General features: G+C 43.5%; 1 protein-coding gene across 7 annotated transcripts; it reads right to left on the bottom strand.

Annotated features, from left to right (window-relative positions):
• Positions 1-17,826: 17,826 nt before the first annotated feature.
• LOC306920358 (transducin-like enhancer protein 3-B) lies at positions 17,827-65,701 on the bottom strand. Of its 7 annotated transcripts, none has more exons than XM_079497087.1 (21): positions 65,139-65,701; positions 64,347-64,590; positions 63,359-63,459; positions 62,948-63,011; positions 59,052-59,096; positions 46,148-46,210; positions 45,063-45,167; positions 36,140-36,347; positions 35,513-35,529; positions 29,952-30,074; positions 28,879-28,929; positions 28,301-28,456; positions 27,642-27,777; positions 26,329-26,504; positions 24,403-24,479; positions 23,376-23,625; positions 22,152-22,399; positions 21,471-21,618; positions 20,800-20,950; positions 20,310-20,386; positions 17,827-19,407 (listed from the first exon to the last, which is right to left on the bottom strand). In XM_079497087.1, the coding sequence occupies exons 2-21, from the start codon at positions 64,368-64,370 to the stop codon at positions 19,300-19,302; spliced, it is 2,328 nt and encodes a 775-aa protein (XP_079353213.1). In that variant the 5' UTR covers positions 64,371-64,590; positions 65,139-65,701; the 3' UTR covers positions 17,827-19,299. The 7 variants fall into 7 exon arrangements, with proteins under 7 accessions (XP_079353213.1, XP_079353215.1, XP_079353216.1 ...); XM_079497089.1 differs by having other exon boundaries at positions 36,140-36,341; XM_079497090.1 differs by having other exon boundaries at positions 45,093-45,167.
• Between the last annotated feature and the right edge of the window lie 6,388 nt (positions 65,702-72,089).

The raw sequence follows: 72,089 nt of genomic DNA, 5'->3' as shown, positions 1-72,089 counted from the left end.
ACGGTTAAGCGTTGGATTTGAAATTATGGATACAGTCAATGAGTAATATTATATTATATTATATTATATTATATTATATTATATTATATTATATTATATTATATTATATTATATTATATTATATTATATTATATTATATTATATTATATTATATTATATTATATTATATTATATTATATTATATTATATTATATTAGACAGCTTGTAGAGGAGCCTCACCTCAATCTCCTTATCCCTGGCCTGAGCTGGCCCTGACCCATGGCTAGTTCCTGGCTGTGAGTATACCTTTAATTTTATCCTCTCTGGCCCATGGCTATAGTTCCCATGGCTGTGACTGAGTGAGTATATCTTTATCCTCTCTGAAGGGAGTAATCTGCTTGTAAAGAGCTCACTACTTGTTTTTACATAAACAAAGACTTTGGGATAAGACAGAGAGAGACACACAGCCAAATCCTGCATGCTTGGACGGACTGCTGCATGCGTCATGCTGACTTCACCTCAGGCACCATCTGATGGGCCGGTGCTTCTCAAACCTTTTGCTCTCAGGTCACCCCTGCTTCAAAGTAAAATTTTCATCCACGCCACCACCTGAATTACATTGTTTTATAGAACCTTTTACTGTACATTCATGACATATTACGGTACGTAAATATGTAAATATTTTCCCCTACGAGGACAGTATGAGAGCATCAGTTTCGTATACGTATACGTATGTACGTGTGTACGTCTGTACGTCTGTAATCCACGTAACTCGAAAACCGCTCGCCCCACCGACTTCAAATTCGACACGCACGTTCCACTCCCCCCACAGGGTTTCGAGTTCGTCAGATAGCCGGTTGTCCAGAACCAGCACCAAAGCCGCTGCCCGGGCTCTGGACATGATCACCCCTATATATCCATATATGCAGCTGGCCTGTTCTGACATCTGCATAGACTCCATATGCTATTTGGAAATGATAAAGAACTCCATATGGGCATAAAAAGGACACAGATGGATCTGGCCTGTTCTGACATCACAATGATGTTCTGACATCACAATGATGTTCGACCTCGCCCTTTATTAGCCAATTGATCACACCTGATCAACGGGCACTGTTCTAGTGTATAACATAATTTCAAAATAGCAAATCTACAAACTCACAATGCGTTGCAACACAATGTATTGTGAGCTTGTAGATGCGCTATTTTCAAATGGCCAAAGGGTTGACGTTGGCGAGGTTACTGTACATTTTGTAATAATAATAAAAATCAAGAAAGTAACCAGTAACTAGAGTATTATAGGAATTGTACAAATATCTCAAAATTGCACTGACGTACTGTACATATAGTAACATCACTGGTCATCGACGACGCCTGCGCCGAGTTCTGACAGCCTCTTACTGGAGATACGTGAACTACAGAAGTCTGCTGTTTGGGATCAGAAACCGTATACTATTATTATTACTGTAGTGTATATTTGTATGTGTGCATGCTCATTATGTTAATCAGTGTCAGACTGTGTGAGCAGTTTGCCCTCTCTGCTGCACGTAACCGTCAACCCTATTATGTTTATCAAGTATTTATGTACCTGTCTCTCCTGCATGGGAGCCATCTGTCATCTAATCTGCTATCTATGCAAATCACGCCATCAATTTGCATTCAGAACTAAGTCCTGCATCTCAGAGGCACTTTTCACATCCCTATCAGTAGCGTATAACGACGTGCGGCCAGTAATGCCGGCTTTGCTTTTTTACTTAGAACTAGAAACAAACACAACGTGTGCTTTTAGACTGTATGCTGGCGTATCCCCAGCCCGGATAAAGGTCTGTCTGTGTGTCTGTCTGTCCGTCCGTCCGTCCGTCCGTCTGTCTGCATTTATCTAGGCCTACGGTGTGTGTGGGATGGAACTGTGGACGGATGAGAATGTTTACAAACCAAAAGTAAGGTGTGATTGTACCCTGTGTAACAATGTGTTCATCCAGGACCTGTTTGTTCAGGTGTCATCATAACAGATAGAATGGAGAAGGAGAAGTGGGATTGAATTTGAATAGAATGTTGTGTATTTGGGCTGCATGCGGCACAAAGCCACAAGTCTGACCTCGTTGTTTTCTGTCTGTCTGTCTTTTCTTCTCTCTCTTCTACGCTTTCCTTTATTTGCATCACTTTTTATGGTTTATTGTCAGTTGGAAGGTTTCACCACCTGTCTGTGGTGAACAGGTAGCATATATACCGGTAGCCACACCTATATAGTACACAACAACCATAACAACATTTTGCAGTTTATGCTTGTAAATCATATGCAGTGTTAATGTTGTCGACTAAAACTATGACCAAAAATGTTTGTTGACTACATTTCTTTCATTGACGAAAACTAAATAAAAACGAATTAAGCTATGATGACTAAAACTAAGACTAAATATTGACAATTTACAAATTAAAACTAGACAAAAATGTCAGGGAGGGACTAGTGGAGAAGAGATCCAGTAGAACTACAAGTTTGGTTGCACTCGGGTGAAAATAGCAGATCTACAAACCAAGTGTAAAATCAGCCATTACGACACCATCAAGAATACATTTTTGTATTGAATTACATTGTTACTTTATAGCACCTTTTGTCATATTAATTATTTTTGCGCCGGGTCCCCGCCGCTAGGGGATGCTAGCGGACCCTATCAGCCTGGTCCGTATATACGGACCCCAACATATACTCTGTGTATATAATTGTTGGGCCCCACGACAGCTTTTAACATTGGTCCGGTTGCTATGGCAATGCCCTGTCACCACCAACTATGGGACGTAAAATCTGTTTAAATCGGTTACAAGCAGAATTTTCAAACCCCCATAAGTCGGAATCCAGGAGAGCTGTCCTAGGTGGATCTTCTGCCATCCAAAATTCGGATGTAATTTGTGCCTTTGTACTGCGTCGCTCCCGACATGAAAACGCTTCTGGCAACAGGTAAACTGTGTGTGGTTGTACCAATGATACTAAAGTATGTGTACGGTCTGCTTGCGTATGTCCCATGGCAGCATATGACGTAATGATTAATTTGTGCTTGATATGGCAGTGGTGTCAGATTACATACATGTATACATAGGGGCATTAACTTTAATCCACCCGACACTGAAACATATCATCATTACGTCACCATCGAAAGCCAATTATACCCTGGCATTGGTACATATCTTCATCACGTCATATGCTCATATGCTGCTACGGGACATACGCATCGTAGCACCTGACGGAAAACATTACTTGCACGCTCTGCTTGCGCAAGTAATAACAATAACAACTGCGGACTATACCCAAATATAATAACTCTATGGACTAGACCGCGATGCAGACCGCGATGGAGGCCCGCACAACCTGTGTCACGGCACCCACTTTGAGAAACCCTGATCTACAGTCTCATTGTTGCCAGCAAAGATAACCGTGGATACATTCATCACAGCACAAGAAATTACGCTATATCCTATACGTCATCTTCCACAATGATGGACTGCCAAGGAGGTGTGCGTGCGTGCGAGAGAGAGAGAGAGAGAGAGAGAGAGAGAGAGAGAGTGAGAGAGGCTGCATGTGTGAGATGCTATCACTCAAATGGAATGAAAATTGTGACGGGCTGAAATAACAAAAGCTGTGCCACATTATTTTCCAATGTGCATACGTATTCCATTCCACACGTCAAGCAAAAAGCAAGACGCTTTAGCTGGCACAAATCCCTAATCTGAGTCGAGAGTAAAATAATCTGTTTCAGGATGTAATAATTCACATGGTATGTCTTTTGATTTGGATTAGCAGCACAGCCCCAATCCTCTTAGTCCAATACCTCGCTGGTGACGAGGGTTCACAAGTCCACACGCTGCAGCTAGACCATAGAGTGTCTCTTGACCATTAACTCTTACAGTTTACACATAATCGTCTTATGTCTGGCCCTGACAGATTATCTTGCAGAGATAATATAAACGCTGTGTTCTTAACACACATGTCTTGTTTATGGTTATTTTTAGTAATACTTTACTTTGTATATGCTCATTGCTGTGAAATTGGGTACATATACGGTATTTCAAACACCTTTATTGTAGATTTATTTAATGGTGTAAAGTAACTAAGTACATTTACTCAAGTATTTACTTCAGTACTTTTACTTATACTCCATTACATGCCGAGGCAAATATTATACTTTTACTCCACTACAGTTATTTGAAAACTTTTATACAGTTACTTTGTAGATTTGTATTATTATTACAAAACACACCTCTGACTTCAACCCTACATTTCAGCCATTTAAAAATAGCAGATGCGACGCATTGTGAGCTTGTCTGCTACAGTATTTTCAAAAGATTTTTTTAATACATTTTATATATTTGAAAACTTGTAAAATGGGACATTCTGCATGAGTACTTTCTACTTTTGGCACTTTAATGACATTTTGATACGAATACTTTTGTGCTTTTACTCAAGTACATTTTTAATTCCGGACATGTACTCGTAACAGAGTTGCGGTATTGATACTTTTACTTAAGTAAGAAATGTTTGCCACCACTGTTTAAGACCATCACTATAGGATCAGTGACACTTCAGAGGGTGGGAAATACTTTTTGACTTTAATACCCAAGAATCACAATCCAGCAGAAGCGGTGGGGGGATTCTCTGCTTATAATGCAGGATTGTACTAGCAGGGTAGGGTGGGGGGGGGGGGTCCTTTGATTTGTAAAAAATAAATAAAAAAACAGTCTGTCACAGCCCTTGCTCGCTGCCATCTCTAAAACGTGATCCAGCGCTTTCAAATGACAGGGGAGAAGAGAAAGGAAAAATACCCTCCCCCCAATCATTTAAATCCTCCACTCAATATTCTTTATCCTTTAACCCATTAAGACCTGCAGGCCGATTCTACAAAATGTGTCTTCTAAATCCTAACAGAAAAACCTATGTTGCTATATCAGTGGTCAAGTAAGCCTTGCCGAGCCAAGAGTCCCATAGGGTCAGGAACCTATCTCCTGTTTCTGTAGCGTGAGGCAGCTTGATGTACAAGTACACCCCCTGGACATGATGGGTTGCGGGGTAAGGCGCGATTCATACTCCTATTTTAGAGCCGAATAAAAGTCGGTTCGGCTCTGTAGAGCCTACAATGTGACGTAATTTGAGGTTCGGGGGGGGCGGGTACCGTCCTAAAGTCGGTTCTTCGGTGCTACTGAAAATTTCTGACGAGCCGAAATCATTTCGGCACTACAACGGTAAAATATGAAGTATGAATCGGCCCTTAGTCCCTGCAACTATGTATGTTGCAGGGACTTACCCCAATCCAACCCTTGATGCTGAGTGCAGGGAGGCAATGCGGGTCCCAGTCTTTGGTATGACCGAGTCGGGGATTGAACCCCAGCCTCCCAGTCTCAGGGCGGACACTCAACCCACAATGCCACTGAGCTGGTATATCAGTGGTCAATGGACCCCCAAAAATGATATGTATTATTTGGCCATGGCAACCATTTCAAAATATTATGTTCCAGGGACCCCCAGAAGCATAATTTTAGTAAAAAATGTTTGCTTAAAAAAACATTGTCAATTTGTCATTTGTCAATGTATAAATGCTTTTTTGCCATAAAATCTAAAATGACACTGATGCTTTCCCGGTCTTAATGCGCTAAGGTTCTTTATAATTTAATAAACAGGATTAAAGTCGTCGGGTAGAACAGAGCGGAGCGAGAGACTGGCGTTCCACATTTTCTGTTTCAGCCTCAGCTCTCCACACACTACTGAGTCGTATTAAATAAAACCCCCTGGAAGATTACAGGGCCTTAATCTGCTGGGAACACATGTTGTGAAGAAGAAAATACATTTTATTTGGGGAAACCACCGGTGTCCGAGTTTAAGCAGGAAATGGGCTTTCTATACATAATCTCGTCTATTTTAGCTTTTTTTTGCCCTCCCCGGAGTAAATGAAAAGTCTCCTGTTACAAAATAGAGCAGTATACTCACTGTACATTTATGAGTGCATGCATGATGCATGTGTGAAGGAATTAACTGTACAGTACTCGATTCCGGTCTCGAGTCCGATGTACCAATAGTCTGTACTTGGCCGGTTAAGACTCACCCGTGGCTTCCACGTGCAGTTAGGGTTAAGGGTAGGGTTATAGTAATGTCGGATTATTGGGACGTCGGACTAATGCTACGCAGTTGACCAAGGGACTCGGGACTCTCCCCCCACCGAGTCCACTCAAGTCACTACAATACAATGAAATAATTGTATTATACCCATATTATGAGGAGCCCATTCACATTAACATTATAAGACAGCCGTCTGGCGCTTATATCTTGTTAAGTAACAGAGCGCAGCTGACGCACCTGCCTGCTCTCGCACTAGAAAAAAATATCTGTTCTCGGCCTCAACTCGGTCTCGCCTCCCATCGGTCTAGACTCGAACTCGACCTCCTCCTACACTCGGTATTGACTCGAACTCGACCCCCCTCCCACACTCGGTCTTGACTCAGACTCGGATCATATCTCCAAAACCTCAGGATCATCAGAATGGCGTTAATGTTGCTCTGGAGAGGGAATTCTGGAGCTCTCTCCTGGAACTGTTGCCCTTATTCCCCCGGCTACGGGGGAATAAGTCTTAGTTTTAGTCAGTGAAAAAGGTAATGGACGACTCATGACCCGTGTTCGCACCCCCAACCAGTATCTCTGATGCCCGTTATGTGTACTCAGGTGCACTGCACACCAACGCTTCACCGTAATTAACTCCTAGGTATAGGCTTTGCCACTTTGAATGCTCCTCTCTCTCACAAGGAGACAAAATGCCAAAACAAATCTTGTCATAATTAGGTGTAATACAGCTCATTAGCATCTGCTTAATTATCCTATTAATAACACCTCCTAGGAGAGCTCGTTTGAGGCAGCAACAGTGCGCTCAGGCAAATGTTTGTTCCTAAATGAGCAAACACAGAGTCGACAACAGCATTGTTCAAACACGGGAGGGAGGCTTTGACGATCTGAAAAACAAGGTCGGGATTAATAGCCAGATACACGGCTTATCTTCTCACCGAGGTTTGGCTTTGCCGCCACACAGGCTCTGGAATGTAGTTAATAATGTCTGGGGGAATATTTTTTAGCACTACTACTACTATACAAACATATCCCAATAACTTACTGTCGTAGGCTATGACACCAGTGTTCATTTTGTTGACTTAAACTATGACGCCGACTAACCTTTTTCACTGACAAAAACAAAATAAAAACTATGCTATGATGACTGAAACTAAGAAATGTATTGACAATTTCGTCAACAAAATAACAACTAGACTAAATTGTTAGGGAAGGACTAGTAGAGAAGTCGTCATTTTATGTGTTGTTTTATGTGTAACCCATCGAGGCCCACCAACATACACTTTTTATACCCACTATATACTCACTATGCTCACTATACTCACTTGGTGACGGACTAATGGATTGACGGGAAATGCAACTTTTCATATGAAGAGCGACCAGCGGTCGCAACTAAAAAATCAGACCTGTCTGAAGTGAGTGGTGTACCTTGCCCCTTGTTGGTATACCCTAAACAGACAGACATACATAGGGACAGACTTTGGCTGGGTTTCCCAAACGCATATGGTGTAAGACTTGTAGTGCTGCACATGCTCAGATGCTCCTCTAGGCCGCACACAGAAGCCTGTGAACATAGACATTTCGTGGTAGGCCTCAGGCCATCTATGCACGAAATGTCTATGTTCACAGGCTTCTGTGCGTTTGGGAAACCCAGCCATTGCTGATCCTTGAAGTGGTTGCACCACTTAAAAATCCGTATAGACTATAATATGACTTTAACTAAATTAAATTGTATTGAAAAGATGACTAAATCAAAACTTAATAACATATCCCGATAACTTCCCCAGGTATAGAACAGTTTTCTAGACAAAATAGAGTAAGCAAAATCATTCAAGCGAGTCCCACTGCGGAATAGACGGTGCTAATCCCATCCGTCCCAGATCAGCCCTCCCTCAGCACACTAATCCATGCACTATTGTCCTTGCCTATACCCTATTTTAACCTATTTACATACACGCACGCACGCACGCACGCACGCACGCACGCACGCACGCACGCACGCACGCACGCACACACACACACACACACACACACACACACACACACACACACACACACACACACACACACACACACACACACACACACAAAACACACACACACACACACAGAGAGCAGCTGCTCTTTGTGTATACTGTCAACAAGTCATTTCCTAGCATAGCTTCCAGTTCACACATAGGATATTAGCCTGTCATCTCAGTGTCTTGAATGGAAAGATGAAGCCATTTTGGGGGTCCTTCTCAAATTAATGGCCCAAGTCAGTCACTCATGGCCATGGCACTGACCACTTCTGGTGAAATGAAATCGCTAATAGAAGTCCTAATAGAAAAGGATCATGCAGATCCCGACCCTTTTAGTAAAATGGCCTATCTCAAGAGTGTGACTATAGGCCAAAATAGTTTTTTTTTCCCTTTTTTTTGTCTAAGTGGTTTTATGACAATTCAGGACTCAAGTCAGTAAATAAAGTCAGGTTTAATCCTATTTAATTTTATTTACCGTAATCATCTTGCATAACTGACAGACAGTGTTATCTTAAGTTAAATAGTCATAAGTTGTATTCAGTGAGATGGTTAAGAAATATCATATCAGAGTTTTGTTTTCGATCAGTTTAAAATTTTTCCTGAAAAACGTTTTAAAAAAATGACTTACGTAGGCCATTAGTTTAAGGTAACAGTATGTGTGATGACTGTGATCATGGCCATACTGTGGAAATAATTGACAGCAGACAGGATTTAAAATATCAATACTGCAACAAGTAAAAGTCTGGAATAGAAAAAAAAGTTATTTTTATCAAAATACTTACAGTAGCCTATACTACTCATTATGCAGTGTCCCGTTTCACAAGTTTGCAAATGTATAACACTAGAATTTCGCGGGCCTTCGGCCCGCTCATCCCAGAGTTGCGTTGCCCCGCGTTGCGATACAGAAGTCCACAGATACAGAAGTCCACAGTGACACGCGTTTTATGCAGCTGTTTTGTGTTGCAGCGCGTGCGCGCGCGCGCGTGTAGTGTTGTTGTTCTTATCCATATATGCGCCTCGGTTTGTCCCGTTTGTTCCACGCCAGGTGTCGACGCAGTCGTTCGTGCGATTTGCGTGTTTGCATTATTTTAACTGTGTAGGCATACCATATTCTGAATTAGCAAGAAGAGGACACATGCGCGCGTGCATGTGGATGTGCACATGCGCGTGCACGTCGTGCATGTGCCGTGCGTGGGCGGTTGTGTTAAATTGAGATGTCAAAAGAATCTAGAGCCTAACAATAAATGCATCAAATATGCTCTATATTAGTTATGTATTTATTTAAAGCAGTGGCTCTGAAAGGTGTGATCCAGGGACCCTCATGGTTCCTTGAGGGGGTTCCAAATGGACCCATTATAGGTCTGTAACTCTGAGAGTGTAACACATGGACCCAAATGGACCCTTACAGGTCTGTAACTCTGAGAGTGTACAAATGTAACCAAATGGAGTGTTTTATAACTGTTAACTCTGATACTGTGGAAATGGAATGAAATGGGACTCTTATGGGTCCATTTGGTTTGACTCTCAGAGTTATGGGGGTCCTTGAAATTAAAAAGTTTGAGAACCTGTATGCAATGGCTTATCTGTTGTAAAAAGAGAGACCAGCCTATTCTCCAAACCATCATATCTTATGCTTTGCTAGGTTGTACAAAATAATATTGGGTCATTATAATGTGCAGGACTCACCGCACGCACAGCTGCCTTGTCTGTGTTGACATGACATGGGCTTGCAGGACAGAACTTGTATTTGTGACAGACACATAGTTCCTTTGCAGACAATACAATGTGCTTCTCATTGGTCAGTCACAAAGGTGAGAAAACAGCAGGCTACTTTTTCTGCATGTCAATGATGAGATAGTTCTCCGCTGTCTGTCTATCTGCAGACAGCGGAGCAGCCAGCGAGCCTTTCTCTGATCTGCGGTCGGGACCAGTGGTAGTGGTGTGAGCGTGCAGCGCATGCAGAGTTATGAAGAATACACATTCCGGGGTTCGGGCTGAAAGTCCACCTCTCAGTGTTTTTCCACTACGAACCATTGAACGTGCATTGTAATACACATTGGTGTGAATGGTCTGTGAGCGTAGCGATACACTACAGGCGATACGTGTAAAACCCCGGACATTTGAAGGTATTTATAAAACCACCCGGACTGGCCGGACAGGCCCCCAAAAGAGGACGTATGGTAAACTGTGTATGTAATCGCGGCGCTGTCCGTCCAAGTTAGAATGAGTGTGTGTGTGTGTGTGTGTGTGTGGCTGGCTGCCCTGTGGTTGGCTGCGTGGGGATCGCCATGTGAGGGGGCTAGCCAATAAGGGCCCTGTGTTGCATGTGGAGAATTGTGTAGGTTAGTGTGTGTGGTGTTGGCGAACGGGGTGGTGAGAACATGAGGGGGATGTAGCACAGCAATCGGTGACCCCTACATTAAGCTGTGTTGCTCCCAAGATGCAGTGCAAATGCGTGTTGTAGCAACCGTAGCCAATGGGAAAACAGGATGCAGTGTTGCCAGGTCCGCGAATTGTAAGCGAGTTGTAAGTAGCGTGTTGAATGGCATTTTTTCTGGGCTTGTTTTCATAGACGTGGCAACAAATTAGGCGGGGGTGTCGGTGCTTGTGGCGTGTTTGTGTTTGTTATTGATATTGATATTGTTTGCGAGTGTGGACGGGAGCCGGCTTGAGTGGCAGTGCGATGACAATGTTTACGCGGCTGGTGTTGAGTGTGGCCGTGCAGCGCGACATGAGGAGATAGGGAACGAACGACGCGGAGGGTAAGTGTGTGACGTGTTAGTGTGTTTAGTGGGTTGTTGCAGTGTGTGTTGCAGTGTGTCAGTGACGTAGTAGCTGGTGCCTTTTGTTCCTGTCCTGGGGACACCTTTTGGGGACACCTTTTCAATTGTATATAAGATGTCTACATATCTTTTGAGAATATAGCCGATATAGTTATAAGTTCACAATGTGACGCATCGCGAGTCTCGGCTATTTTGAAATGGCTGAAATGTGCTGTAAAAAGAGGCTGAAGTGGCTAAGTGGCTAAGTGGCTTTGTAATAATGATCAAAATCAAAAGTAACTATAGTAACTAAAGTTTTCAAATAATTGTAGTGGAGTAAAAGTATAATATTTGCCTCTGAGATGTAGTGGAGTAGAAGAAGTACTGAAAGAAGAAGTACTGAAAAATGGAAATACTCTAGTAAAGTAACAATGCTTCAAAATTGTAGGCTATACTTAAAGGACCACTTCACCACTTTTCAACCTATCTTCATATAATAGGTCCTCACTAATAATCATGATACAATGGTACAATGTTTTTCTACTCAGTGTGTCTCATAGGAGGGCTGTGGGCAGTTCAGAAACCTGTCCACCAGTGACATCATCGATAGGGAATACAAGCTAATAGAAACTGCAGGCTTTCTGTCCTGAAAAGTTGCAATGCGAAAATGGAAGCCATCATTCTCCCGATAATAAAAATCTAAACATTTTTGTAAAGAAATCTTGTTTAAAAAGAAAATCTGCCTAATGATGATGTCACTGGTGGTGGACGGTTTTCTGAACTGCCCACAGGCCTCCTATGAGACACAGACTGAGTAGAAAAAAATTGTGCCATTTTATCGTGATTATTAGTGAGGACCTATTATATGAAGATAGGTTGAAAAGTGGTGAAGTGGTCCTTTAAGTAGGCTACACTACAGTATAAGTAAATGTACTTAGCAGTAGCTACTTTCCGTGGGGTTGCAGAGGGGGCAGAGGGTCGAGGACAGTGGCAGGCGGACAGTTGTCTTGTCACCATACACAGCTTCTTCAGGGCTGGACTCTTGACATGTTGTCTAGTGACTCCCCCCTCCCCCCCGTCCCTATGCTCCCCTCAGCTCTCCTTCCCCTGGCTAGAGTTGTCTTTTCCTCTCACATGGGTAATGGTGTGTGAGACAGGTGGTCGAGATCGAGAGAGAGAGAGAGAGAGAGAGAGAGAGAGAGAGAGAGAGAGAGAGAGAGAGAGAGAGACACGTGCGTGCGTGTGTGCGTGTGTGCGTGCGTGCGTGCGTGCGTGCGTGCGTGCGTGCGTGCGTGCGTGCGTGCGTTGCTTGGAGAATCCATTGCTTGTTCGTGCTACCTGGGTAGCCAGTCACCCAAACTCTGTTATTTTTGTTCAAAATAACAGGTTTTGGTTTGCAGAACACAAATCTGAAGATATTCTGATAAACCTAACCTACATCAATTTGCAGTTGATTATTGTACATTTTTTAATCATTTGTGATTTTCTTCTGGAAGTAAGAAATTACGTTGGGAGGCTTTTATAAAAATGTAACCTGCTCAAATAACAGATGTTTGTGTGTATAACACACAACTGAAGACATTTTTCAATTCTGATCAACCTAACTATACATCCATTTGCAAGGTCAACTGCAGCAATGGCAACTACAGCTCTGGTTGATGCAGGAATTATCACAGAAGACTCCCTGTGCAAAGTGATTGATAAGAACAAAGTCAAGAGAGCACAGGAGAAGTTGATGAGAGAGCTGGGGGAAGAATGTGAGGAGAAGTGCAGGGAGAAGGGGTGGTCACCCGCATCCTTTTTGATGGGCAGAGTGACCATTAATGATGGAAGCTGATCGAGGGCACATGCAGTGACCAATCCTCTCATGCAAGGATGAGGAATACTACAGGGTTGCCACTTGCCAGTGAGCCTGGCAGCAAATCTATTCCCCAGAAACAGCAACTAAAGAGTAGTCTGTATTTGTAGCTGTATAGCTTTATAGTAGTAGCTGTATAGTAGCTGTAGTACCGTATGTCATTTTTCATGGGTTTCTACAGAAAAACAATTATGAGAGAAATGATGAACACCACGAAAAACGAAATAGGAAAACCAGGAAAAACAACAACATACTTATGTGGTTTTCATCATTTCTCTCATAATTGTTTTAGTTGTCGAAAACCATGAGTCTTTAATGTTTTTTTTTTTGTTTTGTTTTATCGAAAAGCATGAAAAACAACATGGTATGTGCTTTTCAATCATGTCGTTTTTCTATACTAGTAGTATTTTATAGTACTAGGACTATGAAATGAACGCTGCTTCGTTGCTCAAAAGAAATGCTCTCAGTCAGTAGTCAGTGGCCCTTTAAGTCCACCATGGAGTTTCTTCCCAGCAACAGGTTACCCAGCAGTCCTAATTATCAATGAGGGCATTCTCATTACACTAGATGGAGGAGGTAGGAAATACGTTTATAATCATGTTCAATTACTGCTCCTTCACATTTGATCTCAGCCTTCCAATCCACACACAGTCTTAATGACAGATTTGTATCAATTATTTGCTTTGCTGAGCTCGTTAGCCTAGCTTGTTCACCGCAGTGGCAGTTAAAGTATCGCTGTGTGGGAGGAGGCTCTTCAGTGAGTGCCTGAAGCCTAATTCTTGCTTGGGAGAAAAAAGCACGACACATTTTCAACTAAGAAAAGTATCGCTGTGGAGGAGGAGGCTCTTCAGTGAGTGTTAAAGTATCGCTGTGTAGGAGGAGGCTCTTCAGTGAGTGCCTGAAGCCTAACTCTTGCTTGGGAGAAAAAAGCACGACACATTTTCAACTAGGAAGGGTGTCACTGCAACTCGCATTGACCCTTTTTTCAACATTTCAAACGACATGAAAGTGACATAAATGTAGGCTACACTTGGTTGCATGCTGAAAATTGTCACTATTTCCAGAGCGCAACCAAATATAATTGTCTTTCTTTACCAGCTGCTTGCAAAGCAGGCTGGTCAAAGAATAGCCTGGAAATGTACACGACAAGTTCGCTACCTAGTTTGTCGTAACAATGACAACTCATGGGGCCAGTCTGACAATTCATGGGGGCCAGTCCAATGGCGGCTCAACATGCTTAACATAGATCTTGTCCCAGCGCTCGAGCTTGCACTTTTCTGCCCCCTCAATGTAGTAAGCCAGCATCAGAGCCTTAGATATAGACAGTTACGCAAACTCCGTTCACTTCATGGGGCCAGTCTCCTACATAGACTTCTATTGAGAATGGGGACAACCAACTGGGACAAGTCCTGGACCGGAAGTAGGCAGAAATGCATTGGACCCAGGCAACAGCCCAGCTTTAATGATCTTAAATCCCTTTATTTTAGATTGTTTTGTAGTAATAGTACAACATAAACATTACAGAGACTTTAGTTGTTACTGTACAATACTTTAAAACAGTAATAGCTCTTATTTGCACCGCCCTCGTTGAAAACAATGTATTTCCAACTCCAGCTTGTCTCAGTTCAGGCTGCATGAACAGCGCTCGAGCACTTGGTTTCTGCCCCCTCAATATCGTAACTCTTCTATTAGATGGCTCTGGCCAGCATCAGAGTGGAGTTGCTTCTCCCAAGCAAGAGTGGAATGGAGTTCCTTTAAAATGTTCATCTTACGGTGGACATGTTTGCCTGAAAATGAATCTTTGAAATGTTTCATAGTTTTAGAAATATAGTACTTTCAAGTTTAGAATCGGGGTCAATGGCAGATTTTGGCACATCAAATAATCACACTACTAATGCTCACACATCGATGGTTTATTTACAAACGCAACACGTTGTTTGAACCGTCAAGGTATCCTGTGGTGTCCCGTTTGACTAGCCCACTGCGCCATTAGTACCAGTAAATTCATGCTGCTTTTTTATTTTGAAGTTGTTCTTCTTGAAAGTAAAGACTTGAGTGGGGTTTGAACGCACAACCTCCAGATCACTGAGCTACGTTCTACCTGCAACAGCACAGTCTTCCTTTGCCTTTGAGTAACAACATTGGTACAAAAATGTGTCTATCGTTTGTTGTGCTGTTGTTTGATTGTTTATGAATCACAATGGAAACAAGCCTAGGCCTCTGGCTTTTCTGTCATTATCGATTTGGCATTTTGTACACAGCCAGCACATTGCCTCACTGGGTAAAGAGCCTGCCTGGGAATCTGGAGGCCACAGGTTCAAGTCTCATCTTTGATGCTGGAACTTTTTACTTTGACATGTTTTGTAGTTTCTGAGTTATTTAACTTAAACGCCCAATGCATTCTCAATGGCAATAGCACAAACTTTGGCATGCTACTATAGTCCTACATACTTAGACCTCATAACCCCATTCAAACCTATTTAGGTTAATCTTACGGTGGTCATGTTTGCCCGAAAAGGAATCTTTGAAATGTTTCAGTTTTAGAAATATAGTGCTTTTAAATTTGAAAAATTCAAAATGGGGTTCAATGTCGGTTTTGGCACGTCAAAAAATCACTTTCACCTAGAAACCCCATTCCCACTTTTTACAATTCAGCTTGCTGTGGGCACACATGCTGGAACTTCTTACTTTGATTCTGAGTTATTTAACTTAAACGCCCAATGCATTCTCAATGGCAATAGCTCCTCTCTGTAGCGAAAATATTAAGGATGTTTTACCTACTCACCAATACAAAGGCGGCTTGTGTAATTAGAAAGCCTACTTTCTGCAGTGGACGCACTTTGAGCGTATAAAATGTACTTTTTGACCAGAAGGAAAAATCTTGTCTATGAGAGACAATATCGGTAGAGTGGAGTAACTAAAAGGTTTTTTTTTTCAGTGGAAAAAAAGTCCCTTTCTGGCCCAAAAGAAAACTTCATTTTATACGTGTGTCCACCAGGGAAAGTAGGCTTTCTAGTTACACAAGCCGCCTTTATATTGGTGAGTAGGTAAAACGTTCTTAATATTTTCGCTACAGAGGCTGGTCTGAATTTCATGCGAGGGCAGGAAGAGAACGGCCCCCATAGCCTAAATACAACGGCAGCAAGTGCATTTAATAGGCTATGGACCAGAGCTATGAATTGAACACATTGATAACGTTCCTTGCTGCGTTTCCAATTGCTGTGGATGACAGCACAGTGTGAAGGCAAACGCAGCAAATGAAATATGCAAGAATGATGCAACTTCTCCGCCCATTGGCATCGAGTCTACCGAAGTAGAGGTGAGAATGAAAAGTGATAGTTCACCCCCAAATACATGGAGAATTGATTGGTGACCAGCAGTGCTTCCCTACGGAACCACTGCAGGTCATCAAATTATTGGTTTAGGAATGCAACAAAAACATCCATGAATTCAGGTCTCCATGGGGTGAGTAATGGGAAAGTATTTTTCTTGGGTGAACTATCCCTTTAAACCAGAGTGAGAGACAGCAAGATCATATTGCGACTTGCAATGTCCTGAGTCAACCATCTCTCTAAATTCATAAATTCGAATTCACTCTGTAACTTTAAACATAGATTGAGGGCCAGTCTCTCGAAGCAACTTTCTCCACTTGATTCTAACATAATGTAGCTTTATTGTGCATACTCAGACAGACTGACATGCATGTTCACTTAGGCACACTCAGGCTTGCACGTGCGTGCAAGCGTGCACGTGCACACACGCACTCACACATCACACACACTTCACAAGTGTAAATAATGTATTTTGTTTTTGTTGTTTTTCATACCTATGTTTGATTACTTTGTCTATTTACTATTTGTATATTATCTTTGGTGAGAACCACATATAAGCCCTCCATGGGTTTCTTTTCTCACCTGCACATATTTCTCTTTTATTGATGTTACCCTTGTTTTTATCGTGCGAATAAACTAAACAAAAAAAAAACTAAACTAAACAAAATTATTCTGAGGTACCCACAGATTTGTGTCACGGCACCCACTTTGAGAACCACTTATCTAATACAATAAATTAAACAGGGACCAAAATCACCTGTCCGTTTGTGCTGGCAAGTCAATCATAAGGAAATAGGCGGCCATTCTACAAAAAACAAGAAACGTTTTATTGATTTATTAACAACTGTACATTTCTATTCAGTGCTGACAGTATTTGCTACATACATGAGACTAGCGAGTTTCACCCACATATTCTGACTGTGGGAAAACACTGAATAGCACAGTGGAGAATGCAACCATTCACTGTAGCCTTGTACTCAACATACAGTAGGTAGAACTGTTCCACCGTGTGCTTATTTTTGATACGTACCACTCCTTCTAGCCCCGTTTGGAACCTCTCCCTCCGCTGTATAGCTCCGAGATGAGGTCCCATTGCGTAGTGTGCCGAAAGACGAAAATTGGCCAATTTTCATTCTTGGCTTTTTCGTATTCAAAAAGTTAGTCACCTCCCCCTGCTCTCAGATGTTTTATATTTTAGCAGCCAAGAAAATTGTTACAGGTTTAAATCATTTAAATATTTTTTGTCAGCCTGTGGCATGTCTTACGTGGACAGTGTTAATGTTTTCACAATATTTTGATTTAGTCTTAGTCTTATGAATAACACACCATTTAGTCTTAGTCCTATTTAGTCTTCTGAAAAACCTTAGTCAAATTAGTCTTTAGTCTTAATGCAATGTTAATTTTGCCAGAAAAGATTGTCTTAGTCTTTTGAATAACACACCATTTAGTCTTAGTCCCATTTAGTCTTCTAAAAAACCTTAGTCGACTTAGTCTTTAGTCAATAGTCAACTGCATGCGGAGAGAGATTGACTGGCCACAGGCTGACTAAAACAGCTGTAGAGCGGAGGGGGAGGCCCCCCCCCCCACACCCCAGCATCAATTACAGGCACTGAATGACAAACTGTGGAACCAGCATTCATTTGTAGTCCAATTGGTAGCCTTCGTTCTGCCAGTGCTTTTTTTCTTTTACGGGTAAGAAACAGAAGGCAGTAGCAGGTTGATGGTGCCAGTCCCAGGCTTGCCTCGGTACCCAGGCTTGCCTCGGTACCCAGGCTTTTATTTTCATTCGGCTCAAAAAGAAAAGCCTGGGGAAACCCATTGGAAAATCTGGCTTAGGAAGTGGGAGTCAAACTGTATTTAGCTAACCATTAACAGTGCAGAGGGGCATCGCTCCAAATGTGGTGATGTCAGTGTTCTCCACTGTTTTCTACCGGGAAGGGGGCGAGAGGTGGGACGAGAGGTGTGTGTGTGTGTGTTGGGGGGTTCAGATCGGTGAACCAATAGGATCTGCCGGCACCCAGAAATCACACTGGCTGGGACAGGCTAGTCCCAGATGGGCCTTAAATTCAAGTCTCTAACCATGATTCAATGGCACAGCGCAACACAATACAATTATGTCAGGGTTTAACAAGAGCACTTTTTTTATCAGTTTCTGCCTGCTTGCTGCTGCAATGCTACCAGCTGAGGTCCATTGGGTTCAGGTAAACAGCAAATTATACCCCCCATCCATCTCCCAAAAATCTAGAAATGGTCCAAGAAACGGGGGAGAATGAGAGCACAGACAAAGTACACTTTAGTACACATAAAACGACTTTAAATATTAATTTAATTTACATCCATTTCATTCCCCCAGAACAAGTCCCCACTGTGGTGTTCGTTGCGCTGCTGACCCATATCCATCCTTGGGCTGGACCCGAGACAGAGCGGATCGGACCACATTTTGGATAGCTCCACTTAGGCATTGTCCCAAAAGGCAATAAAAATAAAAAGTAAATCCACAAAGTGTTCGAACTGGAAATGTTTTGTGCTCCTCTTGTCATTTTAGATTTTTGAAAAGGTCAAAGGTCAGCCCAGAGAATGTGCTTTGATAAAAAATAAAAATAAAAATCAAGAAGAAATTAAATTGTTTTAAAAGAAGTTCACATCTGCTTTCTCTACATTATCTCCCATGAAGGACAGCGCGGCAAAAGTAAACCATCACAAGTACACCCAGGACATGAAAATATATATATTTATAATATATATAGAGATGTATATAAAATGTCTTATTTACTCCAATATGTACACTTTACAACACGTCGTCTAGGCAGAGAGGTTCTCTGGAATGAAGCGCTGCTTCATTGGTTAAAACATTTTCTCATGTAAAAAAAAGAAAAAAAATCTAAACCAACAGACATTTTTTTATCCAAAAATAGACCTCCAAAAGGAGGACACAAAAAAAAGACATCAGCGTCTCCAATCCATGGTCCAAGAAGTAGGAGGAGCCAAGTCAGGCCCACCCACCACTAATACCCAATGGGCAGGCAGTCTGTCTGTCTCGGGATCCCACTGTGCAGTAGTCCAGTCCGTAGCAGGTCTGAGGGAGTGGTCGGCAGGATGATTGGGGAGGGGTCATCACTGATTGGACCAGTGGAAGGGGAGTAGTCATCACTGATTGGACCAGTGGAAGGGGAGGAGTCATCACTGATAGGACCAGTGGAAGTGCTGAAGCTCTGGGCGGGCTAACCAAGGCAGGCTCCTCCTTCCTCTAGTAGATGACCTCGTAGACAGTGGCTTTCTTGTCGCCGGAGCCTGTCACGATGTACTTGTCGTCTGCCGAAATGTCACAGCTCAGAACCGACGACGACTCCTTGGACTGAAAAAAACGGAAAAGAAACAGCCATTAGGTTAGGCAGGTTTTATTAGAGTTGCTTTATTTACAGTCACTCACTCCCAACATATTTAGATCCTAAAATTGATGGGTGATTATTGTTGAAACCTTGGATTTGGTTCAATCAAGAATTACACTTTGACAGTATGGTATTATTTTACCTGGAATATGCTAGCACCATAGAGCCGTGGTTCCCAAAATGTGGTGCGTGCACCCCTTGTGGTGCGCAAGCGCCTTCTAGGGGGTGCGCGACATGAAAAGGCTAATGGTGGTGCTATAGTTTTATTTTAAATATATTAACATATAATGCCCATATAGGGCAAGTATATACAGAATATGGCCTATGCTGCAAATATATGCCATATTCAGGTTCATATTATGTGCATATATGTGGATAGATAGGAAATATACCTCGATGCCAATATGTCTCTTTATAGCTTATTCAATTTATATTTCCATGTGGGGGGGTGCGTCAGCTAGGTCGGGCACTAACAGGGGGTGCATGGCCAAAAGGTTTTGGAACCGCTGCCATAGAGTATTATTTTACCTGGAATATGCTAGCACCATAGGGTATTTTTTACCTGGAATATGCTAGCACCATAGGGTATTTTTTACCTGGAATATGCTAGCACCATAGGGTATTTTTTACCTGGAATATACTAGCACCATAGGGTATTTTTTACCTGGAATATGCTAGCACCATAGGGTATTTTTTACCTGGAATATGCTAGCACCATAGGGTATTTTTTACCTGGAATATGCTAGCACCATAGGGTATTTATTACCTGGAATATGCTAGCACCATAGGGTATTTTTTACCTGGAATATGCTAGCGCCATAGGGTATATTTTACCTGGAATATACTAGCACCATAGGGTATTTTTTACCTGGAATATGCTAGCACCATAGGGCGTCCTCCAGGCGTTGAGCAGATTGTCCTTCCCTGTGCTCACAAACCATTTACCTAGAAAGAAACACGGGAACAAAGGTCATGAGTTGTGTCCTCATTCTAGGTCAGGCCTTTGCTCTAATAAGGATTCATTCTTGCAGCCAAAGCAAGCCCATATATATATATATAACATTATCCACCAATGGCCTCGAAGAACCCGAGGACGACGAATGCCATTACATGTAACAGCTATTCAATTATTAAAAAGTACATTTTGATGCCAATACCTTTGTACTTTTACAAAGTACAAGTACATTTTGAATTCCACACTTTATTAGTAGTACTAATTAGCATTTATATATAGTATTTCTATATTACAGTATTGATACGTTTACTTAAGTAAAGCATGTGAGTAGTACTTCCACCACTGTGCCTATCTTTAAGTAGGCGAACTTGAGCGAGAGCACACAGCTCTCGTGCTATCTTACCACAGTAGGCGAACTTGAGCGAGAGCACACAGCTCTCGTGCAGGTGCAGCTGGTATTTGTCAGGCTTGGTGTGGTGGAGAACCTCCACGTTGCTGCTCTCCATGCCCACCGCCAACCACTCTCCTGTGGGACAGTAGCCCAGGGAGAAGATCTGCAGCAGGGGGAGACAGACAGGAGGGACCATATGAACAGGACATGTCACCATTATTGTGCCAAAATAATAATTGTGATTAACGATATTATCGCGACAATCAAAAATAAAATGGCAAATGGCGCATCTACAGTATATAGGGCCTTTACCCCAAAGCTCTTTACATTTACCCATACACCCATTCATACACCGATGGCAGAGGAAACGATGCAAGGCAAGCAATTAAGGGTTCAGAGTCTTGCTTAAGGACACTTCGACACTAACTCTGGGGGAGCCTGGGATGGAACCTCCCGGTTACCAAGTGTCCACTCTACCCCTGACCCACTGCCAAAATATGCTTAAAACTTGTCTTTTTTTTAATGCCGTATCATTAAAATTATGTTTATCTAATTAAAAAAAAACAAAAAATAAAATAATAATAATAATATAATAATAGTTATTATTATAAAATCTCTTCTCCAAGGGGCACCTAGGCCCAAAATGTTTGAGAACCCATGGTATACAATGTATGTGTGTGTACCTGAGAGGTGAAGTCATGTTGCTGCAGCTGCCGTCCCTCCCTCAGGTCCCAGGAGCGCACAGTGTTGTCCAGCCCCCCCGTCCACAGTTTGGTCCCGTCGTGGGAGATGTCGATGCAGCTGGCTCCGTCTGTGTGACCCTGGAACTGCCTGAAACATGCCACAACCACCACACAACTCACTGCCTGAAACATATAACAACCACCAGACAACTCACTGTAGAGCTGGGATCGGGCCGACTTTATACAGCCCGACCCGGGCCCGACAGCTTTGTGTCCGACCCAAAACGAGCCAGACCTTAATTATTAATATATGCGTCTGACCTGGGCCCGACACCGACCCTCCCCCCCCCCCCCCCTTCATTTTTCTTTGAGGAAGGCACTGACGGCAAGCATGTTATAATGTACAGCTTGCCTTGCCTGACTGTTACATTTAGACATCATACCACACTGTCTTGTAAATTATCATGAAATGGGACCATTTTATATCTATAGCCTACTACTATGCTGATAGTATAACACGTCTCACCGCACACACACACACACACACACACACACACACACACACACACACACACACACACACACACACACACACACACACACACACACACACACACACACACACACACACACACACACACACACACACACACACACAAAAATAGAGTATGTGGTTCTGACCTGACAAGGGTCTGGTTGTGGAGGTCCCACACGGCGATGTTCCCGTCGGAGCAGCAGGAGAAGCAGACCTTGGCGTCGGGGCTGATGGCCAGAGCGTAGCAGGCTGGGGCGGACGACGTGAGCTCCGCCTTGATGCGAGGCGTCTGAGACGCCAGGTCCCAGATGGTCAGCGTGCTGGCCTCACCGCCCACGATCAGCGTGCGACCGTCGGGAAGCAACTTACACGAACGGATGTAGTTGTCCCTGTTCTGGTGTGGGAGCAGAAAGATAATCTTTAAGTTGGTTGGTACGTATATAATGTAAACACATTAAGACCTGAGGCAGATTCTAAAAAATGTCTTCTAAAGCCAGTTTTCTGAAAAACCTATGTTTCTATATCAGTGGTGCTCAAACTTTTTCATGTCAAGGACCCCCAAAATGTTTATATATTTGACCGCCGACCCCCCCATCTCAAAATATTTTGTTCCAGGGACCCCGCACGCACGCACGCACGCACGCACGCACGCACGCACACACACGCACACACTTTAAGCATGCAGCAACCCCTCTCTCTCCTTGGTGTTAGATGTGGTTGTCAGCTCTAACAAGGGGGGGGGGGGGGGGAGTTGGCCAGGCTCCAGAAGAGCAGGATGAAGAGTGAAAGATCAATAGATCCACAGAGAGGCTCTCGGTTGAATTAAAAGAGGAAAAGAAAGAAAAAGAGTGAAAAAACTGCACCCTGACGTCTTTATAATAGACCACCGTCACTGGAGTCTTTATAAGTTTATAAGACCCCATCACTGGGATGGTCTTCACTAGACCCCCTCACTGGGATGGTCTTCATAAGACCCCATCACTGGGATGGTCTTCATAAGACGCCATCACTAGGAGACCAGATTCTCAAACAGTGGGTCAGACACATTTTTATGGGATCCTCTTTTTTGGTGTCCCATTCCCAAAAAAGCTAAACATTGTATTAAATTTCATGAAGAAATCGTCTTTCTTTGTTACATCGTCATAGAATAGGATTACCCACAGAATAGAACAAGATAATTATTCTGTGGGTATTGAAAAAAATAAAAATAAACTAACAAAAACAAAACAAAAAACGCTCAAAATCGCTGGCAGTGGCCGACGACTGTTCTAGAGAGCTGTCAGTAATTGAGTTAATTAAATACAAAACACTGGAGTATAGAGCCACTGTGTGTGCCCTATGACTCATAGATGACCAGTTAGTTAACTTACCAGGCAGTCGAGCTGGGACACGGGGCTCTTGCTGCCCGGCTGGCTGATGTCCCAGATCTTCACGCAGCCCTTGCCCCCGGTGTAGACGTGGCGCGTGGGGTTACTGATGGTGACGGCGCACACCACCTCGCCATGGCTCAGCGTGTTGATCTGGCGCGCATGCCGTGGGATGCCCGGGCCGATCAGCGCATCCGGAGGGAAGGGCACGGGCTGCATCTGCCCGTCAGCGCTCACGTGAAAAGAATACGCCCTGCGGAGAGGAAGAGAAGGTCAGTGAAGCCAACGTCAAGTGATGAGTAAACCGGCGTTTAGTTTTAGTCATAGTCTTTTGAATAAGATTCGGTTCAGATTTAGTCATATTTTAGTCATCTGAAATGTTTTAGTGTTAGTCTAGTTTTAGTTAACTAAATATTATATAATATATGATTTTAGTAGACTAAATCTACGGTTGATTCTGTCGACAAAATAAATATTTTGGCGGGCCTTGATGGCGTCGCAATGGCTGATTTTACACTTGGTTGAGCGCAACCCAAAATAAAATGACTTGTCTTTTAGTTCTACTGGATCTCTTCTCCACAAGTCCCTCCCTCACATTTTAGTTTTTATTTGTTCGCCAATATATTTTGTCTTAGTTTTAGTCATCATAGCTTAGTTTGTACTTTGTTTTGATTTAGTTTTTGACTGTGAAAAAGGGTAGTTGACAATCATTTTCCGTCATAGTTTTAGTTTTAGTCGTGAAATAAACACTGGAGTAAATCCAAAATGATAGCAATCTGCAAGGATGGCCAACTGTTTGGCCAAATAAGAACACCGCCTGCTACTGATACGTTTTCTATGCAAAAGAGAGTTCTTAGCTACGCATGTTTCATGATAACTACTTTTTATGTATGTGATTTATTGCCATGCTTTTTGTTTTTGATTATTGTAAATCGCTCTGGATTAAGAGCGTCTACCAAATGCCTAAATTGTAAAAGCACAATCAGGTAAGCCGTCACTTTTATCAATTATTGTTAAGACAGACACTCACGGTTTTCCACCAGAGATGGAGCTGAGGCTGGCTGGAAGACCAGGAGCTCTCATGTGAGGGTGTGGATCAAATCCTGCCTGTAGGAGCAAAGCAAACCACAAGCCGTTGGAAAAAGTACTCACGTTTTTTACTTAAAGGGAAACTTCACCATTTTTGCAAAAGAAAATATGTATTTAGAAGATTTAGAACACTTTCCTGGGGGTCTTTATGTGTGTAATATGTGGTTTTAGATATTTTAGATTTTAGCAGTGAGCCCAGTGTCTCTGATGTCATGGACACTGGGCGACGCCATGTTGCTCCATGGAAGGAAAGAAACATGTACAGTTGAGACCAAGGAAGCTGAACGCAAAAGTGTTGGCTGCATATAGCATATGTTTCTTTCCTTCCATGGAGCACCATGGTGTCGCCCGTACGGTCTACGGTGGCCTTCGCGTCTCGTCCTCTTTAGGAGCAGTGCACCAAAGCATTATGGGAATTGTAGTCCAGGAAGGAAGTGAGCCCAGTGTCGATGACATCAGATACACTGGGCTCACTGCTAAAATCTAAAATATCTAATACCACATATTACACACAAAGACCCCCAGGAAAGTGTTCTAAATCTTCTAAACATCATTAACATATATTTTTTTTGCAAAAAGGGTGAAGTGTCCCTTTAAGCAGAACTATCAGTAGCCACAATGTAGAAATACAAGTAAAAGTCTGGTATTCAGAATTTACTTGGGTGAAAGTACAACAGTATTGGCATCAAAATATACTTAAAAGTACCAAAGTAAAAGTAGTCATTATGCAGAATGTCAAGTTTGCAAAATGTATAACAATCTTTTGAAAATAGCAGATCTACAAGCTCACATGTCAAACTTTCTATTTTCAAATAGCCGGAAGCCGGAAGTAACTAAACTTTTCAAATCTTTGCATTGCATGATATTTTCAATTGGAAGTACTCTGCTCAGGTGTCCACAGAATGTTTTAACTGTTTTTATTCTTATTTTTCTTTTAAAATATTTCTGCTTGTAGCACTTTGAGATTTGCTTCAAATGTAAAGTGCGTTATAAATAAAATGTATTATCATAATTATTATTATTATTAAAGAATACCTCAAAATTGTATTTAAGTACAGTACTCAAGCAAATGTAATTAGTTACTTTTCACCACTGCTAAGTCATATAAGGCTAAGACAACATTTGAAATGCAGATGTATGTGCATTATGCCCTGAGGTAACCCTCATATGGTTGTTTGCAAGAAGATTACTTGAAAAGGCTCAGATTCCATGGCATTACATAGATGGAAGGTTTGCACAAGGCTAACATTCTACTTGCAAATGCTAATGAAAGCCTGGGAGTTCTACAAATAAGGATATAATTTTGGGAGTAGTGCCTTGTTCTCTAAGCCTTAAGCGTCTCGCTAACTAACATCAAAGTGAATAAGCCAATGTTGATTAGTACTTCTTTCATTATGTACATACAGTAAGCTGGAGCGTGGGAAGAAAAGACACTGAAACAAGCAATTGTTCACATTGGCAATAGATGTTAAATTGACTGAGTCATTTAGCAAAAAGGTCTTACATTAAAATTTAAAAAGACAAAATATATGATTGAGCTGGGGTTTGAATATGTAATGTGTTTATTAAAGATTATTCTGATGAGCTTTGTTAATCCAGCTAAGTAAAACCTTATTTGACTAAAATCAAGTTTTATTTTTAATTTTTTTGTAGTTTAAAATGCTATACTATAGCCTCTGTTATGTAGTTAATACTATAGCCTCTGTGATGGAAACTGACACTGCAATATCAAGAACCAGGAGGTCAAAATGTCAACTATGGACTGTAATCAATTAAATCAACTGTAGATTTAGTAGACTAAAAATCAAACAAAATCAAAATGTTGCCGTCAACACTGTGACCAAACACAGTTGAGGGGGAATCTCACCATGGGAGAGCGTCCATACGCGGCTGCTGCTGCGGCACTCATCTGAGGCGAGATGTGCAGGCCAGCGTAGACCCCGGGGCTGCTCAGTGAGCCGTTCATCTCATGGTGGCCCATCATAGCGAAGGGAGTGGCGTAGGAGCCCGCGATGGACAGCGGGGTGCGGAGGGCCGGGGCAGCTGATGAGGGAGGACAAAAGTCATTCAACAGCAGGAAAGTTATTCAACAAAAAAAAGACATACAGCATTGGTTCTCAACCTTTTCAGGACATGACCCCCCCCCCAAAATTATCATATTTGAACTGGGGAGTCGGGACCACCCAAAATAATCAAATTTGAACTGGGGACCACCCAATCCTGACAAACACTTGGAATTGTAGGAGTTGAAGGCATTACATTTCAGAAATATTGTGAAAATAGCAGATCTACAATATCAACGCATTGCGTTCTGAGGCTGTTGTTGCTGATGTTTGCCTCTTTCTTACTTATATACTTTGACAACATTGTTTCATCAGTTTTTATAATAGAGTTTGTTGATGACCTTTGATGCTAGCCTCGCATAGGGATAGTAATATCACTGCGTGGATATTAGTCTCGTCCTTCGCAGCATGAGATTTCTTTCTGCAATGTCCCGCCCCATATTTGCATACTGGGCCCTGGTTGGTTAGAGCCTGGTTCCAGACGAATCTGGTTGGCTCGTCACCACTTCGGCCGTGAAGTCCTCCCACAATTGAGAGGGGCTAGACTTAATCTGCCTGGGGCAGTATGCATTGCAAAGGCAGATGCTGGCTGGCTACGCAAGGCTATTTTGATGCAGTAATGGTCTTTTTTCTTCTCTTTCTTTATTCTTTATAAATGGTATTAAAAAGGTGTTAAAAGTCCTTAAAGTTTCACTTAACAGTCACCTGGGGACCCCCCAAAAATCATTGAGTCCCGACCCACAGGTTGAGAGTCGACGAAGTTAACACCGACATGAATATACACACATACATTTATTGATGTGTACGCCAGGGGGTTAAGGTTATATAGACGTACCAAGGGCCTCCATGCCAGAGGGTTAAGGTTATATAGACGTACCCAGGGCCTCCATAACAGAGGGTCTGGGTTAGGGTTATATAGACGTACCCAGGGCCTCCATACCAGAGGGTCTGCTTTAGGGTTATATAGACGTACCCAGGGCCTCCATACCAGAGGGTCTGGGTTAGGGTTGTATAGACGTACCCAGGGCCTCCATACCAGAGGGTCTGGGTTAGGGTTATATAGACGTACCCAGGGCCTCCATACCAGAGGGTCTGGGTTAGGGTTATATAGACGTACCCAGGGCCTCCATTCCAGGGGGTTTGCCCATGGCTAAGGGCCGTAGTCCTGGAGTGGTGCTGGTGCCTGGCGTTGGGGCTTCATTCCTCGGGGTTGGTGTGTTGGACTTTAGGCCAGGTGTGGACGACTTGTCGTTCTAAAAATAAACAAAAAGAGATACTCTTTCACTTTTGGTGTAACAATCAATAGTCGACAAAAAAGACAAAAAGTCCACAGTAAATAACAGTAAGCAAAATAAAATATCAGAGAGGAAATCTTTTGAAAATGCTTTTTTTCCCTTTTTTATATATTTTAACCACACAAATCTTGTATGGGGGTCCCTGGCATAAAATATTTTCAGATGGGGAACCGGTCCACAGCCAAATACATATGAACACATTGCCTGCCATGTATTAATTAATTATTTCACCCCTTGCTGATGTCTTTCCATTCGGAGCGTACTTGCTTGAGGTAAACATTACCTCTGTTCCAGAGAAAATGGCCAAAACATTGTGATCTCTGATTTTGGATGGAGTTTTGGCCATTGTCACCCATTTTTCTTTAACACATTTGATGCTTTAGATGGGTATACTCGGACCCAATATATTTTGGGCCTGGCCCGAAAACTTTGGGTCAGGTAGGGTCGAGTTCGGACAGAATTTGAGAACTCCAACACTCACGTGGGCGTGGTCCTTTGCTTTGGAGGAAGGCGTGCTGCCTGAGGACGCCACAGAGGCGGGACTGTTTGGAGCCGCATCTTTCTTCAGGAGCCGTGATTTGTCCAGGCCGTTCTCCGGAGGAGAGTGGGAGGGGCTTACCCGAGGAGTGGCCGGATCCTACAGAGAGAGAGAGAGAGAGAGAGAGAGAGAGAGAGAGAGAGAGAGAGAGAGAGAGAGAGAGAGAGAGAGAGAGAGAGAGAGGCACTGAGCAAACAGACTGGTGGAAAGCCACTGGCATGTACACGGAAAGGTCAAACAAACTGGGGACACGTGCAAACACTGGTAAATACACATACATGCAATGTAAAACAGAGTTAAATTAACACTCAGTATTTTACAGGGTACACAAAACACACGTTATGTGTGTGTGATCATTACACCCTTATCTGTTCAGCATCTTTGTGGGAGAAAAACTGTTGTGAAACGCGCTATTTTCTTTTTACCAGGGGCGTGTGAAAGATCCTAAGTATCCATAGACATTTGACAACAGAGCTTGTGTAAATGTTTCAGCAGCGGTCAGGCTGTGGAATGTGACTTACCTCGTTAGATACGTCCACTACCAGGTCATCGCTCTTGTCGCCATCGCTGTCCTGTAATTAAGACATAAGAGGTTTTCCGGCCGGCGCCAAATGTAAAGCATTTAGACCTGAGAGGCCGATTTTGAAAAGCTAACTCTAAAGCAGTTTTATGAAACTACAACCTGAGGTCTTTATGAGAAACCTCACAGAATTGAATCCAAAAATACGGAAAGGTACAGAAAAAAGACTACAAAACTACAAGGAGACGTGCACGCAGCCTAATTCTATACTACGTCTGTGTCTAGACTACTAGTACGCCCCTCCCTACTAGTAGTAAGAAGTATTAGGTGCCCGCGGGGCGGAGCATTCTTCTCACATTGTAATACAAGCTCGACACCAATTCGACAAGCCTACTTGCTAGCATAATGGACTAATCATTAGACTACGGATCCCGCTACCCGGGTTGGCATCTCTCTGCCGCAACTATTTTCCCAATAACCTACTACTTTTTTGCTGATGAAGTAGTTTTAGACAACGACAGAGGGGCGCCGTCTCCAGCGAACTTGAGCCACGAGACACCACCGAGCGCACTAAAGCGGGTGAGTTGCCATGTCGAACGTTGCCGTGTTGAACGGAGTAATCTCGTGTCAGTGTCACCAGACTATCCACCTCGGAGGAAAGTCTGGTAAGACAGGCAGTGTCGGTAGGCCAATCAGAAGCAGGTGGGCGTGTAGACACAGACATAGTATTAAATCACATGTGCACGCATTCCCTAAAAGACTACAAACTACAAGGAGATGTGCACACATTCCCTAAAAGACTACAAAACTACAGGAAGACATGCACACATTCCCAAAAAGACTACAAAACTACAAGGAGACGTGCACGCATTCCCGGCTTCAGAGATAAACATGGCCGCAGCAGCCGGTCAAAAATGGGTTTGGAACGGTGTTGCAAGATTAATCGTCACCACTTTGTCAAAATTATTCACACTCATTTTACAATGACGGTGACATTGTCACACAGTGTTTGTTTTAGTTTAGTGTTAGTGATTCTGAGGCATACCAAAGAAAGAAAGCAGCAAACACACTCACGTATCTGCTCATGCTGTCCTTGTCTTCCACTTTGCGTTTCTTGGAATCGAGGCCGTAATCAGAGGAGCCGCGGTGCTTCTCGCTAGCAGCCCGCAGGCTGTCAGATGGCGACACCGAGTTATTCTGTCAACAAAGAGGTGAAAACAGTTTTAGTTTGTCCACTATAACTTTGACGAAAGGTATTCGCCGACTACCGTTTTTCACTGACTAAAACTACATCAAAATGTAATTTATGATGTCTAAAAAAGACTAAATATATTGGGGGCTTGACCCAGGTAGGATGTGTACATTAAGTCAGACTTCGGTGCTCTATTGCCTAATTTACAGTAAGTGCCAATAAACAAGACACAAAATGTATTCCTCTTAAAGCTATTATTGGACACAATCCTCAGTATTGTTTCACTGTGATTAAATAATTTCAGGCAGCAAGCTCTCCATTTATTGTTATTAACAAAACTCCACCACAACTTAATGTTGGTTAACTATCTGCACGAGTTCTATACGGAAATAAACTCCACTGCTCTGTGGATTAGAGGAAGCACAAGAGTAAGCAATTCAGTGCAAATGCTCTTCAGTTTAGTGGACATAAAGCAGCTTTAACCCCCTACTAAATGACAGCCTGTCAGAAGAGCAGAGAAAAGCCGGAGAGAGAGCTAGTCTGTCAAATGGTGAGCTTTAAGTCATATTTGTTACTTAAGTAAAATTCCAAAATGTGGACATACTCTGTTACAAGTGAAAGTCTGGTGTTCAAAATATTACTTGAGTAAAAGTATAGTAAAAGTATTGGTATCAAAGTACACTCAAAAGTACCAAAAGTAGACAGTACAGAGCTTGTAGATCGTCTCTTTTAAAATGGCCTAAATGTACCGGTATATGCTGAAGTGATTAATGTACGTTTCGTAATAATAATCAAAATATACAAAGCAACTAATCTTTAGTTACTAGTTCAAATAATTGTAGTGGAGTAAAAAGTACAATATTTTCCTCTGAGATGTAGTGGAGTAGAAGTAAAAGTTAAACTGGAAATTGGAAATACTCTGGTAAAGTAAAAAATCACCTCAAAATTGTACTAACCCATTTTGGGCGGGAACCCCTTTTGGTGTTAGCATTATGTTATGCTTTAGCTATTGAAAAATAGCAGATCTACAAGCTCATAGCGCGCCACTCTGTGGCTATGCAAAACTAATGCTTGGAATGGATTCAGAACGACGAAAACCCCCTAGTTTGACACATCACATGCTGCTTAAAGCATAATGAAATTTAGAACATTTGCCTTATAATGGTTGTATGGTACCCCAACTTTCAGCAGCTGTCAAAAATTCCCTTAGGGTGGTTGAATATAATATTCATATATTCAATATGTTACTAGACACCTTTACAAACACGTTGGTGAAGATTCCCAGATTTTATTAATATCCCCTGACTACATGGAGTTTAAATCACCCAAACTGAATTGGACCCTCAGAATCAGCTTTATTGTCACATCAAAGTTTTACAGGTAAAAAAGTGGGTGAAATTGTTTTTTGTGCATAGTCCCATACAGAGAGGATTGTGATTGGACAGCTGAGCCCTCCTGTCACCGGGAGGAAACAGAAGGGCAGCTGAACAAACGCGCCCGATGTGGGAGAGATTCACAATTCCCTTGGATCTCGTCCCTGCGTGCTGCTGTGTAAACACACGTGCACACACACACAAGGCCATTAGAAGATCATAATATTAGCTCACCGAGCATTGGGGTGATGCACGGGGCAAGTGGGGTTTGGAATGTGTGTAGAAAAACATGCTGTACACAACATCATGTTATCTTGTCCCAGAGCCTTAAAGGAGAATTCCGTACAAGGCATTCTCTTACCTTAATCTGATGTTATATCCCAGATTGAAAGGTACATGTGCACATCTTTTATAACTCCATCCCGAGTCCACCACAGCTCAGAGCGTGAGCGGGCGGGTTTTGCGGTAAATGGCTTATTCTTATTGCTCAAATAAATATATTATTTATAGATATATGTCGTTAAAATCTTTCCAAAATCTCTCCCAACTACGGTGGCTAAAAGAGACTTTGGGCGAAATCATGGGTCAAATCTCGTTTTGCAAGACTTTAGGAAGTACAAACACTGTGCACAGTATCGTCATTATGAAAGATAAATATCAAAAAAGAAGAAAAAAAAGAAATCGAGCAAAAAGGCCTCTCCTTTTGCACCATACTCCTTGCCATTCGAACATGCGCGCTGCGGTTCACTCACTTCCCCGTTTACCGCTCAGAAAGAAAGGCTCGTATCTCCTAATCTAGGGAGCTCTCCGTGGTTTTCACCAGATGGATATACTAAGCTCTTCATTTCTGACTTCAACATGCCTCTCGTTTTAAAATATGAACGCGAGGGAACGGAAGGGGGGGGGGGATGCTTTCAGAGTATATAAGCTGCCATATATGCGCGGCACCCCGAGCTGCTATTTTGAAAGAAATACCGGCGCTGATTGTGTTAAAGAAGCAGCAGCAACAATCAAAAAATGCATGGGAGACAACCCAGCTTGTTTTCCTATATGCCTAGTCTCTCGTAGACATGCACTGCGCTGCGTCCCACGGTCCCACACACAACTAAACACAACCCAAGTCAGCAGCAGTCTCACTCATTATGCAACTGCCAGCGCTTAACCTACTGAACTATGACCACTCTGTGTACAGTAGAAAGGGAGTGAGAGAAGAGTCAATGGAAATCTAAGACAAGACACAGAGAAATGGGCAGAAATACAGGCACCATAGCGTCCCAAAAGTACCCAAAATAAGCCATAAAATAGTGCCAACACACAAGATGGATATAAGAAGTAGAGTAAAGATAAGAACGCAAACGGCTAAAGCAACAAACAAAAAAAAAGCTAAAATAAATAAATAAATCAAATAAAGAGGAAAGGGAGTTGGCACCCAGTGAGAGCCTAGCAGTGTGGCACTGGGTTTACCCTGACTAGCAGGCATGCCCGGACAGGCTGGCATCCTCTCAGAGGCTGCAAAGAAGGTTTTTATAGTCTGGGCATTGGTAGGGAGGCATTGCCAAGTGTGCATGCAGGCGGGGGAGGGGGGGGGAAGAGAGAGAGAGAGAGAGAGAGAGAGAACGCTCTGGAGAGCAGTGAGCCAAGCTGTCAGCCATGCCTAACAAATCTCAACCTCTATCAGAAACAGAGACAGATACAGAGTGAAAGTGGCAGGCGGGCAGAGCGCATTAATGCCAGTATGTTGGCCAGCCCAGTTGCAGAATTAATAACTGAATTAAGTCATTCTCTACCAATCACGGGCTTTGACATTCGCTTTTTTCCAAAGCCCACACCGCCAAACACGTGTGTTGCGCTTGTAGATCGTCTATTTTCAAATAGCCAATGCATATATGCATTAAGTGCTCATGTGGCCTGTAATAGTAGCTAATTTTGGTCTTGTTTCTCTCACAGCATCTGGCAACACTGCCCACATCCCCCTTTTCAAAAGGCACTGTGAGGCTGCCTGTCTGCCTTGGCCGCCCGGCACACAATGAACCACATTACTCCTCCTGACTCTTTCAGCCATCCATGGCCTCTTTTAGAATCATTCCCTCATCTCTCCAGTACAGCTCCTCCTGACTCTTTCAGCCATCCATGGCCACTTTTCTCTCATTCCCTCATCTCTCCAGTACAGCTCAAAAGATGGAAAAGAAGAATGTTATCGTTGTAGCAAAAAAGAAAAAAAGAAAAACAATGGACAAATAGCATCAGTTAGCCTCGGATAAAGGGACAGCAGAGAAGAGGGGGGTTGACTGACGGGATACATATCTCCTAAGCCCTGACAGTATGTCTGTCCCACGCACGCACGCACGCACGCACGCACGCACGCACACACCGACTGTCTTGTCAGCCCAAGCATCTTAAGCCTGTGACCTTTTAAGGCATGCTTAGACTCAATAACGTCCCCTATCAGATGACCCGGCGCGACAGGACAGGAAAGGCGATGCTTGTGTGTTGGTGTACTGGGGTTAGAGGCACAGGTAGGGATTGGTTCCCTTCAGACATGAGTGGGCCCATTCAGGCCAGGCAGTCAATGGGAACTCAATCTGGCTGAGCAGATCCGACAGATCTGAGTGAGCGCCGTCGCGCCCTGGCTAACAGGAGATTTAAACTAGCCCGATAAACAGGAACTTTAACACAAGGAGAGGGTAGTGGGCAAGAGGGAGACGGAAAGTCAAGAGAGAGAAAACTAATAATAGGAAGCAATGTGGTAGGACATACACGGGACAGATGATGAAGAGTAAAGATGGTACACGCAGGGAGATCATCAATGAGGACGTTAGAATTGGATATAGGTAAAAGTAATCCTCCTAGGTGGCGAGGGGAGAGCGGGAGAGGCTCAGTCAAAGTCGATTTTAATTGTCCTGAAATTAAAAGCGGCTAGCCGAGTACTAATCCCTGCCCACAGTGCTCGGGAGTCATTTTCCACCTGGATTAGATGGCACTGGCTTATTTGGGCAGACTTCATTATTCAATTTCAGTCAGCTTAAAGCCCACCCCCGCCTCCCCCTGTGAGTACAAAAGGTGTGTGTTCTCACACAGACGGCAAGGATTTCGGTCTGGCGGTTAGACGTACAAGATCTATGCAAAGTACACCTAATCACCAAACAGAGCAGGAGATCAGAGCGAGTCAATGTCAAGAGAGACGGAGCAGATAAGAAGAAGAGTGGACCGAAGAACCAGGCATGTAATGATTCACTTTACCTCACGATACGATTTGAATCACGATATTAGGTTCTCTATACGATTTTACATTCTTCTTTTAACATAACATTATTTCCAGGCATTTTTCCCTTTTACATCACCCTCTGAGCTACTCAACTCATATCAATATATACAATTGAGAAGCACACTTTGTGCGCACACAGCTTTGTCCACGGTTCAGGTGGCCAAGTCATAGACCTGCTTTGTGGCCGTGATACGTGCGTGTTTGACCACTTTGTGCGGTTAGTCAAGTCACAGACCGTGACGTATGCAGAGTATGCGGAAGTGCCGTTTACTTTACGCCCGTTCTTTGTGGCCGTGATACGTCACTGACTTCACCACTGCGGTGGGTCTGCGACTACTGGCCAATCACAGCGGGGCCAGCTGCAAGCGATTGCAGTGAGTGGTCAAAGACACTGTCTGCCTTTGTTCAAAATGTATGCTGTGTGTGTCTCTCTCTCACTCGGACACACAATATGCACGGACAAACAACACGGACGCAGAATAGAATGCTTTTCCTATAAACGAGCATCAGCTGGTCACAGACACACACGATGCAGTGCTCTAAATTGAAAGAGACTGCAGTCTGTCTAATTTATCTACAAAAACCCTTGAATATGATGAAATATGATTAAGGAATACTGTGATAATGGTAAGCTCACATTTCATATCACACACCAATTCACTAGCCAACCAAAAAAGACAAAATAATACAAACAAATTTTATTTATTAAATCAATTTAAATTGTTACCTGATTGAATCAATTTGAATCGATTTACGATAAAATCATTACATGCCTATGAAGAACTGAAGAAGAGTGTGAACGTACCGTGCTTGATTCGCGCTCTTTCACCAGAGGAATGGGAGAGTGGAAGGGCGATGGGCCGGGGGAGGGGGAAGAAAAAACACTAATTAGTATATATGGATGTCATCAATGTGTCAGCATTGTCATCAGACAAAACACTAAAGGAGCCTTCACACTACGACGAAAAATGTTCGGCGACTACCTATTTTCACAGATGAAAATCAAACAAAAACTAAACTAAGCTATGATGACTAAAAGTAAGACTAAATTGTTAGGGAGGGACTAGCGAGACGAGTTGTGTGCTCTGGGTGTTCTGAAAATAGCAGATCTAAAACTAAATAAAGAAATTGCTGTGTGAAAATCAAAACTGATTCACACCGGATACGGTGCATTTGGTTTCATTTTACGCTCTTAAGAGTTAAAATTTTATTAAACACCTGCATTACTTAATTTACAAGAACATAAACAGCATGGAATTGTGGACAAAATCCTATTCAGCGATAACAAAATATTGTACATTTTGAGTCTGAGAGGCTAAATGTCGTCAAATGGTGGTCTGTGGCTCAAATAATCAAATACCTCGACGTGATAAAAGGTTGGAAACCACTGCACTATGTTGAAACAAACAAACCAACAGGTGGCGCTCATCACCTCGGTGCTCCAGGTCGTGGTGGTTCTTCTCGTCCTTGACCGGTAAGTGGGCTTGGCTGCCCAGGGCACCCAGCGCCAGCAGGCCAGAGCCGGCACCCGTCACCCCGGCCGGGAGGCCGGGGGGCTGCAGTCCTGAGGGGTGAGGGGGCAGCTGGATAGGGGGTCCGTGGCCGTGGGCGGAGAGGTGCTGGGCCTGGAGCTGCTGCTGCTGCCGTTGTTTAGAGAGAGAGAGAGAGACACAGGACAAGTGAGTTGGCTGGGAAGAGAATGTATAGCCATCTGGTTCTTCAAGTAACATTCACTGCCATTGACGCACATACAGTATACGTCATTTCAATCCAACGTGCAGACCGCCATTGATCGTCATGTGGTGTTTTCAGTGGTTTATGATAGAGGGCGCTCTTCCGCAACCTGTGAGTGATCCCAGGACTTCCAAAAGAAGAGTACACCCGGAAATAGCGTGTGGAAAAAGACAACGTCCAGGGGAAGTTCAAATGCTGGAAATCCCACTTCTGGCTAGACACTCTCTGCCTTAGGACTTGACCACGCTTTTCTCTTTCGCAGATGTAAGGCTGGGAACGAGGTTAGGTAAACAGTCACTAAACAACCACTTCCACTCTGACCCTTTATGCTGACAATAGGTATTTCAATCATACAGAATATATAGGCCAAAGACCGCTGACCATTGACTGCTGACCCAGGAACAAATCCCTACACATGAAAGCTGTAAACCTTTCACAGCTAGCATGTCTGCTGCTCCGGACACTAGCATGTCTGCTGCTCCGGACACTAGCATGTCTGCTGCTCCGGACAGCTAGCATGTCTGCTGCTCCGGACAGCTAGCATGTCTGCTGCTCCGGACAGCTAGCATGTCTGCTGCTCCGGACAGCATGTCTGCTGCTCCGGACAGCTAGCATGTCTGCTGCTCCGGACAGCATGTCTGCTGCTCCGGACACTAGCATGTCTGCTGCTCCGGACAGGGCGGTTAATTCAGACACAGAGCAGACTAGATCAGTGGTTATCAAATGTTTCAGCCCCCCACCCCCAAATAATCATATTTGAACTGGGGACCCCCCCATTTGATTAGATTTTAATAGATGTCAAGCAAGAAAAGAATGATATTTGAACTGGGGACCCCCCCATTTGATTAGATTTTAATAGATGTCAAGCAAGAAAAGAATGATATTTGAACTGGGGACCCCCCCATTTGATTAGATTTTAATAGATGTCAAGCAAGAAAAGAATGATATTTGAACTGGGGACCCCCCCATTTGATTAGATTTTAATAGATGTCAAGCAAGAAAAGAATGATATTTGAACTGGGGACCCCCCCATTTGATTAGATTTTATTAGATGTCAAGCAAGAAAATAATGATATTTGAACTGGGGACCCCCTACTTTGTTAATTACTTTTGATGGTAATGGTATTTGTTTTCGTATTCTTTTTTGAGGGGCGCTAACCCCTCCTATATTCAGCTATAGTGTAGAATCTACACTATAGATTTTCGTCTTACACAAACATTAAATTCATTCATTCATTGACAAATGAATGTAGAATTGACATCATATGTGGACGAGTAAATCAGCAATTTTTGTCCTACACAAAGATTAAATTCCCATTGAAAATGAATGGATGATTTACGATGATAAGAGCGCCCCTCTCTTCACACAGGTGTGATTGTTTTAGGTCCTGACCAGCATGTTGAGAACCACTGGGCTAGAGGACACACACACCTCAGAGGGAGAGAGAGGAGAGAGCGCTTGTGTCTGGGAATGACTAGATGGAAAGGAGTTAAATATCCACTCAAGCAAGAGAGGGAAGAGAGTGCTTTAAAACCAGGTTAAACAACACTCACCACATCCATCAACTGTGTCTTCAAAACAAAAAAACGGAAGGAAAACAAAAAAACAAAGGAAAATAAATCTTCTGCTGTTGTGGTTAACTAGTCCTAACAAAGCACAACAGCAGTAGCATTTCTCACCATGCAATCATTAAAGGAATAAAAAAAAGACGCTAAAAAGACAATAGGGGGCTCCGACTCCTATGAGGGGGGGGGGGGGGGGGGGGCATTATGCAGCAGGCTCATTAAACTGACACTGGATGTGGAAGCCTAGAAGCAACTTAGACGCACGATTGTTAATCAATCTTGTATCGGTATGCCAGGTAGAGACATCATTTGTTGTGAAAAAGGGGAACGAACGCGTGAAGTGGATGAGACAGAAAAACAAAGAGATCAGGACCAAAACAAAAAAGGGAAGGCAAAAATCAGAGGTAACAAGCGAAGGAAAAGCTAGCGAGGGAGCGAGCATCGGGTAGGAGGCAGCAGGCACGTCCCTGTTGAGCACGCCTAATGAGGAAGAGCATGCAGGGATCATTATCAAGCAGCATCATTAACGCGCCACAGCTGAGAAGACGGCAGAGGAGAGATAAGGGTAACTGAGGGAAGGAGCTGAGAAAATAAATAAGAAAAAATATAACACTTCCGATTCAATAAAGAGCTGGCTGGCTTTGTTTCGCACAATCTCTTTTCATCTGTGTGTAAATGAATGCCGCCCTAGCAAAAAGGCAACTTCCAACAGGAAACAGGCAATTATAAAGCCAGCTATTAGGCAAAGCTGCCTCCCACACAGAAAGATAGTGTGTCAGGTGTGGAACAAGCATTCCCACCACTGGCACATACCGATTGACAGGCACACCAGCCAACAAGTCTGGCAGGCAGAGGCAGCAAACTGCCAGACTGACTAACATCCACTACCAAGCCAATGCTTTGAAATAGCTTCCTGCGTAAGACTGATGCCTTGAAACAGCTATGAACCAAATTGTGAGCCAAAAAGTGCAAACTTAAATTTCTGATGCCCTGGCGGTGTTAGAGGAATTCAAATAAATCTCAATTCTCAGGTCTAGGTGTTCTCTCATCATAGACCCAAGGCGAAGTTGGCCATTGCCAGCTACAGCTACTCCAGACACACCCAAACCATGCATTGGCTCCAGCAGCTCCCTGTGAACAAAATACTTGGCATGCAACAACAGCACTAGGGTAGGATCTTCTAAAAACACTTTTTCCCAAACAATGGGTTGGGACCAAGCCCCCAGTAAGGCTATCCAACGTTGAATATGCCACTACCTACTGGAGAAATGTGGAATTGCAGCACTTTAATGGAAGTGGACGGACGTTCATGACGTCACGTGCGTAAGCCCGGACCTCAAAATTGAGGTCCGGGGCTAGGCTAGGCTAAACTTCCGCTCATTCGAGCCATTGAGTTATAATTATACTTCCGGAAGTCTTCCGGGTGCTTCAAAACGCCACTGAGCAACTTCCACTGAAATGAATAGTGTGGGGGGGGGGGGGGGGGGGGGTCTCTTTCCTTCTTTATACTCTATGGATCGGGACCCATTAGTGGTTCACAGACCAATTTTTATGGGTCACGACTTGTGACCCATATAACTTCTACATTTAAAATATATATTCCAAAATGTATGACGTTTAAAACAAATCGAAGAAACTCCATGAAGTAGTGAAAACTCCAAGTAGTGAAAACAGCTGCTTGTAGATCTATTATTTTCACTAGTTTGGAGTCGGGGCTAAGGGCTAATCTAATCTCTTTTGGGTCTCGAACCGAAAGGTTTGGGAACCACTGTTCTAAAACCCTTCAATGCCAACGTGTTTCTCTCTCCTTCAGATGCCTGGACGTGAAGAGAGCATACAGCTTCTGCTGACGATCTGCTGTCATAAAAGCCAAGGCTTAGCAACATAATACAAACTGTACACCAGTACAGGGTTTCCCAAAGTGGGTGCAGTGACTAGCCAGAATAGAGGGTATGAACGTGACATCATCGTACCCGGGAACGCCTACTGAGTGGCAAAAAACTACATTCTGGCCTTGACAGCCCATACATCCAAACAGAAAAGTCCAATCTGATTGTATTAAAGGTGTAGTGAAATGAAAAATAAGTTTTTCACACTTTTAGACCATATCCGTGGTCATCATATGGGCATACCTAACAATGGATGCCAAAAAAATGGGCTTTGTGTTTTTATATCAAGTCTATAAAAATATGTTTTAATTACTTCCTGAAAACAAAAACGTGCTGCGTGAAGACGTGTCGAGGCCCTCATCAATAAAAGCCAAAAAAAATGAAGCTCACCAGTTTGATTCTCATAGCTTCATTGTCCTCCTCCACAGCTGGTTTTGATTAAATAACTACTCCGTTTTTAATCTCATTGATGACGACATCCGGACAGTGTATTACTCGTTTTATACTTAATCATCACGCTAAAATATGTATATAGGTTGCGTATAGGTTAGAAATAATCCCCTGGCTTTGCCAGCGTTTCAAGCTGAAACGTCAAAATAAAATGCCCACCATTTCCGTCTCACTACACCTTTAAACAACATTAAACTCACCAACATTGCAGCTGTACGGAAAGCTTGAATTATCCTCTATCCACAAAGATTTTGTTTCATAAAACTCCACCATAGACATGCATGAAGATACCAAGGATTCATTAGTGATGTCACTGTTTTAGAAACAGCTTTGAGCATAATAACGCAGGTAAAGTCACTCTAAAATGTTCCAATTTCTGATACAGACATGTTTTTAAATCACTGTTGATATCCCTGTTGATACAACGCCATTTAGGTCAGTGAGATAACACTCTCAGCGTTATGGTGATCCTCAAAATTAAAAAGTTTGAGCACCACCGGTATTGTAATTGTATAGCAGACGTGAAGTCCACATACCAGTGTGATAAAAACCGTTGCGGAAACGGTTCCAATGTGATGGAACCAATTCCTGGTTCCTCAATGCAGGATCCGGTTCCTCAGGTTCCGGATCCCAACCGTCCCAACTGTCAGTGTCTGGAGGTGTTGTTTATCGACCATTTGGTCACCTTCAGCTGGTATAGGAGAGGATCAGAGGGTTTTATATGTCCTCACATAAGACCCAAGTACATGCAGGACCCCCCAGTGGGCTTTGGCTGGCAAACATCAGACTGGGGCTTTGGGATTCAGCCAGAGGTTAAGAGTTGAGTGTCTGCCGAGTTTTTGTGTGTATACGTGCGACCGCGCGTGCATATATGCATATGTGTGTAATCTATTTTGTCTCCTAACTGCCGCAGCAAGCTGCCAAAACCTGTTAGCATCTGAATATCAGCCCCACACACACACACACACACACACACACACACACACACACACACACACACACACACACACACACACACACACACACACACACACACACACACACACACACACACACACACACACACACACACACACACACACACACACACACACACACACACACACACACACACACACACACAGAGAGAGAGATTGATCACCTGCCACGTCTTTGTCCTAAGTAATTAAAGCCTGTTTTCGTCTATGTTTTTGTGGTGTGCAGTGTGCATGTGTGCCATGTCCTGGCAAAGCTCTTGAGCTGGAGGCCCTGGCCTGCCTTAATAGAGAAAAGGGAGGGGTCTCATTGAGTGAAATACGGAGGGAAGAGGAAGTAATTACCTTGAAAACAGGGGCTACGCTCCTGGCTCATTTACCTTAATTGAATTCCAATATCTGTCTCTCATTATACTTGACCTCCACTACCGGTGACGGGCTAACCGCTAGCTAACCTCTACCACAGAGGGCCAATCAAAGGGGTCAGCTAAGCAGACCATCTGGGTGCAAGCGAGCTATTAAAAACCAGCTAGCCCTTTTAGCTTTTAAATGAGAACAGATGGGCAGTGTGATCTGAGAGATTGGAAACCCAATCAGTAACACAAAGTCTTCTTGCTCATGGAACCAGGGCTGTACCAGTAATTCAAGGTCAATAAATTACATTTTAGGCTTTCAACAGGGGTGTGTCTCTCTCCCATATGAGATGATCTGATACACATCTAGATGCATGAACTACGATGCGATTCAGGAATGATAAGTTTGAATAGGGGCAATTTGATGCAATCTGATACGGTTCTTAACATTGATTAACACAATCTGTGCTGAAAACGAGATAATCTTGTGAATAGCTATTGTACCCCACTATGCCAAAACGAGATTACGAGATTTAATTAATTGGCATTAATCCATAATAAAAAAATGTACTCACATGGTACAACAGTCAAAATGAGAATCTGACGTGCACGCTTATTAGTCCGTTTTCTGCTCAAAATGAGAACAAAATCTGAGGTTTGGGAGCTTAAAAATCCATAATCCAACATTGCGCTGAAAATAGGCTCCTCCACAGGCTAGGCGGACCGCGTTTTTTTTTTTTTTTTTTAACTTGACAAAATAAGTGTTCTTTGTGCCTCAACACAATACCTCTCATTTTCTGTGAATTTTTGGAGGGGAATATTTGTGAAACATTTTATTTCCATACTCTGCACCCCAGGATTGGTTGGTTGGAAGGGGATCCGATTTGTATAAGCTTGACTTGGTGTGACTGTACTAAACAGGCACAGAGCCCTGCTCTCCGGTGGCCGCTGCGTGGCCCGTGCCGCGCTCATGGGACCGGACCTTACGGTCAAGCTACACCAGGCTATTCTCGCGCGTTTAACCTAAACGCGCGGCCCACGTGTGCGTTTTTTAAAATAGGACTGGACCTAAATTAAACCTACGCGCGGGGGTAAACGCGCGCGTTTTGTGCGCGAAAAGCCTGGTGTAGCTTGGCCGTTAGTCTTTTTCAAAAATGATTAGTGGACCTTCAGCATTTCTAGTTGAGGACCCCTGGGCTAGAGTGAAGCCACACTACAGTTGGTGGGGGGCTACACTCTGGTTGTCCATTGGCTCTTTCTTCTACTTTGGTATTTTGCATTGGCCTCATGATCCCGCCTAGTGTAACGGGAGGGAATGTGTTAATGTAGAAATCTAGCTATAAATGCACCACGTCTGTCTGTACGTGTGTACAGCTGTAATGCACGTAACTCGAGAACCGTTCGCCCCACCGACTTCAAATTCGACACACGCGTTCCACGCCCCCACGGGAATTGCAGTGCCCGGTGTCGAGTCAGTCGGACCCATGGTTGTCCAGAACCGCCACAAATGGCCTCTGCCCGGGCAGACACTCTGCTGTTTGGGCATGCCTGACACAGAACTCCATATATAGGAATAAAGGGACACAGAGACTGATACAGAAATCTCCATATATGGGCATAAAAGGGACACAGACAGATGGACCATGTACTCTGACACGGGTACTGCTTAGCCGGGTGGGGCATGGATCTCCAACTTCCATCGTTATCGACTCTGTGCTCTACAGCTGGGCATCGGTCTAGCACATTAAAAGTTGGGAACCCGGAAATACCTGTTGTCATAGCACCGTGTCCCTTTTGTGCCAAAATAGAGAGAGGTCTGTGGCTGAGGCAGAGGCAGAGAATTCTACAGGTGAGGGGACTTAGGCTCATTAGGTCAACTAGCAGAGCCTGACCAGAACCTTTTGTGGCGGTTCTGGACAACTGTGTATCGGACCGACTCAAGGCTGGGCACTACAGCCCCCGTGGTGGTGTGGAACGCTTGTGTCAAATTTGAAGTCGGTGGGGCGAACAGCTCTCAAGTTACGTGGATTACAGACGAACACGTACACACACAGACGTGGTATACTTATTGTAAGATAAAGCTTTTAATTTTCAATGAAATGCGAGGCTAGAGAGCCAACACAACTAATGTATGTTTCAAGTGCTCTCAAATAATTTGTTTATTTCAATTAATGTTACAATAATTTTGTTCTTATGTTATAACAAAGGTTACGTTATACATAGAGTAAGAGCAAAATGGCTGAATATGGTCAAGAAAGTACACAACCAAAATGCTCAGAGGCAAGTGATGCAACACACACACACACACACACACACACACACACACACACACACCCACACACACACACACACGCACACATGACTCAGCATTTGATACATCTACTGAAGTGCATATGCACCTCCCATACCATGGGGTGCATTTGTTTGGTCCGATGTAAAACAGTCCTACAGTTATGAGTCCAAAACCCAACCCTAACCTCACAGGAAGCCACAGGTTAGTTTTAACCTGCCACGGGTTAGTTGTAACCGGCCGCGCATGTCGGGAGCGACGGTGTTGTCGGACTAATGCCTGTCAGACTGTTAGTATGTCTAAACATGTGCAACCCCATCCCATGTGCCAATAAAAAACCTAAATCACACCCGTGTGAAGTGAGAGGCGCTCTTATCATAATACATCATCATACATCACATTCGGTGCTCAGCCAATCAAATATCACAAATGTCATTCCAGCCAATCACATTAATGTTTGCGTTAATGTACTGTTTGTGTTTACACCCAAAACTGTCCATTCATTATCAATGGCATGTGCCCACCCGTTAATTTTGTGTGACCCTGTGTGTGTGTGTGTGTGTGTGTGTGTGTGTGTGTGTGTGTGTCCTAAATGCGACCCCAATCAGCATCAGCTGCAGGGGCCAATGGGTCTTGCTCAGACATACGGGGGCCAACGGGTCGTGCTCAGACATACGGGGGCCAACGGGTCGTGCTCAGACATACGGGGGCCAACGGGTCGTGCTCAGACATACGGGGGCCAACGGGTCGTGCTCAGACATACGGGGGCCAACGGGTCGTGCTCAGACATACGGGGGCCAACGGGTCGTGCTCAGACATACGGGGGCCAACGGGTCGTGCTCAGACATACGGGGGCCAACGGGTCGTGCTCAGACATACGGGGGCCAACGGGTCGTGCTCAGACATACGGGGGCCAACGGGTCGTGCTCAGACATACGGGGGCCAACGGGTCGTGCTCAGACATACGGGGGCCAACGGGTCTTGCTCAGACATACGGGGGCCAACGGGTCGTGCTCAGACATGCAGGCATACACACACCGTCACTCAGGAGAGCGTTTGGCAACGCTCAAAACTAAAATAAGAAGAGGGGTATACACACGGTGAGAGGCAGATTGGGAAGTCCACGTACCCCGATGATAGCATTAAGCTCAGTCATAGTCACCTGCTTAGCTCGCTCAACAGCCTGCGCCACCTGCTGTTGATGCTGAAACACACACACACACACAAACACAGATTAGATTTACAAAGATGGGGCAAAATCAATGATGTTACATATTGAAGCAGCAACCATGAAGATATTTGCATACTATTAGCCTCAGGAAAAGTGTCCATACTTCAAATTGCTCATGATGTAATTTGTCCTTTCCTTCAGAGCATCAAGTATCTCCAAGTGCACTGGGTACAGCCTCACTATCTCTGAATGCAGCAGCGATCCCTACGCATGCAACACTACCTGAATGCAAAGAGACACTCCATTCTGAAGAGTGTTATCTACCGTCTCTCGACACTGCATGCTGTGTTTTCATCGCGGTATTAACACTTTGAAAGCCGCCATCTAGTGTTCATGTCTAGGTACTTCAGCGCCATTATTCACATCAACTGTATATGAGCCCCGCTTCCGTGTGTGTCACACGTTTCTTAGAGACGAAACCAAAAGCACATTGTAGTCTTAGCAGCTGGAGATATTGTTTATCTTTTGCCAGAACCGGTAATATGTCGTCCGCGATGCGATCAAAAATCACTATTCACATCTGAACGGCGGCCGGATTTGACAAAAAGACGGACTTGAGTATTTTTCAGAGAAAACAGGCGGAGAAGAAATCACAATAAGTGGATTCCTATTGGATGCGTGCGCATTCCGTCTTGTGCCGGGAGGGACGAAGGTGTTACCTAGCAATCTGGGCAGCACTAGATGTATGTGTTTGGCTTCTGCCGGTCGATTTTGATATAATAAAGCTTATAACCCGCGGCACCGCAGGTTTGGGATTCAATGGGTAATTATTATAACCCGCGGTGCCGCGGGTTATGGCGCTGCCTGGCGCTCTGAGTGTTAACAGCCGTAGATGCCTCTGTCTGCACCACGGCCACTGAGACCAACTCATGTAGCTTTCATTGCACTTGCTCTATCCGATACATATTCTGCTTTGGAAACGTCAGTGGGCTTCCTTGGGCACCACTACTCACCTCTTGAGACAAGAAAGGCATGATCTGAGCCAGGATTGCATTGAGACGTTTGGCGATCTCCGTCTGGAACAAACGAAAGAGAAGAAATGTTAGAATTATAGTCTCTGGGTATACTTTAGGTCAAGGGCTTCTCACTCACGCTCCATCCATCTCTCTCCCTCTCCCCCCCCTCTCTCCCTCAGACACATAATCATCCCAATCTCTGTCTGGAAAGACCATCCATTTCTTAACTAAATGGACACAGTTACAACCAAACCAAATTGTGTTCCCCTCCTCTCTCCTGCTGCCATTAGACCCGAGGTCTAATGGCATTAGGAGGTTGAAATATGCTAATACCATCTGGCTGGAGAAGGCCTTAACGAAGGCCATGCTTTATAATTACAGCATTGAGCAAAGGGGGGGGAAATACTTGAATATTTCCAATTTTCCATACTTTTACTCCACTACATCTCAGATGTAAATATTGTACTTTTACTCCTTAAACCTTAGTTACTAGTTACTTTGTAGATATTTATAGATTATAATTACAATACATTAACCACTTCAGCCCAACATACATTTCAACCATTTGATATGCTATTTTCAAAATGTTTGTTTACATTTGGAAAGTTGTGAAATGGAACATGCTGCAAAATGAGTACTTTCTACTTTTGGTACATTCTGATACCTATTATTTTGTACTATTACTCAAGTACATTTTGAATTCCGGGCTTTTACTTGTCACAAGACTATTTCTACGGTGCAGTATTGATACTTTTACTCAAATAAAAAAAATGTGAATACCGTTTCCACCACTGGAAATAAAGGCAGACAGGTTACCTTACTGGGCCTATCTGTCAGAGCTATCAGTGGTATCGAGCGAGGGGGATATTAGAGTCAGACGATACTGCAGGGCTGAGACTGCAACACAGAGCACTTTACAGTGCCTAGTTTTGGACAAATGGATACTCTGTAGCGCTGCCTAGCTGAGCTGTGCACTTGGATGTCCCAAGTCAGACAGACAGATCGCTCTCAAATCCATTTCCTTTTTAAAATCTCTAGTTTCCACAGTGAGTGCGTTGGGGGAAACACAAAGGTACAGAGGAAGGACATAATGTAAAACAAATACAAATAAATCACACTCATGTGAAGTGAGGTGTGCCCACTGTATTTATATCGGCCACATGACGTCTTACGTCTACTTTAGTGCCCTAAACAAACAAAGTCCATAGACTTGGCTGGCTTTTAAGTATCCTCTAAAGTGCTCTAAACAAACACTGTCAGAGACATTACAATCCATAGACTTGGCTGGCAAACAATTTACGTCATAAGTGCTCTAAACAAACATTCAAAAGTCCTTAGACTTGGCTGCCATGTGACGTAATCTTCAAAATCCATGCATTGGCTAGCGCCTCTCAAAAAAGCAGACACAGGGAGGAGGAGAGGAGAGGAAAGACAAATCCCCTGGTTTGACATTTGGGTAATCTGGTCCGACTGAGCCAAGGGTTGTGAACTAATTGATTCAGAGGGATCGGGGGCAGATGGTTCAGCAGGTGGGTTATGGGGTGATGTGGTCATCTATCCCCCTCTTTTTAGATTGAGGCATTCCTCTCGTCCCCCTCCCCCTCTCTTACACACACCACATACATCACAAACCTTGTTCAACTGTGAAATGGGGAAGGGAAGAGGAGAGGAAAAAGAGGATGTGCCAGTGGCCTTTGGCACAATGATTATATAGCTCCTTTTATTTTGGAGCTGTGTGTGTGTGTCTGTGTGTGTGTGTGTGTGTGTGTGTGTGTGGGGGGGGGGCTTTCCCGGCCTGCCAGTCCTAGAATTATCTCACAACCCTGTGTGTGACCTACGACCCCGCTCCACTCTCTCCATCTGACCTCCTCTTTCCTACTAGCGCTCCTCCAGCGTCTAATCTCCTCCTCCTAACTCCCCCCCCTCTCCTCTTTCTGTTCCGTTGCCGGGGCAACCCTATCTGGCGCGTGGGCCGGGGCTGATGGTTATGTAAATGAAACCCCGCCTGGGCTTCTGACCAGAACAAGCCCGTTAAATCATATTATGGTGCAGCCCAGAGAGGCAGGTCATTAAATTGAATTTTCGGCCTGTCGAACTGATCGGCATGGGAAATTAATGAGGGATGAATGGTTAGTATGAGGGTGGTGGGAGGGGGGGTCTGTGAGGCTGCAAGGCCTCTTGAAAGAGGGTGGGTGAGGAGGGAGGGATTGGAGTCTCAACACAGGTGGGGATCGCTCTGTGGAGACTCAAAAGCTGCCATCATTAGAGACGACTACATACAATGATACAACAGGATCAGACAAAACTAGGGATGGCCCATGTCCATTCTGAAAAAGGTTCATAAACAATGAATTTGAAAAAGCAGTGCCTCTTTATTCCAAAGCTAGGGATGCACCGTTTAAAATGTTGTCAACACCTTGAATGTAGTATTTTTGAGTGGTGCAAACCACTCCAACAACCAGCTTTGTCTGTATCTATGTTTGTGTGTACCTGTACGTGTGTGTACCTGTACGTGGGACCCAAAAAAATGAGAATGGTTACTATGGTCACTGACATTACGTCAGACCACAGCTGATCAGGCTATATAAGACCTTGCACCACTCAGTTCACACGGGTGTGATTTTTATTTAAAGATTGAATGTAGTATTTATATTCTTAATCGCCGCCATCATCGCCAGGTAGTGGCTGAATTTATACTCGAGAACTGCCACCATTCATTTCAACTGAGAACCGTCTTATTTTGACACAGGAAATCAGGAAGTGTAAAAACAGAAATTTGACAAAAATGTCCAGCATGGCGATGAACCCTACTCACAATCGGTGTGATTCGCCAAGTTCTGACATACCTCCCAAAAGTACACACCCGTTTTCCAAAGAACGGAACAGATCAGTAAATGGATCTATAACCCATTTACACGTTACTTTGACAGTCGCATCGAAGTCAACAGCCCAAATACATCATCACGCTATGAGTCTCCTCACTCCAAAAAATGACTCATTCCTTTCACAGGCACACCATTCTCTCTCCCCCCCCCCCCCCTCCCAGAGTGCTTTTAGCAGCAGAGAGATACACACAGCAGCTGGAAATAGAGTTTATTGTCACTTTAAGCCGTTGAAAAACAGAAGCCCTTGAGCTCACGGAGGCTTTTCACTGCAGCTCCACAATTACAGGTACTCAGTGTTGTCTAGCTAGCAGTGCCAGAGCTTGGAGAGGCCCTCTCTACAATGACCCCCCTCCCCCTCCCCATCCCATGCCTGTCAATGGTGCGTTGAAAGCCATTTGGCTGTGTGTCGCTCCAGGCATTAGCCCCTGAGTGGAGAGGAGAGACTATGACGAGGATTCAATTGCTGAGAAAAACAAGTGGCATACGATGGGGTTGAGGAGGACACAGCAATTTGGGACTTAACTCCATCTTCTTCTCTGGCAGGAGAGAGAGAAAGAGTGTGTGGGGGGGGAGACAATCAAAGGTGGGCTACCTTTCTTGAGGGGCTCCAGCCCCTCCTATATACAGCTTTTGACCCCAAACGTCTCAATATTTGCCATTGACAATGAAAGAAATGAGGAGAAATTAGGTAAAATGTCCGCCAAATACAGTATGACGTAAATTTGTGGCAACAGGCATTCTGATTGGCCAGTATGAGATGATGCATGATGATAAGAGCGCCCCTCACTTCAAACGGGTGTGATTTTTAATTCTATACTTTATGGAGGTGTCTTGAGGAAGACTAGCCTGATACCCAGACTGAAAGCCCTTCCTGGGATGGGCGTTGCCAAAGCGGAAGTCTTCGGCGATTGGTTCAGACCATCCAATCAAAATAGTAGCAGAGAAGATGTGAGTGCCACTAGCATGTTAACAAACAGGGTAAAATATGTCGGATGATGATGTTTCTAAAACCTGTCGTTTCTGTAAAGATACTATTTATCAGAGCGATACCGCAGTGGGGTACCCATGTATGTTTGTTTATGTTTGGTCCGGTGCTGTTGTTTGACATCATCGAGTTGAAACGCTGTTGATTGGCCGTAGCCGTGGTATCAGATTTTTAACAGAGGCCAACAGACAAGAGTCACCAGACCCTGATTAGCAAGAACATAATTTTTGAGTGGTGTAAACCACTCCTACAACTGGCTTTTTTGTGCAGAAAAAATGAGAATGGTTGCCATGTTCACCCTGTTGTAATGACGTAATGAAATCACACCCGGGTGAACAGGGTGAACATAGCAACCATGCTCATTTTTTCTGCACAAACAAAGCCAGGTAATGAAATCACACCCACATTGCGTCAGACAGACCTTACACCACTCAGTTCACACGGGTATGATTTTTGAGTGGTGTAAACCACTCCTACAACTGGCTTTTGTGTGCAGAAAAAAATGACCATGGTTGCTATGTTCAAAATAATTTCTGACGTAATTAAATCACACCCGGGTGAACTGGATGACCGTAGCAACCGTGGTCATTTTCTCTGCACAAAAAAAGCCAGTTGTGAAATCACATCCGGGTGTGATTTCATTACGTCAGATCAGAGCTGATCAGGCTACATAATACCTTACCTTATTTCATTACGTTAGACATTACGTCAGACCACAGCTGATCATGCTATATAAAACCTTACACCACTCAGTTCACACGGGTGTGATTTTTTTCTTACCATTGGAATTGCATGAGGGAACGTACACACAGGTTTATGGGTTTATTTCGTCATAGCGCAACACATGGTGAAGAATTGTAGTGCTGATGATCGCAACAACCACCGATGCAGTGAAAAAAAAACGGGACCACCACATATTCTAACTTTCCGCGATTCTGCCAATAATCATATTATTTGAGACACACAGTTTTTGCGGGGTCAAAAAAAGAATCACGTGACATTGATCCCTTTCCCTTTTGGCTCATACTAGGACATGATATATATGTAGGTAGAAGAATATGTGTAGGCATATGTGTAAGCAGAAGAATAACATGTCAAGTGCAAAATGCATACAGTATAGATGCCCACATCCTCCACCTATTAAATGTGTACCACTTTCCAACAAATTGTGATCCAGTTACATTCAAAATGCAAACCAAGACGGAACAAACATTTATCTCAGTCATGAGTTAATGTGCCAAGAGAAACCGTGGAACTAACACACACACACACACACCAGTGTAAGTTGTTTCAGTAAACACACGCTAATTGTGCAGCGCTGTTCATCCAGCGATCCTCGCCTGGCTATCATAATAAGGCATGTTTCGCAGCCTCCAGTAACCTCAACAACCTCTCTCTCTCGTTTTTTGTCTGTGTTCTCTGAGTCAGTTTGTTTTGGCTCACTGACAAGTCAGCCATCATCACCACCTTGGCAAACAATTCCAGGAATCCTGTATAAATTATTCATTCGCTCTCAAGCGCTCCCACCCTCTATCTCGTCTGCTGTCCCCCCCGTCCGCCCCCCCCTTACCCCCCACTTCTGCTTCTTCCTTTCACTCACCACCCCCAAGAAACTGACAGAACTTTCCTTGATAAGCCACAAAGAGAAAGTGTTATTTTAACTCAAACTGTCATGGAGGTTACCAAGGTTTGCGCTCAAACAACCAGTCACATGAACCTAAAAATAAAATCAAAAACTGCAAAACAGTCACACTCACTCCACAATAAATTATAGTCTCTTAGGCGCCGTCCAGATGAAGACGTTTTAGGCGAATCCGCAAACAAAGATGGCGGCACCCGTCAGCGGTGCGTTCGTGCTGCAGAAGCTGAGTGGGATAGGGCTTTTACAGCACTGCTCCTATACGACCACCGTCAGCAACAAGTGGACACAGAGAACAGCTTTCTCCGCTTGTTATTGTTTACGTCAGATGAGTTCTTGTGCTTTGTGGCAGCTTAGCAGCACCACTTACAGCATATAGTTTTTAGTGGACTGGTTTCACGTGGATTTCTTGAGGCAAACCTTTTGAAAACGACTGACATTTTCATCTCCATGTGGATGTGGCCATAAATACTGGAGCATGAATGTGATCTGGGGGGGGGGGGGGGGGGGGATCTTGGCAGACAGACAGAAGGAGTTGATGGCAATTGGAGTCGTTTCCCCATTAATGTGCCATGGCATTTCAACTTTAAAATGTGTGAGGACGACATTATAACATTACTTGCATCTGGCTTTTTGGAAGTACTCAATTCGATGGTACGCAAAAAAGGAAATAATAGACGGGATGTAAGTGTGTGGATTACGACAGAGCGAGATCGACCGAGGCAGAACGGAGGAAGTGGAAAAACAGCAGATCCCCAGACAAACAAACGCGTGCACACGTACGTACGTACGTACATACAGTCACACAGCAGAGCAAAAGAGTTGGTTACTGAGGCAGCCTAATGAGTTGTGCTAATTAAAATCACGTATTGACAGCGAGTGAGGGTGATTACCTCCGCCCCGCACTCTCTGCCATCAGAGGAGAGAGGCTGTCAAAACAAATCACCCCCTGGCAGCCGCACAGAGCGTGCCCCACACTAACCAACCACTCACAGCAGACGCACCGAGCACGCCCTACACCAACCAACCACTCACAGCCGCCGCACAGAGCGCACCCCACACCAAGTGCACTCACAGCAGCCGCACATAGCGTGCCCCACACCAACCAACCACTCACAGCAGCCGCACAGAGCGTGTCCCACACGAACCAACCACTCACAGCAGCCGCACAGAGCGTGTCCCACACGAACCAACCACTCACAGCAGCCGTACAGAGTGTGCCCCACACCAACCAACCACTCACAGCAGCCGTACAGAGTGTGCCCCACGCCAACCAACCACTCACAGCAGCCGTAGAGAGCACGGGCCACACAAACCAACCACTCATAGTGTGCCCCACGCCAACCAACCACTCACAGCAGCCGCACAGAGTGTGCCCCACGGCAACCAACCACTCACAGCAGCCGTACAGAGCACGGGCCACACAAACCAACCACTCACAGCAGCCGCACAGAGCGCACCGCACATAAACCAACCACTCACAGAAGCCGAACAGAGTGTGCCCCACGCCAACCAACCACTCACAGCAGCCGCACAGAGCGCACCCCACATCAACCAACCACTCACAGCAGCCGCACAGAGTGTGCCCCACGCCAACCAACCACTCACAGCAGCCGCACAGTCCGCCCCACACCAACCAACCACTCACAGCAGCCATACAGAACAAGCCCCAGTTCAACCAACCACTCACAGTAGCCGTAGAGAGCATGCCCAACATCAACCAACCACTCATAGCAGCCGCACAGAGCACGCCCCGGCCCACACCAACCAACCACTCACAGCAGCCGTAGAGAGCGTGCCCCACAACAACCAACCACTCACAGCAGTAGGACAGTATGGGAAGCTGTGTCAATCAAATCCTGAAATACTCTGTGTGTGCGTGTATATATGTCATGATGATCAAAGACAATGGGTGTTAACAAATTATAAGGCATTGGGACACATACAGGCCTATATGTGCAGATTGTGCGCACATGTGTGAGCTTATGGTCTAGACAGTGGTTCTCAACCAGTGGTCCGTGGCCTTTCAGGTGGTCCCCAGCTAAAGGATGGAGAGTTGCTAACCAAATGGACCCTTATTAGATCTCAATAGTTTAATTATTGTTAAAACTCTTAGAGAATGTAGAAGTTGTTATTTTGATCAACATTTGCCTGTTGTATCTCCTAATGGTACCAACATCAATGCAGCGTGGAATTGTGGACAGAATTGTATCCAACGATAACAAAATATTCTACGTTTTGGGTCTGAGAGGCTAGATCTCATCAAATGGTGTTCCGTGGCTCAAATGCCCAATAATTAATGGACCCGCCAGGGTTCAAAACCACTGGTCTAAAGTCAAGTTTTGTAGCTCTTCGTGACACAATGAAGTAATATTGCCCATCTGTGTACAATCGCTCCCTCCTATCCAATAACGGGGACAGCCAAGGGCCATCCATTTACCTCTTGCTGATGTCATCACAAACACTAGCTCACCAGGGATGGGAGGGGGTAGGGTGGGGTCAGAGCGGCCATGCATTATTCACAGCCCGCTCCGTCAACTCCATCGGGCTTTATTGATAAACAAAAGGCGACACACACCGGAGAGAGGGAAGCAGTCGATTAACCCGTCTACCCTGGCTCCCTTGCCTTGTGTGTGTGTGTGTGTGTGTGTGTGTGTGTGTGTGTGTGTGTACCCCAGGCAGCCTGATAGCGCTCCAAACTCCCTATTAGTGATAAGTGCCTGACAGGAACCACTCAGGACAGATGAGAAGTAGCAACGCTCCGTTATCAAAACGGACACACCTACAGTAACCACGCATGCACACTCGGCATACTATTCTTATTTTTGTATTAGTCGTTATTAGTCGTTTTGTTTTGTTTTTGTGTGTGTGTGTGTGTGTGTGGGGGGGGGGGTGCTCAACCTTTTATCATGTCAAGGACCACCAGAATTATCTGTATTTGGCCACCGACCCCCATTTGAAAATATGTTGTTCCAGGGACCAGAAGCAAAGATTTGAGTTAAAAACGTTTGTAAACGCCCAAGGTCGAGAGCTCTGAAGCCCCTCTCTCTGACGCAGTCCCCCTGTACCCAACACACCATCGACACAGCGCTCTGAAGCCCCTCTCTCTGACGCGGTCCCCCTGTACCCAACACACCATCGACACAGCCTTCCTCATCAATCATATCACTCCGCTAACGACGTATGGGCTATCGCTCATGTCATTCCATCTGAGAGAGAGAGGCTGCGGCAGAGGAGGGTAACCCAAGACAGAGAAGATGGATGAAGGAAGCAAAACGGAAGATCAGAAGAATGAAATTCAAAGGGGTATCAAAGACAAAGGAAATAAGATAAGAGATAAAAGGATGCGAGAAAGCAGGGACATATATGCTCTCGACTAGAGTCTAGAACAGAGGTCGGCAAGTAAGTTTGGCCAAACCTTTTCTAAGACATTAGATGGTACGGCCACTATAACAAAATCTACAACCTGGAACTCGCAACAAACAGTGGTGTTAAAAGTACTCACATTTTAAGTAAAAATATCAATACTGCAATATAGAAATACTGCAAAAATTGTATTGTTACAACTTACAAGTAAAAGTCTGAAATGTACTTGATGTACCGAAAGGAGAAAGTATACTCAAATTTTCAAATGTATGAAATGTTTATAAATATTTTGAAAATAGCAGATATACAAGCTCACAATGTGTCGCATCGTGAGTCGCAACGCATTATGAGCTTGTAGTTACTACAAAGTAACTAGTAACTAACGTTTTCAAATAATTGTAGTAGAGTAAAAGACAAGTACAATATTTGCCTCCGAGATGTAGTGGAGTAAATGTACTTAGTTACTTTCCACCACTGGCAACAAACCTTATATACAGTACAATGATAACTATATTCTTATAAAAGTTAATAAATAAAGACATGGAATCAAATGTTACAGCCAGGCGTATACAAAAATGCTTGTGTAATCTTTTTGTGCAGGCCTCATCCTTGAATGTTTCACACAAGGAGATTTAGGTTCAACAAAATGTTTCAAAAGAACATTTTATCTGCAGACATCCATACTCTTTTTTTGAACAAGAGCTCTTTCATGGTTCAAGGTCTCTTAGAACCGAGAGAAACGATGTATCATTTAAAGTCATGCGAAACACAGCTTTGGTTAGTTTTTAAAATGTGAGAGGTTTTTCATCCAAAAGTTGCACGAAGTTGACAATGATCATCAATTCAACGCTATTACTGTCCATATCCCAACTGGACTGTCAGTCAGATATTGTAAATGTGTTTACAATATAATTTGTCGGGCCAGAGATTAGCACTGGCGGGCCAATTCTGGCCCATGGGCCACCTGTTGCCTTCCACTGTGGTCTACAATGTAACAGCATCGCTGTCATCAGTACATTTTAACTTAAGGCTTAAGGCCAAGGAGGACTATTACTTCACGTCACGTAAGTGGTCAAGAATTATTTTTTGTAGTCTGAGCTGGGATGGCTTTACCACGACTCACGAGCAGCTAAGCTCATCCAAAAAAAGGCTTTTACATTAGCTGTAGTGCATTCTTTATGTGAACAGGTGTTTCAAGTGTAAAGGGGTAAAATCATACTTAAGAGCCAAAGCGAGATCCATAAAAACATCACAAGCATCGTAACTCATTACAGTGCTGTATAGAACGATGCTTTTGGGGAGCCTAGTTAATTTGTTGTGCCGCTAGGTTGGTAAAATGCCTTCTGTGGCATTTTGGGACAGAAGTGCTGATGTTTCACCCTATTCAGCCATAGTCAAGTGTTTCTTCTGCTGAGGTGAGTGATGCCCTGTGCCGGGTGGCAGCTCAGCCAATGAGCTTTTAGCCTGGCAGGCATCGGAGCGGCTCAACCAATGAGCTTGGCAGGCATCGGAGAGGCTCAACCAATGAGCTTCAGAGCGGAGCGAGCAGGGCAAAACTCTAGAAGTGTGCAGACTGCGCACACAACAAGCACCCGAAGGTGCACGCCAGTGGTGGAAAGTAACTAAGTACATGTACTCAAGTACTGTACTTAAAAACAATTTCGTTTTTTGTTTTCTACTTTACTGGAGTATTAACAATTTCCAGTACTTCTACTTCTACTCCACTACATCTCAGAGGCAAATATTGTACTGTTACTCCACTTCAATTATTCGAAAACTTTAGGTAATACCTACTTTGTAATTTTTGATTATTATTACAAAACATACATTAACATGTGCCCATCATTTATAGCGCACGGACCACTTTTACCGGCGCACCGGAAGCTGGTGTGCATGTCTGTGTAGCAGCTAACAATAGCCACACCACTCTAGAGTCGATCGACAACAACGGGAGACAAGAATAAGACAAGCAATCTATTGCGACTGGACCGCGGAAGGCCGTCAAACACAGGATCTTTTTTCAGAATTAGACGGGATGATTTAGATCGGGAGTTATGATCGTTTTAAGATTTTCGTTTTCGTCAGCTAAACAGGCAGGGAACATTTTCGATGACGTGTCACTTTTTGACACGTCATCGGATCGGGCAACAAGCGCTCCTAGGCTCTAGAGCAGGGGTGTCAAACTGGCGATCCAAATATTATTTTTTTTAATAAAAAAAAAACATGTAAAAGAAATGAATGTAAAACGTGGGCACTCTGGGTTTTTTTTTTTAAAGTGGTGTGTGGGCACACAAAGTGTTAATTGCTTAACAATGAACAGCTGAGTACCAGGAATGTGTGTGTGTGTGTGTGTGTGTGTGTGTGTGTGTGTGTGTGTGTGTGTGTGTGATGGAAGGAAGGAATAGCTATGGTCTAAAGCCAGGGGTGTCAAACTGGTGATCCGTGGGCCGCATGCGGCCCAGGTGCGGAATGTTGTCACTGATGGGCTCGTTAACAGTCTATTCAACTACTAGTTGAGTTGTTGTGGATTACTCTCCTCACACTCTGATACAGCAGGACATGGAGAGGCTAACCATAGTTGTTACAGCTCAGTAGAGTTTAATTTCCCTTACCAAGTGAGGAATATAGTCTACTTACACACGATAGTCAAAGCAAAGAGATGCAAAGTGTCAGATTTCATGATGGCTACATGTCAATTTGCCATTTTGGATATTTTTCGAGTGGTTTATTGGGTCTTTTTTCCACATCTCATACCAAACGTCTTGTAGCCTACAACTGTAATACAAATAAAGTCAATTTATGTCAATAAACAGTCTAGAAAACAAAGCCAAGTATCAAGTAGTGTAAGTCAACCCATGTGAGCTGCAACTGGCCGCGGCCCTCATCAAGTCACCTTTCGCGCAATGTGGCCCTTGCCCCAAAATGAGTTTGACACCCCTGCTCTAGAGCGATGCGAACGGTTTTGTTATCATTAATCTCCATCCTATTTATCAATCTCCAGCTTGGGCACTTGACCATGACCTTGAACTTGACGGAGAACTCCGCCCCGGGCCTCCTTGGTGTTAACCACTTCAGCCCTATATACATGTCAGCTATTTTCAAAACAGAGCATTTCTATATTGCAATACTAATACTTTTACTTTAGTTTAACAAAAAAGTGAGTACTTTTTCCACCACTGCAAACGAGCACCCAAAGGTACAAGCTCTCTACCCACACATACAGAGGTGTGTGTGTGTGTGTGTGTGTGTGTGTGTGTGTGTGTGTGTGTGTGTGTGTGTGCGCCACAGACACCCTCACACGTCCCCTCAAACTGTAGGTCTGCCAAAGACTTCCCTTTAATCTTATCAAAGCATCCCCATCAGGCCACATGCATGCCCTTCATGCTGTTTAGCCCGTCAGCATTTTCACTGACTGCAGGAAGTCTGTGTGTGTGTGTGTGTGTGTGTGTGTGTGTGTGTGTGTGTGTGTGTGTTTCCAAAAGTAATTTAAGGATGAGGGTATAGGAACTAAGGTCAGAGCGTGTGTGCGTGTGTGTGTGTGTGTGTGTGTGTGTGTGTGTGTGTAGTTACACAGGGAGGGACGTGCAGAGAGTGTTAGAGCGGCAATAGTGAAATAGCTCCCAACTAGATCTTGTAGATCAGCTACAGTATTTCCGGGGCACGACCCGACACTCATTAGCTACTGGACATGCGGCATACTACATGGATTTCTACATAGAGGTACAAATTCTTTCAACGTAAAATGCTGCGTTCAAAGTTCAGGAGAGTTCGGAAAAAGACAATTCTTCTGAATGCTGCCTTCGGGTATGGCATGGAAAGGAAAGGGGAGGCATGTGCGTTTCTTTCACCATAGTAGTATTAGTAAATGCTGTATTCATGGTCTGGAGAGTGCAGTTGTTTTCTACAGATGGGTATGGGTATATGGTATGGGGGCTGAAGCCCCCTTTGATGTCTATGTGTGCACGTGCCTGTAATTACATAAAATATAACACATATCACAACACAAAACATTATTACTGTACATACCTGTTTGTGCATCTCGATATTGAGCCCATAGGACATCTCGTAATACTGCAAAACAAACAGACAATCGATACGAGTCAGTGATTTCACTATTATATACAGTGATGCTTATGTAAAGGATTCCTGTAATGACACATCTTCATCCTTACACTTACTGAATCACAGATAACTTCCTGGACGTATACTAAACAAAGGACAGGATTCTCTGCATGATGCCCTTTTTTGCCCCTTTCAATTATAAATTGAGTTAGTGATTCTGACCGCTCTATTCTAGACTTGTGTGTTCTTTACACTCATAACTATACCATCGAGGTCGGAAGTAGGGTTAGAATCCAGAATCAGTTCCATCACATTTGGAACCGTTTTTTATCACACTGTCAGGGCTGCAATGTGGACTTCAGTTCTGCTATTAAAATACAACACCGGTGGTTCTCAAATCTTTCTCAAAACGTGTTAATTTCAAGGAACACCATTACTCTTAGAGTGTACACAAATACATTTGTGCACTCTCAGAGTTACAGACTTCTAAGGGTCAAACCCCCTATAGCAGGGGTGCCCACACTTTTTGACTTGAGAGCTACTTTCAAAATGACCAGCTCGGCAAGATCTACCCACCAAATCAATTATTATACCATTGCTGAAAATAGTTTAAATATGTACCTGAGGGGGCTTCGGAATAGTAGAGTTCGTGTTACATTCTGTACAGTATTAGACAAATGCACTTGGAATGGGAAATAGAGGGGGAGAAATGTTTTTTTTTGTAATCGTTTTTTTTCTTCAATATATTTAAATGAAATACTCTTTAGGGGCATGTAATGTGATTTACCTGCACAGCCTTTGTGATCTACTGGTAGATCACGATCTACCTTTTGGGCACCCCTGCCCTATAGGAATCGTTAAAGTGAAGCGTTAAGGAATCGGACCATAGTCGGAAGTTGGACGCCTAGTGTAGAATGTTATGAACCATAAATACATATGTACCCATTGCCCAACTAATCAATGTCATAGCAGACACTGCTTCTGATATGTAGTCGACTAAAACTAGACTAAAGGTAAAACATTTCATTTAAAATATGACTAAATGAAATGGACATAATCATCATCATCATCATCATATCATACTATAATTCAGTCAATGTCTGTCTGTCTGTCTGTCTGTCAGAAACACCGCCGTATCTCCTCACTGCCTGCACCAATCGCTCCCACTTTTCACACAGGCATTGACCATAATAATATGGAGGTCTTAACGGAGCCCTTTTTCCAATTTAACAAATTATAAATTAATAATGAATTTATTAGCGAAAACGCACCCAGGGTGCGGGCAATATCTCACAACGGGTAAGGGCTAGTATACTCAAGATACTAGGGACAGTTAAAGAATACCAATCTACTGATGACCTGTCAGCTTTGAACCCAGAGGAGTGATACAATAAAACCTGTTTATCTTGTTAAGACACAACACACAAGGCTGGTAAAGTCAACCCCCTCCTTTATGTTTCTTTGAAGAGAAAATAATATTTAACAAACGTACCGCTACGTTTGGTTAAAGTCAATCCTTCCATGGACAAACAAGATAAGCATGCACATGTACACCACAAGAGTGTGTGTCCTCAGTTACATCACTTGTGTGAGATATTGACTTGGGTTTTTTTCCATATACACATCACAGACAATTACTGCATCCAGAAGTTACCTTTGGGCTGTATCACTGCTGCAGCCAAACAGTAAATACAGAGGCAGATATTCATAGATCTTCGATTAGATTAGTGGAGGATCTTTGAACTGAATGTTAAGATATACTAGTTGCAATGTAAATTCAAAGTACCACTGACAGGCTAACGTGACTATTTACAATTGAATTTACACAAGAACACCACAAGGTAATATACATTGAATGCATAGAAATAGTCATCTAGGATCATGATTCAACCAAGAACCTATCATCAGTCTAACAGTAGAATATCCAGATTTCGTACATTGAAACTATAAACACTATAGGATGCCAGGCCAATAATGAATGACTATGAATAGGACTAGTAAATGCAATGATGAATAAGTGAATACAACACAAAAATAAACAAGAGACAAGGAATGTCAGTGCCACTTCCGTGTGCATTTTATAGCAGTCTCGATGCACCAATCAAAAATTAACAAACGTCGCAAACCAGCATTGCTCACATTTGACACTTTCCCATATTCCCGTTTTTGTTTTCCCAGCTACAAATCTACATATCACACATTAGTCACACACACCTAGGTGGGGTATAAAAGCAATCCCCCAAACTATAATAGTGCATTCGGTGGGTCTGCCGACCCCCTATGGATCCATTTGAAATGATAACACCCCCTACCCCTCCCCAAACAGTCTGATTCACACACAAAGCCAGCAGGCCAGTCATTAACCCCCAGGGGGTCATGGGGAAGGGGCTGTATGTGTGTGGGAGCAGGGGTCACACAGAAGACCCTGGAGCCATGGGTTTCTGTCACACCCCACAATCAGCGGTCTGACGTTTGACCTCTGGCTGCAGTTTCTTTCGCCCCACCCAACTCTCAGGCGCACACACACACGAGAACGGGTCAGGATGTGTGTGTGTGTGTGTGTGTGTGTGTGTGTGTGTGTGTGTGTGTGTGTGTGTGTGTGTGTGTGTGTGTGTCCGGCCTGTAGGTGGTGCTGTAGCCGACACAAAGCACCAAATAGAGAGAAAGAGGAAGACCTACAGATGCCATGTGATGACAGACAGACGGACGGACAGCGTCAACTCGCCGTCAACTATATTCTTATACTAATCTACACCAGTATAGTAGCCTATTTGAGAGGATTGGAGCAGCGCAAGCAGTCAGAAGGTAAGCTATCACTTTAGCCAGTTAGCTACAGCTAGGAGAAGAAGGAGAAGTTTTACTCTTACGTACCTGTACACAATATGTAACAATAAAGTACAACCTTGAACCTTGCCTACATCTCTTTACATTATGGAGAAATGCTCTGTAAAAGTTGTTTTCACTATGAGAACATTGATTATGATTAAACTAAAACATCAGTTATTTTCTTTCGCCCAGCACTATTTATTTATTTAAATAAACATTTTATACACACTTTACAGACTTTTTTTTTGGGGGGGGGCTATGGTGTCATCGTTTCACTAAAGAAGTGTTTTTGTTGTCCATGCGAAGACGACAATGTGCCGTCTCCGGAATTTGTCACTCTGGGAGACGGTTTCAAAAAGAAGCAGTTTTGTCCCCCAAAACACTGTCTCCGTGTGGCAGAAAGGGCAGATCGGTTAAATACGTCTTCGTCTGTACAGGCCCTAGATATATCCAACACTCAGCAGGGAGAATCACCTCTACATAACAACTGTGATATTTCACTTAAAGTTGTTTAAGGTAGATAGATAGATACTTTATTATTCCCGAGGGGTAATTGAAGCGTTACAACAGCAAGGAGGTCTATTGTAGTAGTTCTCAAGCAGTGGTCCTTGAGGGGGTCCCAGGTGGTCCCCATCTAACTGATGGGGACCACCTGGGTCGGCAATGAGTTGGTACAATATATAATAGTGATATGTTTCATTGTACACTCTCAAGAGTTACATTGTTGTTAAAACAATGCATTTCTTAATTTACAAGAAGTCTACACAATTAGAGAATGTAGAAGAATTGTTATTTTGATCAATGTTTGCATGTTATCTCTCTTAATGATACCAACATCAATACAGCATGGAACTGTCGACAAAATCTTATCCAACGATATACATATTCAAAGTTTTGGGTCTGAGAGGCTAATCTCATCAAATGGTGGTCCGTGGTTCAAATGCCCAATAAATAATGGACCTTATGAAAAGGGTTGAAAACCACTGGCTTATAACATAAAATGAAATATGCAGTCCTGTGGTTGTTCCACTTACCATGACATAGTGGCGCTGCATCTCCGTCTTTTCATTGGCCAGTTTATCGTACTCCACTTTAAGACTGGGGACAGGAAAACCATGATTAGGCTTAATTAGCAGTGCTAAACTTGCTAAAGAGGCTACGCTAAGATGTTCATCAATTTATATTCAAACAATGCCCTAGGAATCCTTGTATAATTACAACTTAAACCATAACAAAGTTATAGGCCTACTGTTATGCAAAATGTGCAGAGCATCACTCTACACATTTGCATAACAGTCAAACTTTGCATCAAAGCAGTTATGCAGGATAAGGGCCTATAAATATATACACCTTTATTAGACCCAACACAGAAAGCTACAGACTTTAAACAAGGCCAGCTTCCTCTTTCTATTGTTTTCAGGAAGTTAAAATCCTTTAGTCATTACCTGTGGTACTGGGCCTGCAGGAACTGAAACTCGTCTTTGATCCGGTCACAGGACTCTGCTACGGTGAACTTGAAGCCAGGCTGTCCTGGCTGGTGTGGTGCCTAAGAATGCAAGATTGATAAATGATATACATACATACATACATACATACATACATACATACATACATACATACATACATACATACATACATACATACATACATAATCATAGGTAGAAATAGAATAATCGACCACGCCCTTATCCTACCAAACCGTACGAACATCAACATGTCTGCATATTGGCACTATGGATGGAGTCAAGCGCTCCTTTTATCGCTTACATCTCTTTTCTCCTCATTTTCTTCGTGGACTGGATACCCCCGCCTCCTCCTCCTCCTGTCTGAATGGTGGTTTGTCAGTATGTGTGTGTGTGCGTGCGCATTGCTAGGAACCCAAGCGTTCCCCAGAGGGAGCCTGCCCTGGCGGCCGCTTTCATAATGGTGGGTGAGAGAGAGGAACTATCACTCAACACCGTGTGCGATGACAGAGAGAGGCGGGTCATTGCATCCGTCCTCAAAGCACGGAGGGGGAGAAAAAAATCATAACCTCATAGATTTCAGTGCATGCTGGGTGAGTGTGTGTGCGCGCACGTGCGTGGCTTGTGTGTGTATGCGTGTGTGAAAACACTGCCAATTAGGCCAGTGGTGGCGTGTAGAATAGAATATACTATACTGCTCTGGAGAGATTTAAATAGTCAATTTATGGAGGGGAAATTGTAACAGTCACACATTTCTATGAAAATGGTTCCACAGTGCCTGGATCAGATGCCTCTTGCCTGCCTAGTGCCTATATAATATAATACCGTTACATCACTGGTGTGAACATACACACATCTAGCAAGGTGCTGTAGTAGATCGTCTGACAAGCTAATTAGGGCTGGGGTTTTGAAGGAAGGCGGGTGTAATTTGCATACGTTTACACAAATAACGACAAACAGAGCTACTTACCGGATGCCGGCCTTGTGGATACATGTCGAATCCTTTTCACAAGGGAATCGTGTGTTGTGTTTTTTCTCCTCCGTAATCCACAGTGAATGTGCGGTGGTATAATCACCATCCACCACCCCTCCCCTTATCCGTGCACCACGCACGCAGGATGGCGACCGGGGGACAAAGCCCTGTTCTCGGCTATGAGAGGCGCACACACCTCCCTGGATCACTGGAGCCCCTTGTCCTTAGAATATATCCTTCACTGGAAATAAATAAACAAGAGGTGGAAAACACATCAGCTAAAGTATAGCTGCACAGCCAGGAAACAACAAATCAACAATAAAAGCACTTAAATCATCCATCAGTAAACGTGGACTTGAACTGGGTAAATGTAAACATTTTACCCTAAAGGGGTCTTTTAGGGTGGTTGGGGGGGGGCATTAGGTTTAAAGCTACTCAGATGTTTCTACTGTGAAGCAGCTAACTAACGCAATAATGCGTCGAGGACAATATTGCAACACATGTTGTGTTTTTGATACAATAGTATTATAGCCTAGTACCAAAGATAAGAAAAGTTTTTTATTTGATATTCATAATATGACATTACTTCCCCACCTGCCTACATGTAAAAGCTGGTCTTCAACATCTAATGTAAAACAAACAAACATCTAGTTCTGGCTCTGTTCTGCTGCCAATGTGCCATAGCCGTAACATAACCGAGACCAGACCAGCAGAGGCTCGTTAGCAGCTCTCTCTCGCTTTGCTCTTCATTTCGCCTCTCTTCTTTTTTTTTTCTTTTTTTTTTTTTACCTTTGTCTCGATTGATCCTCCCCTCTCTCTGTTCTACTCAAAATGTTTCGTAGTATATCCCGTTAGAGGAAAAGAAAGCTCAATAATATCCTTTGGCTTGTTGTTGTAAATCTCCCACACCGAGAAGAAGAACGATAGATAGCTTCGTGTTGAAATAAAGTCCATGGAATTGTAGGTTCTTTACGAACCCCTTTTTGAAATAAACAAGAAAAAAACGTTGTGATCCCAACGGTAAAAGCCGAGCAAGCGAGCTTCTCGGAGAAGGAAGGAACGCGTTGCGTTTCCACTCCTAGGCGTCGGAAACAAACCCCTAGCTGGGTCTTTTGGGACCAGTTGGAGACCACATACAGCTCTCTATTTGGTCCTGGAAACGTAGACAGATCACCCGTTAAGTCCGTTAAGTCCAGAAGGTGAAATTGCCGCGAGAAAACCGGCTAAAAGTGTCCGTATTTGTCGTTCCGTTGCGAAATGTACCAATTGCTTTTTGCGTTTGGTTTACCTCGTTTCTCTCTCCGTCGCGAGTAGCGCTGTACCACACACACACACACACTGCACTGCACTGACACGAGAGGGAGGGGGTGCACCAACCAACCAATCAACTTCTACGAGGGAGTTTGGTAATAACTGACCAATCAGGTTACGGTATTCCCACGTGGGGTCTTGTGATACCCCTATGTCCTGATTGGACCACACACACAGTGATGTGACGTCACGTATTCGCCATTTTGGATCTAAGATCGCGTCGCGTCCACAGCAACACGTTCAACTTGTTCAAAACAGTGGCGATAATGCGTGTGTGTGTGTGTGTGTGTGTGTGTGTGTGTGTGTGTGTGTGTGTGTGTGTGTGTGTGTGTGTGTGTGTGTGTGTGTGTGTGTGTGCGTGCGTGCGTGCGTGCGTGCGTGCGTGCGTGCGTGCGTGCGTGCGTGCGTGTGTGCGTGTGTGTGTGTGTGTGTGTGTGTGTGTGTGTTATACAATTATTTAAATGTAAAAAAAAGTAAAATTCCAAAAGTTATAAAATTGCTTTGCATACTAACGGCTTACGTTGCAGACGAAATGCTTTAAAACCTGTGTTTTTTCTGGACCCATTAGCCATTAAGGCCACTAGGCCAGTCTATTGGATTTGACCTTGATCATGAATATGAAGGACCCCAATGGAAACAAGCCATAAAGACTTTCTGGGGTTTTAAATCCTGCAGAACTTGAACATATAGGCTACTGAAATATTCTGTACTTTCCTGTGCTTTTTTTCTGCAAACTGCTAATAAAGTATTCAATCAATCAATCAAAGGTATTTTAGGGAGAGGCCGACTTCTAATATATTTATATTATACTAGGCCTACATATCACAATAAGATTACAATTTATATTCTACTATAGGCTATTATTAACTGAATGGCTAGAATAGTGTATGTGCGGAATGTATAGCTAGAAACAAAAATAAATAAATGCATGTTTAGCCTAATCGTGATTCGTAAACACCCCTAAATGTTAAAGAGAAGGGTTCATTTTTATTTATTTTTATGATTAATTAGAGTTGATCGACCATTCGACCCACATTCTAACGAGACCTCAAGCATCTCTACAAGCTATCAGCGCCACTAGGTTAGGCTAGTTGTAGACAGGTGTTGCCAGATTCTGCAACAGAAATACGTGACCATGTCTATGAAAACAAACCCTAAAGAAGCCACTCCACAAAATGTGTTGTTGTATTGGTAATAGACGATCTACAAGCTCACAACACATCGCGACGTTGTGAGCTTGTGATCTGCTATTTCCCAAAACATCTTGGGATTTATTTATTTTTATTTATTTATTTGCAGAGTAGGCCTGTATATTTTTATATGTCACTGGTGAACTGAATATGAAGGGCCCCAATGGAAACCATCCATAGTGCTTTTATTTATTTATTTATTATTATTATTTATCCCCCCCATACCAATATGTACAAGCAACTTCACAGAAGAAACAAGCCCTAAATCGCTTATAATAAGCGGACATGGCAACACTGGTAGTAGACTATAACACGTCTGCGCCTGAGGAGATCTCATCAGCCTATCACGTGTTTGCTCACTATGCTCACACCCCCACGTGGGGTGAGCTGTATTCCCTTCACTACAGTCTGAGCCAATAGCATCGCGGCTGTCTCACCCTCTGGCCTGCCATTGGTCAGTGGCAGGGAGAAGCTGTCAGTCAGGTCCCTCTGGTTGTCAATTAAACCCACGTTGGGTTCTGGGCGCTGACAAATGCCTGTGCTACTCTCCCTCCTGCCTGCGAATAGTGCCTGGAATGGCTGCTTAATTAGCTTCGAATGGCTTTTCCTTCCAGCTCAAACAATCTGTCACTACCATGTGGTAAAAAGAGCCTTGCATAAAACAAAAGCAGAGGAGGAAAAAAAGCCAGTAGGGGCTAAATATCAGTTTGATTCCCCCCCACCCCCTCAAATACATTTGTAATGCAGCAAAACAACGCTTTTAAACCTCCTCACTCAAACATTGTCTCATTTCAGTCAATCGTTTGGTTTTTGCACATTATATTTATAAAATATATAAATGTGTAATGTTTTTTTGTTTGTGTGACCGTCTAATTTGTGCCACATCTCATCAGCACGTTTAAAATGCATTTGCCTATTGTAAAAAAAAAAAATGGAATTGAAACGTAAACAGCTCCTTATCCTTGAGAGTTTGTTTTTAGCAGTCAAAAGTGGGTTAGTTTTCCATTTTCCTATTTTCCAATGGCTTCAGTCTTTAACAAGATTATAGGGCCTACTCCTTTTCAAAGTTTTAAATCAATTTATAAGCTTGAATTGATGCTACATTTACACAAAATAATTTAGAAGTTAATATAGGCTACATAATCACACTTCCACCTCCTATGTGAGTAGTAGGTTAATCAATTTCACATTTTGGCAATTATTCTCAAAATATTATAATTGTTTTCATTATAATCTGCTTCTTCGCCTGGAAAGGAGCCATCTTAGGTGGTTCGGGCATCTGGTTAGGATGCCTCTCGGGCGTCTCCCTAGGGAGGTCCTCGAGGCACGTCCCACTGGGAGGAGACCCCGGGGCAGACCAAGGCGCAGTTGGAGGAAACACATCGACTCACTGGCCTTGGAACGTCTCGCGATCCCCCAGGAGGAAGTCATAATGTTGCTCTGGAGAGGGACGTCTGGAACACTCTGGTGGAGCTGTTGCCCCCGCGACCCGACTACGGATAAGCGGTTGAAGATGGATGGATATTATAATTGTACAATAATTTACAGTTAAAATACAATTGTGAAATTCAGAGAAAATTCACTACCACTGAACCTGAAGTAAATTTGGCTAGGCAAATTTTAGCTGCAAAATTTATATAAGTCACCTGAAACATTAATATTGTAACCACGAGGCAGCAACGCTTACATCAGCGTTTTGATCAAAAACCTCAATCTGGGAAAATAATCTGAGATAAAAGGGTTTTAAGGGTGCCCGCTGGCCTAGTGGTCCAGGCACATGCCACATATAGGCTTTGGCCTGACAGCGCGTTGCGTGTTCGAGTGCCGTTCATGACGACATTTGCTGCATGTCTCTCCAAAAACCAGGCCTGGATTGGCAACAGGAAGTACCAGGCACATACCCGGTGGGCCGACCCTCTGGTGGGCCGGTCTGGGCCAAATGTTAAATTAGTTGTCTGTTGGTTGTGTATCATTTATGTTGTAGGCCTACTGTAAATGTGGTGGTGTTAAAATACTTGTATTTCAAGTATTTGTATGGGCCTCGAGTCCTCGACCCGAAAGGTCAGTAGAGTATATGTGCGCTGGTTGTGGTGGGCCAGTCTGCAGGGCCAAATTCTGCAAAAATGTCAGGGCCGAATTTTTGTCTCAGTCCAGCCCTGCCAAAAAACAATCTAAAAAAAGGGGTTTTAAGATTTCAGTTAGCATGGCTGAAGGACCATAGCTTAGCCGAGCATTGTGAAGCAATGGAGAGCTTTGGCAGTTAGCACAATTGGAGAAAAAAGTCGTCAAAGCCGAAAATGAGTTAAGATAACTACACTTAATTTGGTGTTTATGACAAATGACTAAATAAGGAACCAAATTTGGTTCCATTTAGAGTAGACTCTCTGAGTTAACCACTTGAACCCTAGCGAATATACATTAGGTATGCCTAAAATGCTTAGAAATTAAGGCATTTTCATTAAGTTCTCAGACGTTGCAGCTCATTAGCAGGTTTGCAGGTCAGATCAGCAAAAATCTGAGAAAATGATGATGCTGGTGCTGACAAACTGAGCCAGCGAACTATCACTCTGCCACATAGCTGTCTATGGAATGGAAGGGCCTCGTATCAACCTTAGTTCTCAACTCAATGAGCAATCGATAGCCTCCGTGGTTGCGTTGGCAGAGAATGTAATGAGGTGAGCCAGTGCTTGTAATTCACAATCACACTGGCACAGGCTTCAGTGGCTTGTACTTGAAAGCCATGTTGAACTTTGGTAGAACCTTTAGGTACCTGGAAATGATATTACTCCAATATCTTTGTAACACGAGCAGTGATGCCGGTTGGCTAGCTCTGGTCCACATAGCGTTAGAAGGACGTCTCCTCAAAGCTATAGGACTTTCAAGCCTCTCCTGTCGACTGTAGTAAAAATAAAAAGTACACAGAGAGAGAGAGAGAGAGAGAGAGAGAGAGAGAGAGAGAGAGAGAGAGAGAGATGCAATGTGATGCAAAGCCACCTTTGATTAACACCAACATATGCATTTATAAACTTGTCAACATACCCCCAAAAACCCAATAGTGTCAGAGAGAATCAGTGTTGCTACGATGGGAAATATCATATTTGAAAGAACAGCCAAAAAAGAGAAATCACAGGTGTAAATGTGTAATTTCACCAGAAATAGCGTATTTAGTGTAAGAAAACCCTTGTTTGAGACTCTTACATGACAAAAACGTATCACATTATCGGGTAAAATTATTGTACAAATATGATAATTATTGTATATCTGGCAACACTGGAGAGAATGACAGACAGAGCGAGAGAATGAATGTGTATGAAGACCAGTGTTATGTTATTACAACAAATATGTTTATGTCGGCATGGTGCCAAATCCAATTGTAAGAGACTGGCAAATTGAGTGTGGCCCAGCAACAATCTGACATATATTTCACATCACAACCTACTTTAATTTGTCCACTTTCTTGTTGGTTGTTAGCTGCTGCTTGTTAGCTGTATACACCCGAATTTGTGCAATTTGTCCTATCAACATCTGAAAAAAAAGTACTATCATAGTTAAAATGGAGTTTGAAGTTACAATGGGTTTGTATAGGAAGGGGGTGTGTCTGATAAAATGAATCTGGTATATGCAGACTTCAGACTGAATCGAGCAACAATTGTCCACAACTGTGTTCACAAAAGCCTGAGTAAGATTCCCAACCCTCGCCATATGATGCAGCATAAAATAAGCCATGGCGGGAAAAGTACTCAAATATTTTACTTAAATAAATACTGCAATATAGAAATACTCTGTTACAAGTAAAAGTTCTGAATTCAAACTACTTGAGTAAAAGTTACAAAAGTATTGGTATCAAAATGTAATTAAAGTACCAAAAGTAGAAAGTACTCAATATGCAGAATGTCCCATTTTTCAAATGTATAGAAATCTTTTGATAATAGCAGATCTACAAGCTCACAATGCGTCGCATTGTGACGCATTGTGAGCTTGTAGATTTGCTATTTTTTCAAATGGCCAAAATGTTTATAGGGCTGAAGTAATGCAGCCTATGTTTTGTAATAATAATCCAAATCTACAAAGAAACTAGTAACTAAAGTTTTCAAATAAAAGTACAATATTTGGATCAGAGATAATGGAGTAGAAGTAAGTAAGTATTGAAGTTGGAAATACTCAAGTAAAGTACAAATACCTCCAAAATTTTACTTATGTACAGTAGGCTACGTAAGAAAATGTACTTACCGCCCGGTAGTTACTTTACACCACTGAAAATAAGGCATAAGCCTGGATGTGGGTATTCTGGAAAACATGGCATAATACCCTTCTGGCGGCGCAAGAACCACACACAATACAAACAGACATTATAATACGGCCTCATCTATTCAGGCCCACGGTGCTTGTGTGACACACACACACACACACACACACACACACACACACACACACACACACACACACACACACACACACACACACACACACACACACACACACACACACACACACACACACACACACACACACACACACACACACACACACACACACACACACAAACAAACACAGACCCACGCAGACCCACTTTTTATCTACGCTGGAATAGGAAGAGGCCTCAATTAGACAGCAACAAAGGAGCACAGGTCTTCACCTCTGGGACAAGTGGGCCCCGTCCACCCTTGTAGACCTCTGCACTGTTTATTTACACTGGAACCCCAGACGCTGTGAAACTCTCACCCCGAGGCACTACACAAACACCGGCATCTATTTGCAGAGGTGGTTTTAATTCTTTGCAGAGTGATGATTGGTTCTTTTCACTCCATCTCTGCCTGGGTTGGGTTTGGCCACTGGAATCCTGCAACCTCCTATACCTCTACCCCCCCTCGGCCCACCCCCCACCAGCCTCAAAATAAATATAACACATGTATATTTTCAATGGTTTTAGTGGTCGCTAAAGACTCAAATCCCATTTGTTCTGCCTGCAAGTATCACATTCTACTGCTCAAACAAATCCCCAATACCAAAACCACAACATCTACAGCCAAGTGACACTCTGCTTCCAAGCTTCTGTAGTGCACCCAGCATCTTGATATGTCCTGAAACCGCACGCACGCACGCACGCACACACGCACGCACGCACGCACGCACGCACGCACGCACGCACGCAAGCAAACGAATATTTCCAAGCACCCCTTTTTGTTTATTTTACGACTTTCACCTCAGTGTAAAAAAACAGTAACGTTCATGAAAAGCC

This window comes from Electrona antarctica (genome assembly GCF_951216825.1).
Source record: "Electrona antarctica genome assembly, chromosome: 3".
Classification (NCBI taxonomy): Eukaryota; Metazoa; Chordata; class Actinopteri; order Myctophiformes; family Myctophidae; genus Electrona; species Electrona antarctica.
The sequence above is the reverse complement of the archived record's forward strand: the minus strand, read 5'-3'. Positions and strand labels throughout refer to the sequence as shown.

What these genes read in the sequence shown, in the direction of transcription:
- LOC306920358 (XM_079497087.1), bottom strand. Translation starts at nt 64,370, where the DNA reads ATGTATCCACAAGGCCGGCATCCG. An exon ending in TAGTGGACGTATCTAACGAG is followed by an intron (nt 28,457 to 28,878) that starts GTAAGTCACATT and finishes CTCTCTCTGTAG; the next exon opens with GATCCGGCCACTCCTCGGGT. An exon ending in AAGCAAAGGACCACGCCCAC is followed by an intron (nt 27,778 to 28,300) that starts GTGAGTGTTGGA and finishes GTTTATTTTTAG; the next exon opens with AACGACAAGTCGTCCACACC.